At 43.5% G+C, this 72,089-nt stretch overlaps 2 protein-coding genes across 2 annotated transcripts; one reads left to right on the plus strand and one right to left on the minus strand.

Annotated features, from left to right (window-relative positions):
• Positions 1-12,308: 12,308 nt before the first annotated feature.
• On the plus strand, positions 12,309-24,834 carry LOC125550516 (metalloendopeptidase / zinc ion binding protein). Its single transcript, XM_048713533.2, has 16 exons — positions 12,309-12,751; positions 13,186-13,545; positions 13,632-13,772; positions 13,901-14,033; positions 14,111-14,224; positions 14,312-14,460; positions 20,129-20,221; positions 20,370-20,430; positions 20,562-20,894; positions 21,575-21,701; positions 21,795-21,894; positions 22,438-22,507; positions 22,591-22,743; positions 23,097-23,192; positions 23,467-23,783; positions 24,254-24,834. Exons 1-16 carry the CDS (start codon positions 12,701-12,703, stop codon positions 24,443-24,445), a joined length of 2,490 nt encoding a protein of 829 aa, XP_048569490.1. The 5' UTR covers positions 12,309-12,700; the 3' UTR covers positions 24,446-24,834.
• Positions 24,835-25,143: 309 nt separating this feature from the next.
• Positions 25,144-29,045, minus strand: LOC125550517 (cathepsin B-like protease 2). Its single transcript, XM_048713534.2, has 11 exons — positions 28,796-29,045; positions 28,089-28,133; positions 27,917-27,997; positions 27,663-27,816; positions 27,513-27,517; positions 27,337-27,411; positions 27,109-27,234; positions 26,090-26,308; positions 25,670-25,783; positions 25,551-25,586; positions 25,144-25,461 (listed from the first exon to the last, which is right to left on the minus strand). The coding sequence occupies exons 1-11, from the start codon at positions 28,865-28,867 to the stop codon at positions 25,333-25,335; spliced, it is 1,056 nt and encodes a 351-aa protein (XP_048569491.2). The 5' UTR covers positions 28,868-29,045; the 3' UTR covers positions 25,144-25,332.
• Positions 29,046-72,089: the final 43,044 nt, after the last annotated feature.

Consider the following 72,089-nt stretch of genomic DNA (forward strand, 5'->3'; position numbering starts at 1 on the left):
GAATGACTGAAGTGATGCTTAACCAAAACCTATGTCTTCGAGTGAAGACTATGAGAGCGAATCTTGTCCAGAGTCGGACAAGTCAGCTTTGCTTGTAGCCCAAGTAAAGTTACCGTGTGTGTTTGAAATTTGATCGTTGGAACACCTGTCAGTTCCTTAGTGACCCAGGGTCATTTCGGACAAATCAGGTCGGGTTGCCTAGTGGCTATAAATAGCCCACCCCCTACAACCATAAAGGGTTGGCTGCTCAGAGTTAGAATACGGCTTTTGTCATTTGAGAGCAACCCACCTCGAAGCCTTTGAGAGAGAATTCCTTGCGAGGATAAAGCTCTAACCACCCAGAACCGAATGCCCAGCCCTACCAGTTTATACTAATGACCCTATTGATATTTTAAATATCAAATTGAAGTGGTTTAAGAAATTTTTCAAAGGTTGGGGCTCGAATATTTTTGGACATAATAAAATCAGGAAGAACCTTATTAAACTTGAGTTGCAAGAATTAGAAACACTTGAGGAAACTATTGGTCTTTGTGGGGAGGCTTATACCAGAAAGTTGGACATCCTAGTTGAGCTTAATAATCTATATGTAGAAGAAAAACTTCATTGGCATCAATTCTCTAATGAGAGATGGCTCTTAAAAGAGGGTAATAATACTGACTTTTTCCATAAAGTGGCCAATGGGCGACGTAGAAAAAACTCTATGATCTCGCTCGAGTGCGGTTCAGTGATTGTAGAAGGGACCGAAAACCTATTGTCCCATGCTACTACATATTATAGAGATTTGTTTGGACCATCCCCTAGCAATATTTGTCACATAGATGCCTCCCTCTAGTCCAAAGATGAAAAAAATTCACTTGAGGATAATGAGGACCTGACACGACCTTTTTCCCTTGAAGAAATTAAAAAGGCTTTATTTGAGATGAGATCTAATCGAGCCCCTGGTCTGGACAATATCCCTGTTGAATTTTACCAACATTGTTGGGATGTGGTGAGTGCGGACCTTTTCAGCTTGTTTGAGTGGTTCTATGAAGGCAAGCTGGATGTGCAACGTTTGAACTATGGTATCATCACGTTGCTTCCTAAAACTACATATGCCAAAAAGATCAAGCAGTATAGGCCCATATGTTCGCTATGTTGCCTCTATAAATTGATCACTAAAGTCATGGACCTTAGGGCCGGCAACTTTGCTAACAAAATGTTTAGCATTCAACAAAATGCATTCATTAAGGGGAGGCATATTGTGGATGGTATCTTATCCTTACATGAGGTGTTGCACTATACTCATGTAAAAAGCATGTGGGAGTAGTTCTTAAGATCGATTTCGAGAAGGCCTATGACAAAGTGAACTGAGAGTTCCTACTTGATTGTCATGTTAAACATGGCTTTATTACCAAGTGGTGCGGGTGGGTTTCGCAAATCCTTAAAAATGGGATAGTAAGTGTGAAGATCAATGATGAGATAGGACCGTATATTCAAAGTGCCAAAGGGGTACGACAAGGCGAACCACATTCTCCTTTCTTGTTTAACCTTGCAGCTGAGTGCTTGACTAAGATGGTACTTGCTGCTCAAAAAATGATCTCATCAAAGGATTGGCCTATCACCTGATTGAGGGAGGGGTGTGTATCCTACAATACGGTGATGACACGGTCCTATGTTTCGAGCATGACATAGACAAGGTTGTCAATGTCAAATTGCTATTGTATATGTTCGAGCTTAGGTTAGGGTTAAAAATTAAGTTTGAAAAAAGTGAAGTATTCATTATTGGCGGGGATAATGATACTAACCTGGTATATGCAGAGATGTTTGGTTGTCGGGTGGGCACTTTACCTATGAGATACATGGGGGTGCCAGTCACCTATTCCACTCTTAAGAACATTGAGTTGGACTTCCTGGATATTAAGATGATCAAAAAACTGGATGCATGGGTGGCCTATGCAGCGTCCTCTGGGCTAGGATAACACCATTGGACTCTAGTCTTGATGGAATCCCATCATATTTGATGTCCATGTTTCTCTTTAACAAAACCTTTATTGAAAAAATGAATAAACATCGTAGGCGTTTCTTTTGGAGGAGGAAGAATAAGAAATGTGCCTATCATATGGTCAAATGGACCAGGATTTTGTCGATCTAAAAAAATTGGAGGCTTGGGTATAAAGGATCTTCATAAACAAAACATTAGCCTCCTGCTCAAATGGTGGTGGAAGCTCGAAACTAGTGATGGGCTGTGGCAACGTATTATCCGTGCAAGATATTTCAGAAACAAAACTGTTGCAAACATCCGCAGTCGTTTCTCTGATTCTCCTTGTTGGAAATCCATCATGAAAGTCAAGGAAACATATATGGCTAGGAGGAAAATTAACATCAATTGTGGGGATTTGGCCAGGGTTTGGCATGACCCATGGCTAGATGATAGTATTCTATGAGATCGCTTCCCTGTTCTATTTGACATTTGTCAGAACCAAGATTGCACTATTGCTTCTTTCGTAGAAAACAACTATGAACTTACCTTTCGGCGTAGGCTCATTGGTGAGCTAGAGGATCAATGGAAGTGGGTGGTAGACGAGGCAAGAAAAAAACCTAAATGATGACCCAGACTCAGTATCCTAGTCTTTGACTAGTAAAGGGAAATTTACCACTAAATCTGTATATGAATGGTTGGAGAGAGATTTATCTGGTCCCAGTTACAAATGGGTGTGGAAAGCTACAACCCCCTTGAAAAATAAAATTTCCTTGTTGTAGTTGTTTCAAAATGCAGTGCTTATGCGTGACAACATGCTCCGCAGGAATTGGCCAGGGGATCCTGTGTGTTCATTCTGTACTAACATGGAAACTACTAATCATCTCTTTTTTTACTTGCCCGCTCGCTCGCACAGTCTGGGGTGTGCTGGGATTGACAGTAGGGGTCTCCTGCTGCCCCCGATCTCTATGGCAAAGTCTGACTTGGTTATACAAAATCTTTCCGGGAGGGGATAAATTCTATATGATGATAATTGTAGGCATTTGGTGGGGGATTTGGTGCCTTCGTAACAAAGTTACCTTTGAAAAATATGATGCTCGCACTCCTTTAGAGGCCGTCTTCACCCTCGTTCGTTTATGCTATATTGGGCAGGGCTACTTAAGGAGGAGGACAAGACGAAGTTCCAGGCAGGTGTGAAGAGGCTGGCTCATGTGGCGGCTGCTCTGGCGGACAGATCATACTCGCGAGGCAGGCTTCTTCTGGGAGATGGTGATGGTATCCAGACCGGCTAGCTTTTCATCTTATTCTAGCATAGCCTTCATCCACAGGGGTTTGATGCCCGCTGGATCATTGTTGTTGTCTTTTGGCACCTCCTTTGCGGAGTCTTATCTCCTAGACGGTCTTTTATCTGAACGCTGGTTTGTTGTGTCGTTAGGTTTTCGCCCCATAGCTGATGGTCCGTTTCAGGGTCATCATGCGGTGGGTTTCCTCGCGATGCACCAACTCGCTCCCCCCTTTCAGTCCCCTTTTGCTGGTAGTTGCTCTATTTGGCTCGGTGCCTAGTTAGTGTGTGATGTTGAACTGATACTACAGACAGACTGATGTATTTCCATTGATTGCAAAATTAATGGAAAGGGGTTGTGAGCCCGGTTGGAGAAAAAAAAATCTAGCGAATGTTTGCTGGTAGCAAAGTTTGGGGCTACGGTAAAAACCAATGGCAGAGCTAGCAAATTGCCAGAGCCTCGGTACACCGTAAGCTAAATTATATTTGGATAAACATGTTGAGTAAATAGGTAGTTTTTGACTGAATTAATCCACAAATAAATTAGCATAACATTGATAAAAATAAACACATGTTGATATTCGATCATGCAAGCATATACTACGCTAATAGAAGATCCATCTAAGTATAACGCTAGCATGGCTAAAATAGAAATCAATAGGAGCGAGATAAAACGAGTTATACCCTCTAGTAGGCCAGGCAGAGGCTCTGCGGCGGCGGCATCCTCGGCGGCCTTCTTCTCGGCAGCGGCATGTTCGGTGCCGATGGACATGGTGATGACGAAGGCGACGCAGACATAAAGGAAGTGGTCGATCGAAGGCGAGCAGTCGTGTAGTCGCTCCCCAAAAACTTAATCGCCCCTCTCTTGTACAGGATCCGAAGAGGCGAGGTTTCGGAGGCTTGCTCTCCTGTCAACCCTGTACGCGGTGAACGGAATGGAGTCGCTGGCGGCAGCAGCAACAAAAGGGCAAAAGGAACGACAGGGGCGGTGCGCGTGGAGCAGATGTGAAATGTTCGTAGCGGCTAGGGTTTGGCTAATCGCATAGGTGTGAGCTCGGCTTGGCTCATTCCCGCAATCCGTGGCGCATCGTGATGAGGTGTGGCAAGGCAGGCGACGGAGGAGGAGTGCGCGAGGGCCTCTTCTCTTCTCAAGCTCCAATAGCATGTTGAAGAGAATCTCTTATAAGAAGGTCCAACTCCTTCTCCACTAGCAGGGGGGCTAAACTTTCCACCATCCCTTGTCATGACACCTACATGGGCCCTTAGAGATTTTTCTGAAATTGTAAGACGGACCTAAAGCCCACCCCATATTTCAACAATCCGCCAACAGATCTGGAGGGTCCATTGTGTCCTCTGTTCCGATTGCTGTTTTGATATACCAGTGTTTCAGTGAAGACCTGTTAAGGTTGAACTTCACCTAGAGCAAGTAGTTACACTCCTTCACAACTGAACAGTGGAGTATGTCTTGAATTGTCAGTTTGGCATAAATAAGTTTCACCACATGTCTTACTAGTACTAGAGTGTTGAAGGTTGACACCTCGGGTGAAGCATATTAGTCACACTCCTGGCCTATTCATGAGCTTGCTCGAGATCACCCCAATCTCATAGACTGTGACCAGCAGTCGAGCTCATATAGGTGTGTTCCTCCAGAGAGAGCTCTATAGGATAGCATCTTGCTTACATAAGCTCCGGAACACATTAAGACAGTAGTCATCCTACCATGCAATATCCGAAAGCATTACATCTCCAACGAAGTGGGTTAGTAAAGTTACTCTCCTCAAATTACCATTGGTCTGTTTCCCCAGGTCCTACTTCACAGGATCTCCAATCACATAGGTTGGGTTACCACCATGGCAACTCATGTGAGTCTCATACCCATCTATACCCATCTCCCTCGATGCACTTTCTATCACAACACATAATAGCCCTTTAGTAAAGGGAGCTGTCAGATTCTTAGCTGTTTGAATATAATCCAATGCTATCACTCTTGAGTTTCTTAATTTTCTGACAGTTTTTAATCTCATTCTTATGTGTTTGTTGGACTTCATATTGTCCTTTGAACTCTTCACCTTGGCAATAACAGTCTGATCATGAAATGCCCAACCACGGTTGCTCCAAGCCAGCTGCTCCTCACGCTTGTTGATAAGTTTTTCGGTGTTGCTTCATGGCTGGTCGGCGCGAACCATCTATATTCGCTATTAGCGACGACAAAATGCCTGACCAGCCGTTGCATTAGGTTGGTAAGCGATCTAATTAGGACCTGCATCTTCATAGTGCTGCTAGTTTTATTCATAGGTACGGACTTTTTTGTTCCTACTATGTTTTCCAACAAAAACCTCATTATGTGGCATAAAACTTTTGCTTTCTTTCACGGTCTTCATAGGTTTCAAAGCATGTTAGCTATTCTGTTCATCATACAAGTATAAAACAAATTCTTTTAGTGTACAATGTAAAAGGTACATGTTGGCATCACTGTGATGGCTTTGTGGGATCTGTTATTTTTGTTAATGGATGTTTGATATGGTGCTTCAAAAGGCACCACATGTGTAAAATTGAGGTTAAATCATTTTTCTCCGGAGAAAAAGATTAATCTTGAATCTACTTAGTGCTCAAACTTTTAAGTAACAAAGCCTCCTTTATCAAGTTTTTTAAGAAAGTGTGATTAACAATCTCATATATGATAGAAGTGAGAGAAGTGCATATTACACCCGTCAACTCTAGCCCTAGTCTAATATACACCCCCCAACTCCAATACCATCTACTTTACACCCCCTAACTCTCAAAACCAGGCGGAATTCAACCCTCCCCTCCCTGTTGACCGGTTTTAACCCAGTTGACCGGTTTTGACATGTTGACTGGGTGAACAGTAACAAAAAAATCAAAAAATATTTTGGTTTTTCCAATGAGTGAACAGTAAATTCAAAAAAAAAGTTGGAAATAAAATTCAACAAGCAGTTTCGATTTTTTACCTGGTGAATAGTAAATTCCAAAAATACTTTTTTTCCAAAAAAACCGAATTATTTTTGCGTGGATGATTTTTCAGCGCATGATGTCTGTGACAATTTTCAGCTTGTTTGGACATTTCAGTGGTCTCTCAACAAAAAAATATATCAGCCCGAACTGTTAACTATTTCATGCAAATATAATTCAGAAATTTTTGTTTTCTTATTTTTTTACTGAAATTTACTGTTCACCCGGACAAAAAAATCAACATTTTAAAAAATCAAAATTATTTTATTATTATTTATTTAGAACTTTTTAAAATTTTACTGTTCAGCCGGTGAAAAAACGTATTTAAAAAAAAATATATTTCTTTTGAATTTACTGTTCACCCAGTCAACAGGTCAAAACCGGTCACCGGGGAGGGGAGGGTTGAATTCCGCCTGGTTTTGAGAGTTGGAGGGTGTAAACTAGATGGTATTGGAGTTGGGGGTTGTATATTAGACTAGGGCTAGAGTTGAGGGGTATAATATGCACTTCTCTCGATAGAAGTAGAGAAACAATGTCTAGTACGATGACATGATTCAGGGTGAGCTTCTACTGTGTTCCACTTCTTGCACTTGTTGGTCAGTTTCCTTGTTATAGCTATGATAAATATGACGAATTGTCCTTTTAGACCCCCAAATCTCGTCCCTGGTTTTGTTGTTCATATAATATGATATTGAAATTTGGAGCAGGTGCTTGCGTATTGGTGTGTCGGGGAAGGCATGGAGCAGAGGGAGACTACGAGGGGGTGTGAGTCGAGGGTGAAGAAGGCGAGAAGATCATAGTTGCCACTTGAATGTTTACGCTAACTTTATCCTACATTTACTTGATTTAACTGTATTTTCACCCCAGAAGACATTTATAATGTTAGAGTAGCGATCTCCCTCTAGAATAATCTCACTCCAATACAAGGTTCAGTACATGATGGTGATTACAGAGGAATGGTTACACTAATGGAGGAAGAACACATGAACTGGAGGAAAGGAAAAGGAAGGATATAGGGGAGAGAGGTAGCCACCGCCGCCGGTTCGTTGATCCACTGGATAGCCGGCCCTGTACGTTGTTCCTGATACTTGTAGTTGCAGTGGGGGCTGCGGCTGTAGCTCCTGCAGTAGTGAGGTAGGTGGGCCTAGCCCATAGCTATCGGCCCATGAGGAGGGATGCTGACATCCCCTCCCCCTTAACAACCGGCTTGCCCTCAAGCCGGTTCCCGCTCTTTGCCGGTCCATAGGGGAGTTGCATTGTACATAGCAGCAAGAGCATATGCAGGGTGCGATCAACGAGCCAAGGAATAGAACATGGTACTCGCAAGCCCTGGACTGCAAGCTCAATCCTCCTGGATCCCAAGACATCCTTGATTGGTAGAAGTGGTTGTTGTGGCTGGCAGAAGCCCCACCAAAGGAGTCGAGGACGTAGCCATTTGCAGGGTGCATTTTCTCTGCTGATTCATAGGAGTGGTTCCTTGCGAACACCAGCCTGAGCATATGCAGAGTGCGATACGAGAGCCAGGGAATAGAACATGGTACTTGCAGGCCTTCAACATTTGCAAAGTTCATTCGTCCTAGATTCCATTGCTCACAAGAAGAAAGTGCTGGCAGAATTAACTTCACTGCACACTGTTCATCGCTTTGCACTCCCTCAGATTTGAACCTCTCATACCTACAGCAAGGGAACCTGTAATAAGGGTACTGGAATAGATGCAAGTCCTCAACTGAGAGCAGCCCACAACTGAATTGTCGCATCGTGATAAGAGTTTGAGGATCATTTTCGGAACTAGAGTTCATTGCATGGAAGCCACCACAGGTAGCAGAACTTCTAGAATTCCATGGCCTCCCTTCTTGCAATAAACCATTGATGCTATAGCCCAACCAATCAAGAGCAACAATGAGATATGCATCTGGGGGTGTACCACAACAAGAGCACCACCCATATTTTGACGAGGTACTGATATGACCGGCAAAGACCCAAAACTGAGTCAGCTCCAAAAGAACCCTAGTGAGGTGCAAATATTCTGAAGTAGTTCTCGTGTTGCTTCTGAACTCTGTACGAAGATTTTGTGGGACGAGATGTGACCATGGAGGCTTGGGTTGCAACAAGGGCATATGCTTCCCTGGTTGTGTGATAAGAAGTTCCAAAGCAATCAGAATTAACCTAGTTCCTGGCAGTGGGATGCCCAAACATATGCAACAACTGCAATTCAAATTGTTGCTCTCCCCTGCATTATACAACATTCTGCACCAGTGAACTCTGTCTGAACCCAGCCAGGTAAGTGATAGGCTATCCAAGAGAGAACCCATGTTGCTGCCATGAAGCACTGTTGCAAAATGTATAGCCTGAATCACAAATAGTTCGAGAGTGTCCAAATACCAGCCATGATTAACTTCACATGATATTGGTTCAGAAAGGGGACGAGGCAACATAAAAATATGTTGTGAATTTTTGTCCTCGATTGATGCTTGCCCCACTGCCATTGCATTGTGATACCAGCTGGAGCAAAAGACAGAAATGGCCAAATTTGCATGAACTGAAGGTAGACACTACTCGGAAGTGATGTACTCAGAGCACCCAATTGCTGCTTGCTGAGAAGGATCTTGTCATGATTACTGAAATCTGAATCATTTTTGCCTCGTTTCAAAAACCACAAGCATGAGAGCTGCACTGGAAGTATACCTATGCAATTTTCAACGAGATTGGAACAGCTTTCCCATGCACTGCTAGTGTGAAAGTTGATTGAAGCACGGCCACTGCCTTTAAATTCTTCTTGGATCAAAAAAAATCCAACGCAATGAGATAGGTATAATATGAAGTATGCCCTGCACTGCTCGAGGCTTGTCGGGTGGCAAGGGAAACTGCATATTATGCATAAGGCAGGGCCTAGCAGCAGATGTTTTCCTCCCAGAACCGAATGTCCATGCAACTTCCCATTGGAATTGTTCAAGAGAGTTAGGAAAAGCAGACTGAATGTTGAATTCCATTCTCTTTGTTCCAGCATGTGCACTAGTCCCATCAAAACAGTCCCTTGGCTCATTGGAAACCAAGAAGGTAAGCTGCTCAATAGGCCAGGACTGCTGCTCCACTGATACTCCCATGAAAATATGCAACTGAGCGTCATATATAAATTGTTGTAATGTGCTCCTCGTCTTTGCCTGATGGTCCGGTGGCCACCAAACATAATCAGAAGCACTAGTGATGCATCCGCCAGCAATGCCAAGGCACAAAACAACATCATCTTCCACGACAATTACCTCACAACAAGAAACTGAACATGTCTCCTCCTGATAACTTGCATCTGAATGAAACTTGAAAGACGACCATGGCATAGGCCTGAATAGGTGTCCGCTATGTCTGGTTCTCACTCGCACAGGTGACGGCCATGGTTGCTGCCCGATTCCCTGCTGTATTGGTGGCAGGCATGAGGTTTTGCTCCTGTCCACCAGATGAACAGGCTTCACCCATTCGCCATCCTGGAGTAGGCCGTCTGTCAAACACCTGGTCAGCACCGGCGGAGCAGGGTCGCTGCGGATGATGAGGGCGACGTCGTGGTCCGCCTTGCTCGTCAGGTGGGTGGAGGTGTTAACAGAGAGGGCATCAAGCTCCTGCACGCCAGCCTTGGGGTCGACGTTGGTGGTGGTCGTCACAGGAGAAACAACCTCGTCACAAGAGGGAGTGTTGGTGCCGATGTAGGCCATTGCCTGCACCGGAGCAAGCTGATCAACTGCTTGGTGGATCGAATCGACCGTGGGCTCGAGGTGGACGGCGGTAGCGGCGTCATGGACCTCGTCGACGCTGTCGATGGTGTCAACTTGGGTTGAGCACTCCATCGAATAGGTGACGGGCACCATCGTGATGCACATCGGGGCTGCATCACGGGCAACCGTGGGGATCTCCTGGGCCTTGGTGGTGGAGCCGGAGACGTCCGGGACCGGCACCGACGCGTTGGTTGTGCTCTCCGGTGAAGTTGTTGCTGATGGTGGGTTGTGGACGACGGCGGGTGAACTGGTGGTCCAACTGACGTCAAGGGCGTTCAATTTCTCGGCGAGGGAACCTGGCGGCGTTGGTGTAGGCGTCGAGCCTGGCGCCGAGCCGCTCGAGATACTCCTGGAGGAACGGATCCATGGTCTGGTGGTGGGGGAAAAATGGGGGAAGAATTTGGGGAAGGGTGGTGCCTGGCTCTGTATACCAGATGTTAGAGTAGCGATCTCCCTCTAGATGAATCTCACTCCAACACAAGGTTCAGTACATGATGATGATTACAGAGGAATGGTTACACTAATGGAGGAAGAACACATGAACTGGAGGAAAGGAAAAGGAAGGAGATAAGGGAGAGAGGTAGTCACCGCCGCCGGTTCGTTGATCCACTGGATAGCCGGCCCTGTACGTTGTTCCTGATACTTGTAGTTGCAGTGGGGGCTGCGGCTGTAGCTCCTGCAGTAGTGAGGTAGGTGGGCCTAGCCCATAGCTATCGGTCCATGAGGAGGGATGCTGACATATAACTAGTTATAAATCTGGAACCACGTAGTAGCATGAAACAAAGTACTCCTCAAAACATCTAACATTATGGGACGGAGGGAATAAAATAGAGGAAAACAAGTATACTACGAAAAACATATAAAGATGCTGGCAGACGGTCGGCATGGAACCGTCCGTTATCCATAACGACACACCGAGCAGAGCAGGAAGAGTAGGCATGCATCCACCGGTTGGCCGCCCACACCATCATCATCAGAAGTTTGACTTGCATGCGCCAAAAACCAGTCGACCCGATCGTTGGCCATCAAAGCCCCCAGCCACCTCGGTGGATAAGGCGATCAAGTGGGCCACGTGAGCCGAACACAGATCTGGATCAAATGATCGTGCCGTTCAGCAGCACGTACCGTCTTTTTCATTTCACCATAGTATAAAATTGCCCGGCCCTTTCCAAAACCAACCCGGGAGCCAGCGCTGCCGCCCAGTCCTAGTGCTCGGCGCGTGGTAGCTGCTGACGGCTTCCACCGCTGCGCCGGCGGCGCCCATTTGGCAGCGGCGGATTTGACGACGGGCGAGGCGGGAGTGGTTAGCCCGGCCCGGCCCCGCTGACCCAATTAGTACGCTGGGGTTAGCTGAGCCGCAGACCCAACTAGTGCTTCGCGGAGCCGCGTCAGCCCGCCCATTTGCGGAAGCAAAAGCACAGATGAGCTGAACGACCCAGACCCGACGACTCGTTGTCTCGTGGCAGGTGTCAGGAGGCTGGCTGGCTGGCGACCGGTGAGTGAGTGGTGATTGCGCCGATGGCGAAGCGCATCGGCGCGTCGCATCGTCCCTCTGCCGCAGTGGAATAGGAATAATGCAGGCTTGTTTCCTTTCCTTTCCTTTCTTTTTCTGGAAGAGAAGAGAAGAGAAGAGCACGTAAAGCAAAAGTAGAAGCAGTGCGCGCGTGTGTGTGGCGTACGTGCGACCCAGGAGAGAGGAAAACCTGAAGCAAAGCACACGGGCGCGTGCACGCACGCTAGGAGCCTTGTTCGATTTCGGACTCGCTTAAATCTCGCGTTGTTTTCACTTCTCAGGGCAGGAAGTTGGTGAAGTTACGTTAGTACGGGCGAGCGCCCGACACCAACAGAAACGGAAGCCGTCAAAGGCGATTTTTTGATTTTTAAAAAGGAAAAGGCCACAACGGTAGAGAGAAAACATAAAAAGCAACGATAAAAAACGCGAAACGGCTCCGCGTCTCCGCCCCGAAAGCCCGCGGTGCGCGGCCACCGAATCGAACCGCCCGATGGCACATCAGCCGTAAAAATACCACCACCCCACCCTACCCCTACCCCACCCCACGCCACACGCGCGCTGGCCGGCACGGGCGTGAAAAGGCCGTGGCCGAGGGGGGCCAGAAATTCCGAGGCACGGAAAGGGGGACGAGAGAGAACCAAACGGAGACAGAGTTCGATAATTAGTAGTAACCCGTTCGCTTCGTTCGTTGGATCGACTGACTGATTGATTCCCGTTATTAATCCGGTCTCTGTCTCTGTTGCCGTTCCCCTCCCCCCCTCGTCTCGACAGTACTGCTGCCGCAACAACAACTAAGTAGTAGCCTTCACGACTAAATCCACCACTCACACCTCCCCCCACCCCCACCCCCACCCGCGTCGTCTCCTCCTTCCTACTCCCTCCCCTCCCCTCTTCGGACGGAGCCCCGGGGTAGGCTAGGGCCTCCACCAAACCCTAATCATTCGGGGGCGGTGGCCCGCCCGCCCGCCCGCCCGCCCGCCGGCCTCGATCTGGTTGATTGCTCCCGGCGGTTGCGCCCCCGCCCGCGCGGAGGCGCCGTGGTCAGGACCTGTCGCCCCGGCGGAGGCTGCGCGCGGCGTGAGGCGGAAGGAGGAGCAGGAGGAGGGGGCGTTGATTCCGTGCGGACCAGGGATGAGGTGGAGGCTGGCGGAGACGGGGAGGCGGCGGCGGTGAATGGGAGCGGCGGGACGCTGCGGGGGCCAGCTTACTACTACATGGACGCGAGCGGCCGCCGCGGGAGGGTGCTTTGGCTCGTCAGGCTCCAGGTGAGCTGCTCCCTCGATCCGGCCGGGGTCAGCCCCCCGGGTTTCGTGGATTTGGGGCGAAATGGTCCAGATATTCACTTCGCCTTGGGAGGGATTTCGTACGAATTGGTTCGCATTTTGGATTTCTCGTGGCGATTTGGTAGATTTGGCCTGCCCTCTCTGGTGTAGGGTTTTACTGTTCCGCCGCGGACTTTCTTGGGCAAGGAAGGGAATGTTTCTCCCGGAGGAGCTACTATTTTTGGGCATCTGGGTCGCAGTTAGACTAGTGAAAGCAGATGAATCAAAACTTGCCGTTTTTGGATGGATTCCTTGCTGTTTGCCTATTCAATTTGCTGATGCAGTTCTTACCGCCTGTGGTCCAGTACCATTACAAGGAGCTGCTGCATTTATATTGCTACCCGTAACTAATTCTTTCCTTCTTGCTTGTGCTGCAGATTGTTTTGATTCTAGTCTGGTCTGGAGGAGCTAGTGCAAATTCCGACGACGGCAAAACATTGTCTCTGGAAAGCGCTGATGCTGGAGACAAGGATGTTTACCTTAGCCATTCCTGCATCCACGACGAGATACTGCATCAGCGGCGACGCGCTGGTCGGAAGGAGTATTCTGTCATGCCACAAGTATACCATGTGCCCCGAGAGAAAGTGGAGCGCGTAAGAGGCAGGCAATTGTTGGGGGTGTCATCTTGGCGTGCTCCACGGAGCAATGTCAAGAAGCCAATACGGATATACCTCAACTATGATGCTGTTGGGCACTCACCCGACCGGGATTGTAAAAATGTCGGTGACATTGTCAAGGTAGGTCTGGCGGAAGCTTATGATCGCGCCAGGAGCTGCTTTAATATCCTGGTTCTAATCCTCAGTTTGCTGTTTGGTTTTGCTAGCTTGGTGAACCGCCTGTACCATCAGCACCAGGAACACCTATCTGTTCTCCTCACGGAGACCCACCATTAGTGGGAGATTGCTGGTACAATTGCACCTTTGAAGATATAGCTGGGGAGGACAAGAAGCAACGACTTCGGAAGGTGCAGTTCTTGTGCTTTTGGTGGTTCTGTCTGTCACTTGATCTGAAATGTGGCATAGCTTAAAAAAGACAGGATACGCTATTGTCATGTTATTCTGTGTGCTAAATGCTGAGTTGGATTACTGGCAGGCACTGGGACAAACAGTAGAGTGGTTCAGAAAAGCTTTAGCTGTCGAACCTGTCAAGGGGAACCTGCGGCTCAGTGGGTACTCTGCTTGTGGCCAGGATGGAGGCGTACAGCTTCCCCATGCGTATATTGAAGGTAATTTGCCGTTATAATTAGGCCATCTTGTAGCCTTTTTGATCTGGTTCTCCATTGATTTTTCCCCTGAATTGCAGATGGTGTTGCTAATGCTGATTTAGTACTCTTAGTAACAACTAGACCAACAACAGGCAACACCCTTGCGTGGGCTGTAGCCTGTGAACGGGACCAATGGGGTCGTGCAATTGCAGGTTTGTTAACCCACTCAAGCTTCACATACAAATATTAACAGGCAGGAGAGGTTCTAGTGCTATTCTGAACATATGCATGTTTTGTAGGACATGTTAATGTGGCCCCTCGTCATTTGACGGCTGAAGCAGAAACGTTACTTTCTGCTACTTTGATACATGAGGTCATGCATGTTCTAGGCTTTGATCCTCATGCCTTCACACATTTTCGTGACGAAAGGAAAAGAAGGCGTGATCAGGTAATTGACAATGTCTTTCCTCTTATTGGTGTAGTATATTTCCATCTGCTGTTGTGGATCCCAGTGTTAAGTGCTGATGATTGCTTTATTGTATTTGGGTTAGATGTAACAGTCAAAACTGCATTTACCTTTTACTCCCTCCGGTCCTTTTTACTCTGCATATTAGAATTTTCTGGAGTCAAACTTCACAAAGTTTGACCGTATTTATATGAAAAAATATCAACATCTGCCATGCTAAAATTATATAATATGAAACTTTAAGTCATGACACATCTAGTGGTATTGATTTCAGATCGTGAATGTTGGCACTTTTTTCTACAAAGTTGGTCAAACTTTATGAGGCTTGACTTCAGTCAAATGTTATATGCAAACTAAAAAGGACCAGAGGGAGTATCTTTAAAGGGTTTATGACTGAAGCGCTCAACAATCCAGTGGGCACTACAGTTGTTGGGCAGCCTTACATGTTAGTTGCCACCTTACCATATCAGCCTAGTATTACGACTTAGGTTTAAGCTGAGAAGTCATGAATAATCTCCAAGTTTATAAGTACTAATAAGTCAGGAGATATTTGCACAACTTTTGGGGCTTATCTATTAAGAAATGAGCCTGTTGGAATGTTTGGCATATGTGCTATAAACCCAGCTTATGAGATTATTCTTATGAATCGCAATCCATTATATACGAAAAGCCAGAAAGGCCTGTACTCATATTATTAATTGCAATAATTATAAGAAAAGCCAGAAAGGCCTGTACGCATATTGAGGAACAACCAATTGGCAAACCTCAACACTTGTGGTTAAATAGTCCACTATGCATTGATGCTTTCAAATCTCTCACAACAGCCATGTGATATCTGTGCTAAAGCCTTTTTATGTGTAATGAGCATTAACTGGCTGGCATGATAGCTGATGCGGGCATGCCTTGCTAAGGAGTATACCCAGGTGGCTTGATATTCACTACATATGATTCATATAGAATGATAGACCATAATTTTCTTCCATGCCTTGGTGCAATAGGCAGCGCATCACTTCTCACTCAACTAGTTGTTGGAAACAAACCTACGCAAGAATGTCCCATAAGTGAGGACCATGATTGGGAGAACCGTGTATGTTCCATACAACAACAACAAAGCCTTTAGCCCCAAACAAGTTGGGGTAGGCTAGAGCTAAAACCCAAAAGATCTCCAACCAACTCATGGTTCTGGCATTGGATAGCAAGCTTCCACGCGGTCCATGGCTAGTTCTTTGGTGATACTCCAGTCCTTCAGATCTCTATTTACGGACTCCTCCCATGTCAAGTTCGGTCTACCCTGACCTCTCTTGACATTATCAGCATGCTTTAGCCGTCCGTTGTGCACCAGAGCTTCTGGAGGCCTCTGAATATGACCAAACCATCTCAGACGATGTTGGACAAGTTTCTCTTCAATCTGTGCTACCCCAACTCTATCTCGTATATCATCATTCTGGACCTGGTCCTTGCGTGGCCACACATCCATCTCAACATGCGCATCTGCGCCACACCTAACTGTTGAACGTGTCACTATTTAGTTGGCCAACACTCAGTGCCGTACAACATTGCGGGTCGAATCACCGTCCTATAGAACCTGCCTTTTAGCTTTTGTGGCACTCTCTTGTCACAGAGAACGCCAGAAGCTTGGTGGCAATCATCCATCCGATCGATGGTTCACATCTTCACCGATATCCCCATCCTTCTGCAACATCGACCCCAAATATCGAAAGGTGTCCTTATGAGGCACCACATGCCCATCAAGGCTAACTTCCTCCTCATGCCTAGTAGTACTGAAACCGCACGTCGTGTACTCGGTTTTAGTTATACCAAGTCTAAAACCTTTTGATTCCAAGGTTTGTCTCCATATTCTAACTTCCTATCAACCCCTGTTCGACTATCATCGACTAGCACCACATCACCCGCGAGCATACACCATGGGATATCTCCTTGTATATCCCTTGTGATCTCATCCATCACCAAAGCAAAAAGATAAGGGCTCAAAGCTGACCCCTGGTGCAGTCCTATTTTAATCAGGAAGTCATCAGTGTCGCCATCACTTGTTCGAACACTTGTCACAACATTAACGTACATGTCCTTGATGAGGGTAATGTACTTTGCTGGGACTTTGTGTTTTTTCAAGGCCCGCCACATGACATTCCGTGGTATCTTATCGTATGCCTTCTCCAAGTCAGTGAACACCATATGCATATCCTTTTACTCTCTGTATCTCTCCATAAGTTGTCGTACCAAGAAAATGGCTTCCATGGTCGACCTCTCAGGCATGAAACCAAACTGATTTTTGGTCATGCTTGTCATTCTACTTAAGCAGTGCTCAATGACTCTCTCCCACAGCTTCATTGTATGACTCATCAGCTTAATTCCATGGTAATTAGTACAACTCTGGACATCCCCCTTGTTCTTAAAGATTAATACTAATATACTCCATCTCCGTTCTTTTGGTATCTTGTTCGCCTGAAAAATGTGGTCGAAAAGCTTAGTTACCCATACTATCGTTATGTCTCCGAGGCTTCTCCACACCTCAATGGGGATACAATCAGGGTCCATCGCCTTGCCTCCTTTCATCCTTCCTCCTTGACCTCAGACTCCTGGATTCGCTGCACAAAACGCATGTTGGTATCATCAAAGGAGTCATCCAGTTCAATGCTAGAGCTCTCATTCTCCCCATTGAACAACTTGTCGAAGTACTCCCGCCATCTATGCTTTATCTCCTCATCCTTCACTAGGAGCTGGTTTGCTCTGTCGTTGATGCATTTGGACTTGGTTGACATCCCTCGTCTTCCTCTCTCTGATCTTGGCCATCTTATAGATGTCCCTTTCGCTTTCCTTCGTGCCTAACCGTTGGTAGAGGTCCTCATACGCCCGGCCCCTTGCTTCACTCATAGCTCGCTTGGCGGCCTTCTTTGGCACCTTGTACTTCTCTATGTTGTCTACACTCCTATCCAGGGGAAGTAGAAGTGAAGCTAGAGATACCTGGTGGTGGAACGATGATGCCCAGAAGGCTATGAAGGAGAAGGACACGAATCCGAAAGCGGAAGTCAGCCACCACAAGCTTATGCTGAGGGACAACACTCTCTCCAGGTATCACCTTACAATCTAGGCAAGCATGCTTGTCTGCTTTTCTCAAGAGGATGAAACCAATCTGGCTAGAGTGTTGACAACTACTAAAAGTCACCAGATGCGATTCTCTCTTTTTAAAGAGGGTGTTAGCTATGATCATGTCGTAGGCTAGAGCAAAGCTTAAGACATCTTCTCCTTGATTCTTGATGCCATAGCCGAAGCCCCCATGCACCCCTTCAAAACCCGTGATTGATGTACCCACGTGGCCGTTGAGGTCTCCTATGAAGAGCTTCTTGCCAATAGGTACACTCCTAACCATGTCCTCCAGGCCTTCCCAGAACTCCCTCTTGGTGTTCTCATTGGGGCCTACTTGCGGGGCATACACACTGATAACATTGAGAACTAAGTCCCCAACTATCAACACCTCTCTTCACAGCTGCATCAACTAGCTCCCGAAGCTTACCTGTCAGGGACCCTACGTTCCAGCTACCTAAGCGGATCCTCCTAGGCTCGGCTACCTTCCTAACCCTTCGTGCTCGTCGAGTCAAATGCGAAGACCCTTGCTCATTTTTCACTTCACCCGGGCGCCGATGTAGCGTGCCACTAAGGATGCAACGACCCGATCCTTGCTCACTTGCCACCGTATCCAGATCAAGATATGACAGGCCACCAGGGGGTGATGGCCCGACCCCCATTTGACACCACACCCGGGTTCTCTGATATGGCGCGTCGCTGAGATGGTTACACCCCAACGATTATCTTTTGGGTTTCATCTCCATAAGAGTGGCTGAGTTTTGACGTTGGCTCGCCAAGCCTATTACAACCCTCCTCCTTTACCTGGGCTACTTGCTATGTTGAGACAACATAGGCGGAGTTAACCGTGTATGTTCTGTGCAAGTGAATTTCTGGATTCTCTTTAATTTCTGGATTCTTAAAGAGACGATCTCAACTCTTAACTCTGTTCTCTATTTCTCTTCCTTATCTTGTTTATAAAGGTTGGAGTTCGTGGTGAGTTCACATGTGGGACCAACAATCTTCACCAATAAAAAAATGCACCCTTAGTCCCTTACCCACATGTGGGACTAGCAACCTTCCAAGGGACATAAATAATCAAATGTACTTTTACTCACATCTGGGACCTAAAACTAACAAACAAGTACGCTACTACTTTCATGTGAGACCAACACTTGCAGAATGCACAAATAACAAATGCAAAAATGTGACTCCAACTCAAAATTATGCTCTTGTTTTCAGTTTCTCATTCCAACCAAGCTCTTCCAATCCTTTATCGGAGAACGAGTGAACAAATTGTAATTCCAAAGCGATGGTAGACCTTGCCCATCTACTGTGCAGTCAACTACTCAACTTACTAATGCCTATTCTCATATGTTTCAACATTCAAAATATCATGTCTTGCAAAGAACCTACCCTGATTGCTTAAGATTCTCCAATGCCTGCAGCATGATCTTTCGATATATTTTCACTTTTAAATCATGAATCACGTGCAAAGGCCGCAGGACACCAACGTATTTTGACGACTTCCTAAGCAAGTGACCTAACTCGTATTTTATAGTTTCATAGTAGCAACACACGGGCATTCTGCTAGTAATAACTCTTATAAACATCTGAGTTGGTGGTGTTCACCTTCAAAGATTACCTCTTAAGTTGGCAAGAAATTTGTTACCACAGTTATCATATATTCTATGTAGTGGACAGATGTATCAAGACCTTTGATTAGCTGGTCCGGTTGAAGTACATTTTGAGATATTTCTTTATTTGCACAAAGCTGGGGACTACGATGACACATGCGTTTAAACAACTCAGGCAATAAAAAGAACTTATATAACAATGCATGAGCATTTAACTTCAGTAGCAACAAACAAGTATTTAGCGAATGAACTATCTTATCAGCCTGTGGGCCCATGATCCACACCCCACAGGATGATCAAGGGTGTGCACAACTGATTTCTGCATGTGTAGCTCATGATGGATTTGCACCTTGTGACCGTAGTAAACTGGGATCATGTTTTTGTAATCTTTGAGCCCTTCAGCACCAGGTTCTTCTTTTGAATGATTTAAAGATTCCTCATCATGCCTGCCACCTGGTCTTCAGCACTAGGTTCTGAGTCCATTGGTTTGGCACAAAGACAGGCCATTGTTTGGTGCTCATCTTTTCGGTCTTCTGCTCTTGTGCACTGATGTTCAGAGATTCACAAAATATCTCTTTCCTGTTAGGCAAAGGATTTAGTTGAGGCATTATGTTGGCAATTATTGTCCCTTCTGCTAAAAAAATCCTACTGTGCAGTCATATCGTCCAGTTGTTTGTGGGGAAAAAAGTTTTCTGCAAAGGAGCATACTTGGGGTACCTCTTAGAGTCTGAGGGAGAAGAGCTTTAGAAAGAATATACATCACCACATATATTCAGTTTCTCCAGTGCAAAACTTCTCTGTTTACTTCCATTGATTAGTAGTATAGCCTGAAAAACTATGTGGAAGTACTTCTGCCATATCTCTTTTTGATGATAGCTTATGCCCCTTGCCTAGTTCGCATTGCACACTGATCTCATTCTCTCTCTTTTCAGGTTACTGTTCAGGCTTTGGACGAAAAGCTTGGAAGAATGGTTACCCGTGTTGTCCTTCCTCGAGTTGTAATGCACTCTAGGCATCATTATGGAGTAAGTAGTAACTGAAGATTTGTGAGCTATGTTGAATCTTTTGGATTGTTCATGTGATTGCCACTGTCAATCGCTTCTCCATTTTTATATGGTACCTACATAAAGAAAGCTGCTTCATACTAATTGATACATTTCTTCATCGTGCTAGGCATTTTCCCAGAACTTCAGTGGGCTGGAATTGGAAGATGGCGGAGGCAGGGGTACCTCAGGTACTGCTGCCATAACATAAGTCTCCATAGTTTGATGTTTGTATTTTCTGACATTTACGTATTATATGAGTTGAGAATACCCCCAGTTGTGTAGATTTCCTCCCTTCACTAACATTTGACACTCTTAACAGGTTCACATTGGGAGAAAAGACTCTTAATGAATGAGATCATGACTGGGTCGGTGGATACAAGATCAGTGGTTTCAAAGATGACTTTAGCATTATTGGAGGACAGTGGATGGTATCAAGCTAATTATAGCATGGCTGAGCATTTAGACTGGGGTCGAAATCAGGGAACAGAGTTTGCGATCTCCCCCTGCAATTCATGGAAAGGGGCATACCGCTGCAACACAACTCAACTATCAGGATGCACATACAATAGGGAGGCAGAAGGTTACTGTCCTATAGTTAGCTATAGTGGGGACTTGCCCAAGTGGGCTCAATATTTCCCTCAAGCCAATAAAGGTGAGATAAATGGTCCTTTTTTCTGACATTATACGGGCTGTTCAAATGACATAGAGAACTCTTAATATGGATTTAAGTTTTCTGTTTAATCGCTGTTAGTTCTTACACCTCCTCTTAGTTGAGGGGGGGAGGCACACTATTTTTTTTGTACTAAATGCATAACTTTGGTTGGGTGCAATTAGTATATAGTTGTTGGTATGTTAGGACTTGGGAGTACCCCATCAATCCACTCTATCCTCTCTGAAAAGTGTGCAAAGCTTTGCCTTCTGCTGCTGTTTCGCAATAATCTCCCATTGCAGAGTAAGTTGAATCACCTAATCCAAGAGGTGATCCTGATAAGCTATTGAGGGGATCAGTTTTAGAACTATCTCTGAGGTTAAAAAATCAATTATTCTTTCTGGAAGTCTTTTTTTCATGTTCTATTCAATCTTAGGGTCTGTTATGCATTTTTTGTTTCAGAAAGCACTTCATTTTCTTTGGCTGCTGTCGTGCTGTAACAGAGACATATTACTTGCACACCAGAAAATGAGTACAGATCACCTAGTAATTAGATTACGTCACAACACACAACAACAGAAGGACCCTCCATCCTTTTTATCTTCTTTCCTTCTTAATCCTTCGATACTTGTATGTCAGCATGTTATGTTTTGAGTTTCTCATACACAATTTCACATCTGTAGGTGGACAGTCATCATTAGCTGATTACTGCACATATTTTGTTGCTTATTCCGATGGCTCGTGCACTGACGTAAATAGTGCACGAGCACCTGACAGAATGTTAGGTGAAGTACGAGGAAGTAACTCGAGGTGAGACTGCTGAAGATAATTTGGATGCATGCTCATTATAAAACACCCCGTTTCACAATTCTGACTGTTTTCTGAAAATTCGCCAACGTACAGGTGTATGGCTTCAACACTAGTGCGAACTGGGTTTGTCCGTGGATCTATGACCCAGGGAAATGGCTGTTATCAGCATCGCTGCACAAATAACTCCTTAGAGGTGACTACTGTTTCATTTATTATATCACTTTGCACAAAGTTAAACTGTGCTTGGACCCTGTCTTTTTCCAAATATTCTCGTGCAGTGTTATATTTCCATTCCATGTGTGGTGTCTGTTATTTGTAATGTTCATCATAATAATTGCCAAAATATAATCTATGGCTATAAGAACTTATGTTCGGTTCTTCACTCCCAAAATACTAAATGACAATGACAGTAAGTTTAGTCTACTTCACGTGCACCAATGGTAATCTTGTGTGCAGATTTTAAAATGTCGAATATGGTTATGGATTTGATCGATAACTCTTGTCACCATTGGATTTGTATGGAGATTGATGTGCCACGTGATTATACTATTTTTGCTACCTACAATGCAGTCATTCAGCTAGCTTTCTCTTTTTCTTGGGTGATTATCTTCATGTTTTGTGTTTTTTAATGCATCATCATACTGTTTCTGATACTGGCCACATCACATTTGCTCAAGCAATGAATTATGAATCATGTTCCTACTGTCAATTTTGAAATGCTGTTGAACAATGATAGGTTGCTGTTGACGGCGTCTGGAAGTCATGTCCAGAATCTGGTGGCCCAGTTCAGTTCCCAGGCTTCAATGGTGTGTTTTGTTGTCTAAGGTGTATTAAATCAAGCTCTGTTCTTTAGTTCTCACTTCTCACCCAAGTTAATTTTGTGCTGAAGGGGACTTGATTTGCCCGGCATATCATGAATTATGCAACACCGTACCAGTCCAAATAAGCGGCCAGTGCCCCAAGTCGTGCAGTTTCAATGGTGATTGCATTGCTGGAACCTGCCACTGCTTCCCCGGGTTTCATGACCATGACTGCAGTAGAAGTGAGTATACAGCTGCACAGCCCTGGACGTGTCTTTATTTTTTCTTCCAGTTATTAACTTTTTCAGCACAAATTCTCTAATTTTGTATCCTGGGAATGATGATGAATAACCTGGAGGTTCAAGTGAAACATTCTTTTGGTGGCAAATGTGCCATGCAACTTTTGTCGTGTTCTTTTTCATGTGAATTGTCAATCAGGATGAGGCAAATAGCCAACATGTACAATCTGCAATTATTGGTCATACGAAGAATGTGTAGTCCTTCATTTCTTGAGAAATTGGCATGATCGCCATCCTGATATGTTGAAGTGCTCATTCTGTTAACTTTTTCATGTGAAATTGGTTTGGGTCAACAGGATCTTGCCCAGACAAGTGCAGTGGTCATGGTATATGCAAAGCTAATGGGATCTGTGAATGCGAAAGTGGCTGGACGGGAATTGACTGCTCAACAGGTAAAAGCTTAATAACTGAAAGTCTCTATAGATGCACACATCTATTACTCCGGGCTGTATTCATGAGGTTTAGGCCATGGTGAAGGCCTGAAGAATTTCACATACCTATATTGAACAAATCCATTTGCATTGTGGGATGAAAGACATGGTTTGTGATATCAGTAAAGTTTGCAATTTTAGAATGATCAAACATCGGAAACTCACAATGCGTTGATTAGTTGCTCTGCTCTTGATTGAACAAGCAATAGTAATGTCTTGTTTTCATTGTATGCAGCGGTTTGTGATGAGCAGTGTAGTTTGCATGGAGGGGTTTGTGACAATGGTAAATGTGAGTTTCGATGTTCAGATTATGCGGGCTACACTTGTCAAAAGGGTTCGACAATACTGCCCAGCCTGTCAATGTGTCATGATGTACTGGTTCGGGATTCTGATGGGCAGCATTGTGCACCAAGTGAACTCAGCATACTACAGCAACTCGAAGCAGTAGTTCTTGTGCCAAATTACAATAGATTGATGCCAAGTGGGCGGACCTTCCTTAACTTCTTCAACAATGCCAATTGTGCAGCAGCGGCGAAGCGGCTGGCTTGCTGGGTACTGTTCCCTCTGACCATTTCTCAAATGTTTATGTCATTAACTTCCTTCTGATATTTCAAACTTGTGTAGCCACAGTTGCTTACCCATGAGATTATATTTTGCTGTTAATTGCTGCAAGCATTAAGTGGGTGAATAGTGGCACTTAGATTATCTTCCTATTTTTGGAATGTTTAACTTCAGCTGCATACTTACAAGAAGTTTAGCTCTCACTACAGCTTCTAAAAACAAGCATAATAGATTAAGTTGAACAACTTACCTCAAATAGACCAATAGATGCCACTTTGAAGAAGCATATATACTTAAATAGATTGCAGTATGTACGATGCCAAGTAGTGGTGATGTTTAAGTTAATAGACAATTTTATTGGCCATGCGGCTATGCCCTCCTTGTATATGTGGCCTTATAGGTTTGTGCTGTTAAGAGGGAAAACTGTCTTCTCATCTCATTCTTATTACTCCATTGATCAGATCTCAATTCAAAGGTGCGACGAGGATGGGGACAACAGGCTTCGGGTATGCTACTCCGCTTGCGAGTTGTACAATACGGCATGTGGGGCGGGTCTTGATTGCTCGGACCAGACCCTTTTTAGCAAGAGGGAGGAAGAAGAGAAGGGCGTTCCATGCACAGGATACGGCGAGAAGAAGTCTTCCTGGATATGACAACTTCCCGGGGAGCGCTTCTTCCCCTTTTTACTCTGGCTGAAGCTCAGAGGTGTAAAGTATAAGCCGCATTGCCCTATCCATATTCATTTTCGTTTTTAGCCAATGCTTTCCAATTGTAGGATACGGAAAGTAGAGGTCCATTTCACCTGGGCACCCGAAGATGGGTGCCTGGTGTCAGTATCTGGGTCTTCTCTTTGTTTAGAAGGTTAGTCTGACTGGAGGGGGCAGGGAGTGGGAAGCTGGGTGGTGGGTGGTAGGTTCCTTTTTCTTCTTCGTCGGAGAATAGTGGAGGGAAGAATGTAAATGTTAATGTGTGTTGTAATCCATGACTACATTCTTAACAGAGCATTTCAATGAGAGAAGAAGACCCTGTGCTTTGCCTTGCATGATCAATGTTAACCCGATGCTCATATCCACACACATTCATGATATACCTGCCTTTTCTTGTCAAATTTGAATTCGTCAAAAGAGTGAATGCTAGTGAGCTCATGATAAAATGTTACCAACATGACATCTTATCGTTGAATAATTTTCCTGAGTGACACTTCTATCAGATTTCACCGATTTGTATCATAGTTCATGTGCACTGGTGGCTCTACTTGGATTCTTCCATTTTACAGTACCGTTCATCATGAGCTCATCTCTGTGGTACAGATCAACTCTGCACACTAAAAATGAAACATAGCACATAATGATTGAAGAGATGACATCCTTATGTTTTTATTGACATTATTATCCCCTTCTGTTTCTGAACAAGTGTTGTTTGAACAACATATCAGCGTTTGCGCTAGTGTACAGAATACAGTATCCTGGAACCCACAGAGGTAAATTAGTGGCTTCATTTGACATGCAAACAGCTAATTTCAACTGTGTTCGTGCTCTCCTCAAAGTATGGCCGTTCCAAAGGCGACATCATTGTTTCTGGCCGTGTTCTTTGTCGAGGGCATACCGGCAGTAACATCGCCTTCGATGCCACATTCATTCTTGCCCCTTATGATCTTGAAGTATCCGTCCTACAATGCATTACCATATTTCTTTATTAATTCAGCCCAATACTCTGTTAATAACATTTAACAATGCGAGGAATTTGTCACAAACTTACATCACCCCAGCCTCTGTTCCACTGATTTGCAAGAAGCTGAAAAGCAGAAGACAAAGAAAACATATCAGGACTTGATCATTGTTCAACATATAGTGTGATATGGGGAATCAACAAGGTACCCAGTAATCCTCGCCAGCATCACTGGTTCCCCAACCGATCAACTTGACGGCATGACCTCCCATCACGCCACCTGTGATGTGCTTGTATACTCCTGATTTGTAGTGTGCGAAGTCCTTCAAAATTTGGCAGTACTAAATCAGTAACCCGAGAAATAAGATACTTCCTTTTGATTCTTTGTCATCTTATCACCAAGCATATGAGCTGTATATCAAATGACTAGCGAACTGAAGAAACACCGTACAACAGCATTGCATGCTTCATCTTACTCACTAGAGTGCCTATGTTAGTTGTTTCTAAGCTTTTGCTAATAATTTACTTCAGTAACTGCAACCAACCCAGGATCCGCCACGACTTCTGCTAAGTAGCAATTTTTAGAACCTCGGGTTAAAAGTCAGAAATAGGAAAAATACTGAAGTTACCTCATAAACGGTGAAAGCAACTTCTACAGGGCCATTTTTGTAGACCTCTGCCATGATGTCATGGGGATTAGAATGTACTCTGTACGCGTTAACACTGAAATGCTTATTTTCCTTCCACGCTTGGTTCTCCACCTTGCATTTCCTTTGACATTTTGGTGTAGGATAAGCTGGCTCGCATCCAGGATGCTGGCAACCAGTCTGATCGAAGTATGGATCGCACTGCCAAAAAGTGTTTTTTTCCAGGTTAATGGTATGCCAAGCAGAATTTTATACAGCAAACAGTATGGGAAAGCGCTATTTAAGTAAATATACATTAATATGGAACAGGAGAAAACCCAAAATGATGAAGCTAACAAAGCAGCCACCAAGGGTGGACATGATCTAACTTTCAGCCATGGTAGGCGAGGAAAGAGGAGCCACATATGTGCATTGGGATCAATTTTCATGAAGATTAATGGAAATTTTGACGATGGTTCATGTATTTTATGTTTCGTGTTAAGCTGCAAGAAATTTCCTATGCTTTAAACAAGACACATGTATTTTTTTCTCAAAGCAACTTGGGATGAGTTTACATAATCAGTAAAACTGTAGAATACAATATGCTCCTACTAACCACTACTCCCTCCATCCACTATTATACGACATTTTGGATATTTCAATATGGACTACATACGGACTGAAATGAGTGAACAAACACACTAAAACGTGTCTACATACATCCAATTTAGAAAAAAGTTAGAACATCTTATAATAGTGAACAGATGAAATAACTCCCTTATGTTTTGGTTCAAATTTACACTGTTAGCATTTCACACCACATAGCATCTATGCATTAACTCAACTGTAAGATTTACGGAAGAATTTCAGTACATCTTGCATTAACAACTGCCGAGACGTTGAGTTTACATTGCACTGTTTGACATTCCACACACCAACCATTTTATTAGATAACAGAAACTTATCGCTCTTGGAGGATCGGAACATTCAAATGGTACAAAGTAGAAAAGTATCATATATACCTCCTCAGTGACGACGCCACTGCGACGGAAGTAGCGCCATGCGCTGATAGGATATCCTCCATTACAACCGCTACCACACAGAAAACCACAGCAAGCCAGTAGGTCATTGACCGAAAGGGAGACGCTCTGCAAGGAGTACAAACAGCAACTTTGTTATGTAAGGATAAGGACTAAACGTGCCTGTTTGAAAGTAGTCTGAGAGCAGGTACGTCGTTCATATGCACTCACCATGTTGAGATGAATACAGAAACGATCCTGGAGAGCTTCCACGGCAGCAAAGGCCCAACAGGCACCACAGTGACCCTGCCATTGTTAACCAATACATACATAATACCTTGAGCATCTTGCATGATTCAGTAAGCATTCATGGAGATAACAATTTAAGGTAGTGTGAATATTCTTACTTGATCTGCTCATGAGATTCCGCGTTTTCCAGTGTATTGGAAAGGTAGAGAGGAAATGGAGTTAGTCAAAGTAATCAAAAAGACGCAGGAAACCAATTTCTGGCTGAAACTTGAAAGTGGGTCAACATTGAGTTATCTTGTTGAACCTACCAAGTATGTTCCCAATTGTGCTGCAACTGGACCATTGAGTTCTAGCGTCAAACTCCTTGGGGAGATCCATTTCTGGATGAATTTTGATCGGAACACCAGCGAGCAAACCCGGAGGCGTTGGCTTCACTCCCAGGATATGCTTGAATTGCTCAATCTGCATGGAAGACGGTGATTTTCAGGTCAGAATACAAGGAAGGAAAAAATGTTGCCTTGATGATGAGAACAACAGGAGGGTGTTGCTGTTTAGTGCTTACAGTGTAGTTTGCAAAGTAGGGGTTGTGTCCAGCCGTCCACCCGGCATTGGTATGCTTGTTGACCGTCTGAATGATGTCCTTCTGCGACAGTACAATACAACACCATATCATGAAGAGTAATACAAACAATAGATATGAAGATGGTGTCAATTTGAGTGGGACTAAAAGTCACCTGGATGATTCCTAGGGAATGCTCTGCCTTGGCTGTGCCGGCTAGCTGCATGTACATAGAGATTTTAAGCAAACATATATGTGATTCAGCTAACCGAGTAACACCCTGATCCTATCTATTCGGTGCTAGGATCGGGTTTTTGTTCTTATTTGCACACAAAGAACAAAATAAAAAGAACCCTCATAACTAGCGAACGTCTGGCAAATTTTGTTGTCCGTGGATGGCAAGTTCAGTGGGTAGGCGTGGCAAATCCGTTCAGTTCATTTTTTCTTGCCAGGATTTGCCGTGTTTGCTAGCTGAATTTGTTATCGTCGCGGCAACTAAAATTGCCATAAAAAACATTCGTTCTGACATGCCTTCCTGAGAAGGTCAGCACAAAAACATTAAAAAAACAGATTTTCATTTCAGAGCTTTTTTTAGAAGAATTTCAGAGCTATTCGACTTTCTTTCAGCGTTTGGCATCAGCTTATATCAGAGAAAAGGCCCTCGGTTGGCTCGCCATCGAGCTCCACCAGCACGGCGCTTCGGCGCGGGAGGCCCCTCCGCTGCGGGTCCCAGCGAGGTTGCTTCCCCGAGGACGGTCGGGGCCCATTAAGCTTGCGATCCTCAAAGTTCCCCTATCTCCGCAAGCTAGGTAACGAACCAAACCGGATCTTCGAGAGTTGACTCGAGCGGCGACGGGATCGGTCGGGGGAGAAGAAGCGAACCTGCGGGGCAGCAGCGACGGCGGAGAGGACGACGGCGACGAGCAGCGCAAGGGAGACGCCGACGCCCCCCATCTTCTTCTTCCTCTTCCTCGACGAGGAAGCAAAGCAAAGCAGGAGTCGCTGGCTAGCTGCTGCTACCAGGAGAGTCGCTTTGATTCTCCTCTTCGCCCGACACGGCCTTTTTTATTGGTTCCCGGCCTCCCTACGCCACGCCTGTGTGACTACTTCGATGAGATGGAGATGACCGTGGGAGTGACGCGCGCGGTCCCTTTCCGTTCCTGGCCAATCTCGCTGCGTGGCGTGCGGCATCAGCATCCGGCAACGGCGCGGGTGCGGCCACGCCAGAATCAACGGCTTGCTGTTTAAAACGTACTAGTATATCAGCTTTATTCTCTCTCTGTATTTTGCGAGAGTATATATCAGCTTTATTTGCGTTGCCGTTGCTTCGGGGTCTCTTTGGTTGAAATGATTTGTAGGAGAGTTTTAGAGGATTCTAATTCTTATGATTTCTTTTCCCTACGTGTGTTCTTTGGTTTGTAGGGTCACGTTCTTTTTCCTTCTTAAGACTCGTTTCATTTGTTCGTACTAGATTTCAGAGGAAGTTTCCCACACTCCAACCTTGCGTGAAGAATTTCATGTTTCTCTTGTACACAGGCATGTAGTGATGTGACTCTCAATTTCCGTGTTTTTTCCCTTTACTATCACGCTTTTAAAATCTTGCAAATAGGCCCCCCGATGTTTCTGTTTGAGCGAATCCTCTTCCAATTTTGTACATTTGCTCCGTTGAGTGAAACGCAAAACCATCCCATGGATTTCTTTTGGGGGGATTTGTTAGAAGGCATCGACATGACATGGCTAGCGTATATTTGCTCTGTTTAGTGAAACACATCACCATCCTGCAGATGTCCTTCGGGGCATTTATTAGACGGCATCGACATGACATGACTAGCCAAACACAATCAACTTATTAAAACTGAACATATTGCGAGACTTCTCATGCATCTACCCTCAGGCCATGCTCCCTCTCATTGGGTTTATTGGGCCAACAATCCACAAAATGCAAGAAATACATTCTTGATTTAATTCTTAATAAATGTATGATGTCGCTTGATCAGGTTAGTTTATAGGCCATTTTGAGCAAGCTTTTTTTTTTTCTCTCCCGGCTTTGTGCAAACAACTTGCCTTCTCATGCTCTTTCTGTCTCTCACGCACATGCATGCACCGAACCTTACTCACAATGAAGGCAACAATGTTTAGCACAAACACGTGAATACCCCGCAAAGGCACAGAAGGTCAACATCTTCCATTAATCCAAACAAGGAACCAACTACCCAAAAGCCAAATAAATGGCGGAGAGTATGCGGAAAACCCTCCACATGCACACCCAAACATGGAGTTGAAAAAAAGAAGGTACATCCTCAATTTCATGTTGGCCTAATTCCAGACCAATACCATGCAATTTTTGAGGGCAATAAAGTTAGCAACCCTTAATACCTCCTTTTATTGATCCGGTATTAGAACAAAAAAGAGTATCCCGCACTTATTTCCCAGAGGTGACCCTGAGTTGTCGAACCCATGAGGGGAGATTCCCTTGAAGCGATGGTCTCTAGCAAGCTTTTGTCAAATTGTCAAATCCATCTTTTGACCGGATCAGCAACCAAATAGTGATTTAAACACTTATAATAAAAAGAGGTACGTGTACGAGGTCTTATGCTTACAACCTTGCACTTACGCGGGGATCAAATAGGATATTAATTTATGCGCTAGAAGTCACCCATCGAGATGTGCTTTACGGATCAAGGTGGGCGATGTGTCCAAATAACATCTTGACCGACACGAGTCTTGCATCAAGAATAAGTTGTCCTACCACATGCCCTATCCGTCGCGCGGGGTTGCCTCGATAATTAAGATAATAAAATCAGACAAGAGCTTTGAGCGTTTAATGACTACACCTCATTTATCCCCAAGGATATGATCCATGTTATCCTACTGAACCTTACTGTCACCGGTGTTCGGTATAACACTTCATAGTCTCCTTGCTCCTAGCCTCACTGGTGCTCGATCTCCATGATCCTGGGTACCTGCAGGGATAAAGATCGCAGACAAGACAAGAGACATCTTCACGGAACAATTTTATTTCACACATATGGGACGTTATGTCAAATTCTTCCGTTGATCCCTTCAACAAATACCTTGGGTTGCAAGGCTCATGCCTCAACCCATACCTTACCGAACTACTCACAAATGGAAATCAGATCCTGAGAAGAAAACATTGAAGAACACATCTTGAGATTGATTGATTGCAATATGTCTTACAGTGGATGCCTTGTGCGATGCACGATTGCAAGTATGAAATAGATGGAAGAGCACTACCGTGGTGGTGGAGATGGCTATGGAGATGGCGGCGGCTAGGGTTTGCGAATGATGAAGAAGAGGTCCTGGCTGCTGTGTTCGTCGCTCTGGTGCTCGTTCTGTTGATATTTAGATGGGGGCCCTTTAATAAAAGTTGTTTAGGTGGACGAGTTGCCTCGGAATCCACGCCAATAGGGCACTCATACGGGCGCTCGCGCCTATATGGAACACAGTCTTATGTTCCGTTTTTGTATGGACGCCTCCTATTGATTCCTTCTTCCTTCATTCTTCTCCCCTTCCATTTCCACACGTGATTTCTTCCCCTTTTAGCCCATTTCATGTGGAAACACATCAAAGAGAGGATTTGTGCAATCCTTTGCATTTATTAGTCATTAGTGGCAATGTCAGAGCGAATGTCTCTTTTAAATGAAATATCTTAGTTTAAACAAAGGTAAAATGAGTGTAAACATATCACTCATCAACTCCCCCATGTTTAAACCAACATAAAGAGAAATCTGAATCATAAGGAACTCAGTTGTTTAAACATAACTAACGAGAATGTTTTGGTTCACTTACGATCGGTACGTCGAGATAGCCCTCCGCTTCTTAACCTGAAAACTTAGCATAACTGTAGCGTTGGCATGGTTATAGTGCAAGTGTTAGTGAAGCAAAGATAATCAACACAAAGTTCTTGATCTACTAGATAAAAAAACTTTGCAACACTCTATTCTATCTATTCTAGACAACACTTGCTTGTCGGGAATGCACAGAAGAGTTTTCTTTGATAGAGCCATTAAAACATAAGTTAGGGAGTAAAAAGCATGTAGTAAAAATATGATGATCTAATGCTCATAAGCACACCCACAATCATTTCCTCCTCAAGGCTCTCAAGCACTTTATTTCAATCATTGTTTGCTGAAACTTTGATTGTCACATGATGAGATTATGCCAACTAAATGATCATGCATATGGTTTCCGCTATGGCTTAATGTTTGGGAACTATGGATCTCTGATATATGTATCTTTCGAGCTCTTTTGATCAGTCCCCTTTATTTATGACATAATCATCATTTCAAGAGAAAGCCAAATAATATGCGTTTGTAGTGTTGCCACTAGGTACGGTAACAAACTCATAGCCGAAATCTGAGCTATCGCTCTTGATGGATCGTTCATTGGCCAACAGAGTCCTCATCATAACATCAAGAAAGGTGATGAAGCCACATTTACACACGTACACGTGCATATAGTAGCGGGGCCATAGTACCAGCAAGGAGCTGAAGCACCATGTAAGAGATACAACACATATTTTTGGCATGATCTCATTCACCCTTCAACTAAGTTCCTCTAGACAATTTAATACACAAGTGCTATCAAGTCTAATAAAATTAACAACATGGGGTTGATCAATTAAAACATCACTTCCACTTCAATTTTCCAAACTCCCAAGCCTTGAAAGACTTTCTCTTGTGCAAAATTATTCATTGTTAATATCGTTTCATTTAAAAAATAGTTCCACGGCAAGTCTTGGTTGTCTAAACTAAATAGAACAAATGCTACAAAATTATTTTAGCTACTAGAACAAAACCTTTGTCTTAACTATCAAGACTTACTCCCATCTACACATATCACACATACTACTACTACATCTACTCTAAGTATTTCCAATGCAAAAGGTGGGGGTCATAGGACATACCTTCATGGTTGCAAATTTACACACTTCTCTTCCTTACTATTGCATTCCTCATTGCCCGGCATTGATCAACTCTTTTGAAAACAAAATGCAAATGGACTCCAAAGGGATAGATAAAGAGCAAGAGCAAAGCAAAGCTTATTCTTTTTTTTTGTTTTTTTTGTTTTTGAAAACTAACTTGCAACCGAAAAAGTTGCAAAGGCAAAAGATAATATATAAAAAGCAAAAGCAAATAAAAGGAAAGTGTTGGAACAGACCAACTCGAGTGCTTCGAAGCTCCATGAGCTTAAGCACAACCTCATTACAAATTATTCAAATATCACCACATCTTGATGTAGAAGTGGTGGTAACCTCCCCGAAGTTTAGACTTTTGCAAGCCCAAACCGGCGAGATCATTGCGGCGGTTGGTCAGGGCCCACTCTTGGCTCCACTTGGATAAGTTCATGTTCATGTAGGCGGACGTGCCTCGATGGGATGCAACGAGGTTGCGCATATCATCAATAGAGCCCTGGAGGCTGCTGAGGTCCGCGTAGGTGGTGTAGTCTACCTTTTGTGGCTGGTCTTCTTCTGTCGATGGCGAGTTCTTCTTCATCTACTTGTTCTGGTTCTGGGCCTTCTTGGTCAAAAGCTGCATCTCCTTCCTATGCAACATAATGCAATTGTCCATGCTCGATGGAGAAATGGTTAGGCATAGGAGTAGGTAAGAAGTGTGCCACTCCAGGAATTCTAATGCAATGATGGCCATTACGAACAACTACCATTCCAGTGCTAGTAAGAACATGAATATCAATTAGGATGTTACCAACAATGGGGTGAAGGTGAGTGTAGTTGAGACCAAGGGAGTTGGCTAACATGGTGATCACTCCTCCACACACGATATATTCTTGTGCATGATTTGCTTGATGTGCGAGGCGTAGCAAAAGTATTGCCCCTAGGTTGGGTGAATAACTGACGTCAAGGTTTGCTGCTTTCCCGAGAACTAGCATGTTCTCATCATAAAGGTGTAAGTGGGGGAAGGGAAAGATACTTGTGCATGACCCAGATCTACCGGAATCTCAGGGACGAGATTCTGTGTAAGGGGGGGGGGGTCTGTAACATCCTGTGTTTTGTAAAACAAATTACTGAGTTTATGTGGTTGAAAATTTGGACCAATTAAAAGTGTTGGATCGTCATTGGCTTCTTATTAGATTTATTTACATTGCTTGTTGCGAGTGCCCTAAATTCATAAAAAATTCTCCTACTCTTATACTCTCTACCGTTGAGTTAAAACTTTGCCCAATGATCATGACATGTGATTAGGTCCTAAAACTATTTTTATTGCAATATTCACTGTTCAAAAAGTACTTAATATATTTTCATTTTCAAAAACCCCAAAATGCAGATTTGAACTATTAAGTATTTCTTTCTACAAAGGAGTTGGTTATTAAAATTATACTTGAGGTCTACTACATATAGTGCCACTATTTATAAGAAGAATGGACATTTGAAAAGTATTTAAGATTCTTTTTTGACTTATTTTTGGAAAGGCCTAGAAAGGCAAATAAATGATAAAAAATACTTTTCTGTTTCAAAAATACATGAGAAAATTTAGAGAAGCTCATAGGACATATATGTTCCATATATATGAGTTCCACCACATGGTTATGTTCATAATCTTTATGAAAACCTTAAAAATAACTTTATGGACATTTCAAGTATTTGAAATATTTCCATCAGAAATATTCTCAAATAAATTCAGGAAAATTTCAGCAAGTCGCATTTGTCACCAATGTTGATCTTGCCATGTTTCATCAACTTCAAAATAGTTTAGCTTGATCAAACAATCCTAAAATCAGTTCTCCCCTATTTAATATTTCCAAACTTTGTCTCGAGCATCTTCTATGCATCCCTATCACTTCATCAAGGTTCGAAAGAAAATATTTATCCTAAACAAATTAAAATGAACCCTCTTTGGTTCAAACTTTGTCCAAAGCATCTTCTATGCATCCCTATCATTTCATCAAGGTTCGAAAGAAAATATTTAGCCTAGGTAGATCATTCCATCTCAAAACTAATTATGCTCAAATATAGTTTTGAATGAAATTCAAATCAAACTTGATCCATTTGCTATCAATTTTTTACCTCAACTCTATCTACCATTGCTTATTACTCTAGCAACTTTATTTGATTCATTTGACTATGTAAAAATTCATTTACCACTTAAACCATCCCATGACAGCAACTCATCTCTCTCTCTCTCTCTCTCTCTCTCTCTTCTCTCATTAGCCACCCTAGCTCTCTCTTTGACCTTTCTTTGTCCACCCATCTTCGGAACTAGCTACTTTTGCAGCTAGACAAATCCACTCTCTTCCCTCTGCCCCAGGCCCCCTGCCCGAGCTCAAATGGCCATCATGGCCACTGCCTACACCCACCTCTCTTTATCTCTGCAACACACGAGCCCCTGCATGTAACATCCCAAATTTTCAATTTGGAATGTTATACATAGATCATCCATGCATATCATGATTTATTGCATTTCCATTCCGCAATCCTCGAAATTCTAAGCAACTCAAGGACCCACGGAGAGAGTTGGGGATTTTCCTGTTTTCATATTTGATTTTTATCAAATAATGAAATGAGGATTTTGATTTTAATAATTTTCCTCTCCGAAATATTTTATATTAATCAAATGAGTGGGGATAATATGACTTCTCCGAAATAATTGAAATATTGGAGGAAAAATATTAAAATAATTTATTGGATTTTATTTGGTTTTATTCGGATTTTATTTGCATTAGAAAAATTGCACGTTTTCAAAACTGCATTTTAGGGCCAAGAAAATGTTCAACTCGTCCTAAATATTTTATTTGGACGGTGAAAATTTGTTTTGGCATTTTTAGATTTTTATTTATTTTTCTAGGATTTTTCTTCTGTCGGTGGAATTATTTAAAAAAAATCTCCCGCCCGATTGGCCTAAGGCCCAGCCGAGCCAGGCCGGCCCAAGCCGCCACCGCCTCCCGCGCGCGCGCGCCGCCGCCGACCCGGGCTCCAAGTCCGAGCCGGACTCCCCACCGCCGCCGCTGCCTTGTCCCCTCCCCCAAGCAGCCGTCCCCTCCTCTTTAAATACCGCCGCCGCCCCCCCTTGGAGCCCAAGCCGCCGCCGCCCGCAACCCCTCGCCCCGCCGCCTGCAGCCGCCCGCGCCGCCGCCAGGAGCCGCCACCGCCTCCCGCCGCAGCAGCCGCCGCCTTCCGCCGCCTTCCGCCGCCGCAGTCCCGCCACCCCACGCCGCCTCGCCGAAGCCCCGCCCGAGCCGAGCCAAGGTAGCCGCCACACCGCCCCGGTTTTCTAAAGAAAAACCGTTTGGGTTTTTTTAGAAACCCTAGTTTTCGTTTTTTTCTTCTAAGTAGATCGTTTTTTCTCCGGTTTATTTATTTAGTGAGCGTTCGCTCGTTTGTTCGTTTTAACGAACGCGTTCTTCATTTAGATCCAGATAACGAACATTAGTTCGTTAATCTGTTCGACGTTTTTCTTTTTCTCGGTTTTATTCTGCGATTTTTCTGATCGCGATTTCGGGTCCGATCTTAATTTCTGTTTTTCTTCTGGCACGTTTACCGGAATCAGGCGATTCAAGCGCCTGGAGTTTCGTCTCGAAACACTCTTTCCATTTAATCATCTCAAACAAGTTTTTGCTACTATAAAATTTAACCTAGTTTTAGATTAGTAAATAAAGGTTCTTTCTTTCGCCGTTTGACTTTCATTGCTTCGTTTGATTTGATTCTTTTTGCATACCGGAGTTCTTAAATTGAACTTTCTGGTCAACCTCTCTTATTTGAGTTTTGTTTGTGCATCGTTGCTTGTTACTTATGTATGCTATTGTTTGCTTGCAATAGAATTCCCGGAGTGCGAAGCGTGTTACTACGAGTCTCTAGGATTCACGGATCGTCAGCAAGGCAAGTAACACTTTGATCATATCCCATTATTACCCAGTTTTTATGCATTAGTTCCAATCCTCAAACATTGCATGATTAGGGTGTCATTAACTTGTGGGTTGGGAAGTAGTTGTTGAGGTAGAACCTATTGCCCTGTTATATTCAAACCCTTGGGAGTTACTTCTACGTATTGCTTATATTGCTATGCTATGCTCGTAGACGTGGTTTGGGTTTGAGTGAAATTCATGACAGATGTGAGATTGTTTAATAATGGTTCAACTTAAGGTGGCAACTTAATCAAACAACTGGGTGGATTGAGGCACCTGGGGAACCCAGTGTTGTCTGCCTTTTTTTTTGAAAATCCCGGGGTACCCGTGTGATCTTCCTATGGACCGCCACCCAGGCTCAAAGGGAACTGAGATGATTCATGCTAGAAACTTCCGTGTGCAGCCACAAGCTATTATGGGCTCTAGCATAGTTGAGTAAGTTATGTGAAGCTCTTGAAGAGGTGGATCAGCAGGTAGAGGGTTGTAGGTTTGGTATGGTCTGCCCGGAGTAGAGAGTTAACGTTTCTGAAAGACTGTGTCTCGGTCATCCGTTTCTCAAACACCGTGCAGTGCGAGAAATCCAACGGAGGAGATCGAGTCTTGTGGGGAAAAGTGCGCAAACCTCTGCAGAGTGTACAATCTAATCATGGTTAGCCGTGTCCCCGGTTATGGACAATTCTTGAGTATCTAGTACTTGGGTTATCACATGTATCTCACCATGTTTAATTAATACTGTTGGGTTGTTAATCACTTTAATTGGGATTGAGTTGGGGGTACCTTCTCAATGATGTTTCAACCACCATGATAGTAGGGAAAGATTGGCTTTTCGCAAAAACTAAAACCCTAGAGCTTTCCACCAGCCATATATGCATGTAGTGATAGCATTATTCTGTTTCTGCTCTACTGTGTTATATTGCCAGCATATTCCATGTGCTGACCCGTTTTCGGGCTGCAACGTATTATGTTGCAGACTTTTCAGACGAGGAGTAAGGTTCGTTAGGTCGTTGCCGTGCAGCTCAGTTATGCCTTTGGAGTTGATGGACTCACTTTATCTTCCAAGCCTTCCGCTGTTATCGCATTAGATGGCCTTAAGCCATATTCGTGTAATAAGTTCTCTTCGGAGACATTTGATGTAATAAGTGTGTGATTGCTACTCTGTTATAAATCCTCGAGTACTGTGTGTGTCAGCATTACCGATCCAGGGATGACACTGAAGCACAGAGACTTGACCATCTGAGGTTGGGTCGCTACAAGATGGTATCAGAGCACACGCTGAGTGTAGGACACGACCACTAAGATAAACCCTAGGTCACACTTCTCTTCTCATTTCTGACTCCTCTCCATTTTCTACTCTTTAGGATGACGGAGATGAAGAACAAGTTTGCACAACCGGATGAAGACACACCTTTTGGATGCCACTTGAAGGAAGTCACTAGGTACTTGAATATTGGAATACCAAGCTTCACCGGGACGTACAACGCCACTTTACCTGAAGAGGAGCGCTGGATGATTCAAGTACAAGTTCCAGGAAGGACGTTCTCGCCAACCTCTAAACCCATAGAATTTTCCTTCGATGCACCAACCTGGAGTTTAGGAAAGAGTATGGCAGCCCACATCACCATGGGATGCATTGGAGAAGTTTACAACAGGGAGCTTAAGGACACTATTTACCAAATATGTGGGCGCCGAAACGAGCAATGGGAAATAATCAACACTAAGAAAGATAGATCCATTGCAGCTTTCATCCAGGAGTTAAACCAGCACATTCGACGTCAGGAGAACCAGATGTGTGCGGACATGATGGATTTGAAGAAGGTGAAGACTAGGATCATCGAGCTAGAGGAAGAACTCAAGTTTACCCATGATGGATATGAGGAGGAAATCAAGACCCTACTAGAGAAGAATGACGACCTAGTCAAGAAGATCGGAGTATTCATGGGAGGACCAGCACCAATAGAAGAAGAAGAAGAACCCAAGGAAATACGCCCCGAGGACTACATCATCATCGACGACACCGATTCCGATCCTAGTGATGATGACTTTGAAGACGAAGCTGGAGCAGACATCATGGAGTCTTCCACCGATCAAAATTTCTAGATGACCACCAACTATTAGTAGTATTTCCCCCATGTATATAGTAGTAGTGAGCACTTTTGTGATAGTTCTAGACCGTTTGTATGCCCTTGCTTGATTGATTGAGTGAAATGATTGTGTTTGTCTCATCTGCATATGGGTAGTGCCTTCTCATTAGGCTCCTTTTCTATTCTAAATCTCTTCCATCTAAACCCATCAGATGCCTCCGAGACGTGACACCGGTTTTGCCTTCCCGCCGGAGCTCATCCAGTTGATCCAGCAGCAGAATGCCTTGATGCAATTGCTAGTTTAGAACCAGGGAAACAACAACAACAACCCACCGCCAGTGGACAACCTATCCCGTTTCCTAAGGTTACAGCCGCCGGTATTTTCCAGTAGCACCGAGCCTATAGTTGCTGATGATTGGCTATGCCGTATTGGAAGGGAGTTGACCACCGAAGGTTGCACAGATGCTGAGAAGGTGCGCTTTGCCGCACATCAATTGGATGGACCAGTAGCCTCATGGTGGGAGAATTACACAGCCACTTTTCCTGTAGCCAATGTCACTTGGGACCAGTTTCAGCAAGCTTTCCGCACCGCCCATGTCTCAACTGGAGCTATGTAGATGATGAAGCGGGAGTTTCGCAACCTACGCCAGGGGAACCGTACTGTGGCTCAGTACGTGGATGAGTTTAGCAAGTTATCACGCTATGCCCCTGATGATGTGGCCAAAGATGCCGTGAAGCAGGAGAAGTTTATGGAAGGGCCGAATGATGAGATGAGCATGCAGTTGATGGTAGAAACCTTCAACAACTACCAGGAGTTGGTAGATAAGGCCCTTATGATTGAAGGGAAACAACAGCAGATTGAGAGCCGCAAGAGAAAATATGGACAAGGGAAGTATAACTCAGGAGCTCAGCAGAAGCCTCGCCTAACCCCGAACTTGGGAGGATTTGTTCATAACCATGGAGGTCACAACAACACTGAAGGAGGATCACATAACCACAGTGGTGCTAAGAATGGGAATGGGAACGGAGCTAACAACAATCAGAACCGCTCCAACTCATCCACTCCCACCAAAAGAGACTTAAGTCAGGTTACCTGTTTTAAGTGCGGGAAGACATGGCACTATGCCAATGATTGCCCCGAAGGAAGGAATGGAAACGGAAATGGAAGCGGTGGGAAGAAGCCCAATCCATTCAACAAAGGACAAGTGAACCACGTTAACGTGGAGGAGGTTGAAGAACAGCCGGACGCGGTAATAGGTAAGTTTTTGGTTAAGTCATTTACTGCTCTTGTTCTTTTCGATACTGGTGCATCGCATTCATACATATCAAGGGGATTTGTGGATAAGTTTAAACTACCAACCCAAACCCTTAGGACCCCTCTTTTAGTGAGTTCAGCCGGAGCAAAATATATGGCTAGCCGATGGTGTGACCAGATACCCTTAACCATTGGCACACATGCGTTTCCGTCCGACCTAATTATCTTGGAGTCGCAAGGATTGGATGTAATATTGGGTATGGACTGGATGTCAAAGTATGGAGGAATCATTGACTATGCTAGTAAGTCGATTTATCTCACCACCCCGGAAGGAAGAAGGATTAAGTATGTGTCTAGGCATGTGCCTAAAAGGAGCCAAGTGAATGCCCTTACGGGAGTTGTTCATGAGGAAATGCCTGTAGTGAAGGATTACCCAGATGTTTTCCCAGAGGAGTTACCAGGCATGCCACCGAATAGAGATATTGAGTTTTGATAGAGCTGTTACCAGGAACAGGACCAATATCCAAGAGACCCTATCGGATGCCCGCGAATGATCTGGAGGAAATTAAGAAACAGATCAAGGAGTTATTGGAGAAATGATACATCCGAAGGAGTTCATCACCATGGGGAGCCCAAGTACTTTTGGTTGAGAAAAAAGATAAATCCCTAAGGATGGTTGTTGATTATTGAGCCTTGAATGAAGTGACGATAAAAAACAAGTACCCACTGCCGATGATCAACGATCTGTTTGATCAGTTGCAAGGAGCTAAAGTGTTCTCAAAGATCAATTTACGATGAGGGTATCATCAGTTGAAGATATGAGAGAAGGACATACCAAAGACGGAGTTCACAACGCGATATGGATTATATGAGTACACGGTCATGTCGTTTGGACTGACTAACACCCCTGCCTACTTCATGAGCATGATGAACAAGGTGTTCATGGAGTATTTGGACAAGTTTGTTGTGGTGTTTATTGATGATGTCATGGTATACTCGAAGAACGAGGAGGAGCACAAAGAGCATTTGCGTTTAGTTCTCGAGAAGCTCAGGGAACACCAGTTGTATGCTAAGTTTAGCAAATGCGAGTTTTGGCTGAAGGAAGTCGGATTCCTTGGACATGTTATATCAGGAGAAGGTATAGCAGTAGACCCCAGCAAGGTTTAGTCAGTCACTGAATGGTTGGCACCCACCACAGTTAGCGAGATCCGCAGTTTTCTTGGACTCGCAGGATACTACCGGAGATTCATTGAGAATTTTTCCAAGATTGCAAAACCAATGACTGAACTATTGAAGAAGGATACCAAGTTTAAATGGACAAAAGATTGTGAAGCAAGTTTCCAGGAGTTGAAGAAACGTTTAACTACAGCCCCAGTGCTAGTACTGCCAGATATATATAAGGAGTTCCAAGTGTATTGCGATGCCTCTCGCTTAGGACTTGGATGTGTGCTTATGCAGGACGGAAGAGTTGTTTCGTATGCCTCACGACAACTAAAACCTCATGAGTTGAATTATGCTATGCATGATTTGGAGCTAGCAGCCGTAGTGCATGCGTTGAAGGCTTGGAGACATTACCTTATTGGAAACCGTTGTGATGTGTACACGGATCACAAGAGTTTGAAGTACATCTTCACCCAGAAGGAGCTGAACCTTAGTCAGAGGAGATGGTTGGAGCTTATAAAGGATTATGACATGAAGCTACACTATCATCCAGGAAAGGCCAATGTCGTAGCAGACACATTGAGTCGGAAGAGTTATGCTAATATCCTTGAAAGTAAAGGACTGCCGAAGGAATTGGCAAAGGACATCATGGAACTTCGATTAGAGATTGTACCTAGAAGGTTCATTGCCACATTGGAGATTCAATCGACATTGCTGGACTGGACAAGATTCGGGAAGCTCAGAAAGATGATAAAGAGATTGTCGAGATAAAGGAGAAGATGGGCAAAGGAAAGGCCAAAGGTTTTCGTGAGGATGAGCATGATACCCTATGGTTTGAGGACCGAATTTTCGTGCCCAATAATCAGGAGATTAGAAAGTTAATACTTCAAGAGGCGCATGACTCACCATACTCGATACACCCCGGAAACACCAAGATGTATTTGGATCTGAAGGAACGTTTCTGGTGGACTGGTATGAAGAAGGATATTGCCGAGTATGTAGCCGTATGTGATGTATGTCAGAGAGTTAAGGCAGAACATCAGAAGCCAGCAGGACTATTACAGCCTATGCCAATACCCGAATGGAAGTGGGATAAACTTGGCATGGACTTTATTACCGGATTACCCATGACTAAAGTAGGATATGATTCCATATGGGTGGTAGTTGATCGTTTGACCAAAGTAGCTCACTTCATCCCAGTGAAAACCACCTATACAAGTGCAAAGTTGGCCAAGATCTATATGTCCAGGATCGTATGTCTGCATGGAGTTCCGAGGACCATCGTATCGGATCGAGGTACACAGTTTACGTCAAAGTTTTGGCATCAGTTACACCAGACTCTGGGAACGAGATTGGAGTTCAGTACAACGTTTCACCCGCAGACAGACGGACAAACTGAGAGAGTCAATCAAATTTTGGAGGACATGTTGAGAGCCTGTGCGCTAGATTATGGATCTAGTTGGGATGACAATTTGCCGTATGCAGAGTTCTCATACAACAATGGCTACCAAGCCAGTTTGAAGATGGCACCGTTTGAAGCCCTGTATGGACGCAGGTGCAGAACACCGTTGATGTGGGATGAGGTAGGAGACCGACAGTTGTTTGGACCAGACCTGATTAAAGAATCTGAGGAGAAGGTAAAATTGATCCGAGACCGACTGAAGATTGCTCAGTCCAGGCAGAAGAGTTATGCAGACTCAAAACGCAAGGAGGTAACCTACGAAATTGGAGACAGAGCATATCTACGAGTATCGCCCTTGTGAGGAGTGAAACGTTTTGGAGTTAAAGGAAAGTTAGCCCCGAGATTTGTAGGACCGTATCGCATTTTGGAACGGATGGGAGAAGTTGCCTACAAGTTGGAATTACCTAGGGGATTGTCAGGAGTCCACGATGTGTTCCACGTTTCACAGCTGAAGAAGTGCCATGCTGAGATGGCTGATATACCATTAAGAGATACAGTACCCCTGGAGGCGATTCAGTTGGACAGTGATTTAACTTACGAGGAGAAGCCAGTTAAGATTCTTGAGTTTGCCAGCAGAGTCACCCGCAGTAAGGTTATCAAGTTTTGCAAGGTTCAGTGGAGCCACCATACCGAGGATGAAGCCACCTGGGAACGAGAGGATGATCTCCGCAAGGACCACCCATACCTATTTTCTAGCCAACCCGAATCTCGAGGGCGAGATTCATCTTAAGGGGGGTAGGTTTGTAACATCCCAAATTTTCAATTTGGAATGTTATACATAGATCATCCATGCATACCATGATTTATTGCATTTCCGTTCCGCAATCCTCGAAATCCTAAGCAACTCAAGGACCCACAGAGAGAGTTGGGGATTTTCCTGTTTTCATATTTGATTTTTATCAAATAATGAAATGAGGATTTTGATTTTAATAATTTTCCTCTCCGAAATATTTTATATTAATCAAATGAGTGGGGATAATATGACTTCTCCGAAGTAATTGAAATATTGGAGGAAAAATATTAAAATCATTTATTGGATTTTATTTGGTTTTATTCAGATTTTATTTGCATTAGAAAAATTGCACATTTTCAAAACTGCATTTTAGGGCCAAGAAAATGTTCAACTCGTCCTAAATATTTTATTTGGACGATGAAAATTTGTTTTGGCATTTTTAGATTTTTATTTATTTTTCTAGGATTTTTCTTCTGTCGGCGGAATTATTTTAAAAAAAATCTCCCGCCCAAATGGGCCTAAGGCCCAGCCGAGCCAGGCCGGCCCAAGCCGCGACCGCCTCCCGCACGCGCGCGCCGCCGCCGACCCGGACTCCAAGTCCGAGCCGGACTCCCCGCCGCCGCCGCTGCCTTGCCCCCTCCCCCAAGTAGCCACCCCCTCCTCTTTAAATACCGCCGCCGCCGCCCCTCCTTGGAGCCCAAGCCGCCGCCGCCCGCAGCCCCTCGCCCCGCCGCCTGCCGCCGCCCGCGCCGCCCCCAGGAGCCGCCGCCGCCTCCCGCCGCCACCGCAGCCTCCGCCACCTTCCACCGCCGCTGCAGCAGCCCCGCCACCCCACGCCGCCTCGCCGGAGCCCCGCCCGAGCCGAGCCAAGGTAGCCACCGCACCGCCCTGGTTTTCTAAAGAAAAACCGTTCGGGTTTTTTTAGAAACCCTAGTTTTCGTTTTTTTCTAAATAGATTGGGTTTTCTCCGGTTTATTTATTTAGCGAGCGTTCGCTCGTTCGTTCATTTTAACGAACGCGTTCTTCGTTTAGATCCAGATAACGAACATTCGTTCGTTAATCTGTTTGACGTTTTTCTTTTTCTTGGTTTTATTCCGCGATTTTTCTGATCGTGATTTCGGGTCCGATCTTAATTTCTGTTTTTCTTCTCGCACGTTTATCGGAATCAGGCGATTCAAGCGCCTGGAGTTTCGTATCAAAACCCTCTTTCTGTGTAATCAACTCAAACAAGTTTTTGCTACTGTAAAAATTTGACCTAGTTTCAGATTAGTAAACAAAGCTTCTTTCTTTCGCCGTTTGACTTTCGTTGCTTCATTTGATTTGATTCTTTTTGCGTACCGGAGTTCTTAAATTGAACTTTCTGGTCAACCTCTCTTATTTGAGTTTTGTTTGTGCATCGTTGCTTGTTACTTATGTATGCTATTGTTTGCTTGCGATAGAATTACCGGAGTGCGAAGCGTGTTACTACGAGTCTCTAGGATTCGCGGATCGTCAGCAAGGCAAGTAACACTTTGATCATATCCCATTATTACCCAGTTTTTATGCATTAGTTCCAATCCTCAAACATTGCATGATTAGGGTGTCATTAACTTGTGGGTTGGGAAGTAGTTGTTGAGGTAGAACCTATTGCCCTGTTATATTCAAACCCTTGGGAGTTACTTCTATGTATTGCTTATATTGCTATGCTATGCTCGTAGACGTGGTTTGGGTTTGAGTAAAATTCATGACAGATGTGAGATTGTTTAATAATGGTTGAACTTAAGGTGGCAACTTAATCAAACAACTGGGTGGATTGAGGCACCTGGGGAACCCAGTGTTGTCTGTATTTTTTTTGGAAATCCCGGGGTACCCGTGTGATCTTCCTATGGACCGCCACCCAGGCTCAAAGGGAACTGAGATGATTCATGCTAGAAACTTCCGTGTGCAGCCACAAGCTATTATGGGCTCTAGCATAGTTGAGTAAGTTACGTGAAGCTCTTGAAGAGGTGGATCAGCAGGTAGAGAGTTGCAGGTTTGGTATGGTGTGTCCGGAGTAGAGAGTTAACGTTTCTGAAAGACTGTGTCTCGGTCATCCGTTTCTCAAACACCGTGCAATGCGGGAAATCCAACGGAGGCGATCGAGTCTTGTGGGGAAAAGTGCGCAAACCTCTGTAGAGTGTACAATATAATCATGGTTAGCCGTGTCCCCGGTTATGGACAATTCTTGAGTATCTAGTACTTGGGTTATCACATGTATCTCACCATGTTTAATTAATACTGTTGGGTTGTTAATCACTTTAATTGGGATTGAGTTGGGGGTACCTTCTCAATGATGTTTCAACCACCATGATAGTTAAATTAAAAATCTATTCCTTTGTTGTAGGGAAAAATTGGCTTTTCGCAAAAACTAAAACCCTAGAGCTTTCCACCAGCCATATATGCATGTAGTGATAGCATTATTCTGTTTCTGCTCTACTGTGTTATATTGCCAGCATATTCCATGTGCTGACCCGTTTTCGGGCTGCAACGTATTATGTTGCAGACTTTTCAGACGAGGAGTAAGGTTCGTTAGGTCGTTGTCGTGCAGCTCAGTTATGCCGTTGGAGTTGATGGACTCACTTTATCTTCCAAGCCTTCCGCTGTTATCGCATTAGATGGCCTTAAGCCATATTCGTGTAATAAGTTCTCTTCGGAGACATTTGATGTAATAAGTGTGTGATTGCTACTCTGTTATAAATCCTCAAGTACTGTGTGTGTCAGCATTGCCGATCCAGGGATGACACTGAAGCACAGAGACTTGACCATCTGAGGTCGGGTCGCTACACTGCATGCCTAGATGCTAGCCAGCAACCCTAGTGTGCTATCTCATCACTTCACTCTCTCCGTCTCACTCTGAGCCATCCGACAAACACACACGCCCGAGCCATTTTGCATGCGCATGCGCACGCACAACCAGGAAGGTGCCACATGCGAGCTAAGCAACCTGATAGGGTGCCAACGACACTAACAGACCGACCCAGGCTCACCAATAAGGTATGTGGCAACGTGCAAGAGGGCGTGACCAAAAACACCATAGAAAGGTGTCCCAGCCGCCCCCGACGCCCACATGTCATAGACCCTCGATGAAAATTGGCCGAGTGCAGCGCGACCACGCAGGTTGGATGGTCGGGAGCATGTCGGGGAGCCATCAGCGTGAGGGCGGGTGAAACAGACGATGCGGAAGGTACTCTCATGAGGCAAAGCCCCCAATAGGTGGGTACTCCAGCATCCTTTATAGCAGTAATTATTGTACTCTGTGTTGCAAAGAACCTGCTCCCTCTATGTTTCGTATCGCGAAGACTTTAACACATCCATTTCTATTATGTTGCATGTGATATGTTTAGTTTGTATTTTTTGCATTTACTTATATCATGTTTCCGCTTCTGTCTTTGACATGTTAGTTAATAGTTTTGCTTAGTCCTTTGTTGTCCGTGTAGTTTATATTTAGTACGACAGTATCCTCTATTAGTTGTCCTAGATTGTCTTCGGTTAGTTCATTTTATTTGAAGAATTTTTCAGACTCCCATTTACCCCTCGATATTTTCGCTTACAACCTCCCCGCCGGTGATGCAAACACCTCCACCTCTTCTTGCATCTCATACATTGTCATTGGAGGAGTCAATTCCACCAAACAAGAAAGTGTGCTTCCACATTGGCCTAAGGACGTCTGCCATGTCGGTGCCCACCGTTGCCACTACATCGTCGGTCGCTGAGTAGCAGGCCTAGTTCCAACGTTCAAAGGATCGAGATGGACATGGGGTGAATAGGTACAAATACAAATTTTAATTATTACTTAGCATAGGCTAATATGCGGAATATGAAAGTGAGACTAACAAGCAATCAATGAGAAGCTAATGGCATTAGACCTAAAGATAGCATGCAAACTAGGAAGCAACAAATGTAGAACATGCGGACATATGAGGAAACAACCTTAAGTACTACAAACTTGAAGACAAAAAAGAGTAACATGAACAATGTATTGAAGAAATGTCTTCACAAAGAGAGGAGCAAGCAAAGGATTCACAGTACATAACATAAAATAAAGTAGTGAAGCGACATAACCAATTGCTTGATGAAGACAAATGATTTGTTTGACCAGTTCCAGTTGTTTCGAAAATTGTATGTATGGTTGGAAGGATGAGATTTAACTCAGAAGACTATGTCTTCACCTTATTCTCCCTGAGCTAAGATCACTTAGACCTCGCCCAGTCACTCTAGTAAGTCTTCAAGGTAGACTTCCAGAACCTTCACAAACTCGTTCACCGGCCATCCACAATGCTCTTGGATGCTGGGAACATGATGCCTAACCGTCTGGAAGATCACGGTCTTCAAGTGTAACAAGTTTTTAGTTCACTCAAAACATAATGTCTTCAATGATTCTCAATCACTTTGGGCTCTGGGTGTTTAGGTTTTTCCTCCCGAGAAATCTCTCTCAAAAGCTTCAGAGGTGGATTGTGTGATACGTCTCCAATGTATCTATAATCTTTGATTGTTCCATGCTGTTATATTATCAATCTTGGATGTTTTATATTCATTTAAAGCAACTTTATATCATTTTTTGGGGGCTAACCTATTGACATAGTGCCCAGTGCCAGTTGTTGTTTTTTGCTTGTTTTTTACTTCATAGAATATTAGTACCAAACGAAGTCCAAATGCCACGAAACTTTTTGGCGATTTTTTTGGACAAAAGACAACTTGGGAGCCAAGGAAGTGCCCGAGGGGAGGCCCATGGGCCCCACAAGGCACCAGGGCGCGCTAGAGGCCCCTAGCGCTCCTTGGTGGGTAGTGGGCCCACAGGCCCCCTCTCCATCGCCTATAAGCTCTATAAATACTCTAAAATCCCAAAAAACCCTAGGAGAGTAGAGAGATCAGAGTTTCCACCGCTGCAAGTTCCATAACCACGAGCTCCAATCTAGAGGCCTTTTCCAGCACCTTGACAGAGGGGTTCTTCATCAACACCCTTGCCCCTTCGATGATGCGTGAGTAGTTTACCACAGACCTACGGGTCCTTAAGTAGTAGCTAGATGGCTTGTTCTCTCCTTTTGATCTTCAATACAGTGTTCTCCTCGATGTTCTTGGAGTCTATTTGATTGACTCTTTTTTGCGGTGTGTTTGTTGGGATCCGATGAATTGCGAGTTTATGATCAGATCTATCTATGAATATTATTTGAGTCTTTGTTGAACTCTTATGCATGATTATTATAGCCTCGTATTTCTTGTCCAAAACTTTGGTTTGGTTTGGCCAGCTAGATTGATTTTTCTTGCAATGGGAAGAGGTGCTTTGTGATGGGTTCGATCTTGCAGTGTACTCACCTAGTGATAGAAGGGGTAGCGAGGCATGTATCATTGCCATTAAGGATAAAAAGATGGGGTCTATTCCTACATGAATAGATCTTGTATACATCATGTCATCGTTCTTATTGCATTACTCCGTTTTTCCATGAACTTAATACACTAGATGCATGCTGGATAGCGGTCGATGTGTGGAGTAATAGTAGTAGATGCAGGCAGGAGTCGGTCTACTAATCTTGGACGTGATGCCTATATACACGATCATTGCCTTCGGTATTGTCATAATTATTTGCTCTTCTATCAATTGCCCAACTGTAATTCGTTTACCCACCGTATGCTATTTTCTTGAGAGAAGCCTTTAGTGTAATCTCCGGACCCCGGGTCTATTTCCTATCATATTATTTTCAGATGTATTAATCCAAAAATCCAAAAACACCTTTTTATTTACTTCTTTTATTTTGTGTTTTTGTTAGATCTATTTATCCAATCTCATACAATTTAATCTATCTCAATACTGAGGAGGGATTGACAACCCCTCTTACGCGTTGGGTTGCAATTTTTTTGTTATTTGTGTGAAGGTACTGCTTACATAGTTTGGTGGATCCACCTAATGGATTGATACCTTGGTTTAATAACCGAGGGAAATACTTACCGTTGCTATGCTACATCATCCTCTCCTCTTCGGGGAAATACCAACACAGTTACAAGCAATGATTGTGCTACTCCCATAGGGGTTGTTGGATTTCCCCGAAGAGGAAGGGCGATGTAGCACAACAATAGAAAGTATTCCCCCAGTTAAGAACCAAGGTTTAGTCAAACCATTAGGAGCTAGAATTATAAGCAACACCTGCACACACACAAAAAATGCTTGCACCCAACTTGGCAAGGGGGTTGTCAATCCCCTCGTCTTGCTAGTTGTAAGGTTAAAGGCAAATAGTGATAGATAGTGACATGGCAAATGACAAATAGTAAAAGAGCAATAGAGCAATGCAAGTATTAATAGAGAATGGACCCATGGCGGGGCCATAGGTTCACTAGTGAGTTCTCTCTCGCAAGAAGGTAATGACATGGTAAACAAATTACTGTCGGGCAACTGACAGAAAAACAACATTCATAACTATGATCATTCATGGCATAATCTCGTATAGACATCACGTACGTGACAAGTAGACCGAAATCCAATTACATCTACTACTATCCCTCCACCCCGAAACCACTATGCAACATGTATCCCAAGGTATTAAGTTTAATGAAAAACAGAGTAACGCAATAAGCAAGATGACATGATGTTGACAGAAAGAAACCTAGCAATAAGATCGATCCCCGTTGTTTTATCTTTAGTAGCAACAACACATCACGTGCCTTATCCTTATTCTGTTACTAAGATATATATATATATATATATATATATTATATATAGATGACTGTGAGGTTGAACCCACTACTATGCACCACTCCCTATGAAGAATTACCCATCAATCTGTTGGGGAACGTAGTATTTAAAAAAATCCTATGATCACGCAAGATCTGAAAGATCGTGGATGTCGCCTAGAGGGGGGGGGATGAATAGGCGTTTTAAAATAATTACGGTTTAGGCTTGAACAAATGCGGAATAAACCTAGCGGTTAATTTGCCAAGCACAAAACCTAAAACAACTAGGCTCACCTATGTGCACCAACAACTTATGCTGAGAAAGATAAGCAACTATGTGATAGCAAGATATATGACAAGAAACAATATGGCTATCACAAAGTAAAGTGCATAAGTAAAGGGCTAGGGTAAGAGATAACCGAGGCACGAGGAGACAATGATGTATCCCGAAGTTCACACCCTTGCGGATGCTAATCTCCGTTTGGAGCGGTGTGGAGGCACAATGCTCCCCAAGAAGCCACTAGGGCCACCGTAATCTCCTCACGCTCTCGCACAATGCAAGATGCCATGATTCCACTAAGGGACCCTTGAGGGCGGTCACCGAACCCGTACAAATGGCAACCCTTGGGGGCGGTCACCGAACCCGTACACTTTGGCAACCCTTGGGGGCGGTCACCGGTACCCGTCAAATTGCTCGGGGCGATCTCCACAACCTAATTGGAGACCCCGACGCTTGCCCGGAGCTTTGCACCACAATGATTGAGCTCCGAACACCAACAACCATCTAGGGCACCCAAGCACCCAAGAGGAACAAGCTCAAGGGTACCAAGCACCCAAGAGTAATAAGCTTCTCAACTTGTAACTTCCACGTATCACGTGGAGAACTCAAACCGATGCACCAAATGCAATGGCAAGGGCACACGGAGTGCCCAAGTCCTTCTCTCTCAAATCCCACCGAAGCAACTAATGCTAGGGAGGAAAATGAGAGGAAGAACAAGAAAGAGAACACCAAGAACTCCAAGATCTAGATCCAAGGGGTTCCCCTCACATAGAGGAGAAAGTGATTGGTGGAAATGTGGATCTAGATCTCCTCTCTCTTTTCCCTCAAAAACTAGCAAGAATCCATGGAGGGATTGAGAGTTAGCAAGCTCGAAGAAGGTCAACAAAGGGGGAAGAACACGAGCTCAAAGGATCAGGTTCATTGGGGAAGAAGACCCCCTTTTATAGGAGGGGGAAAATCCAACCGTTATGTGCTCAGCCCGCACACGAGTAGTACTACCGCTCCACGAGCGGTACTACTGCTCAGGCAGAAGAAACAGGGAAAGGAGCAACAAAACATGAACCTTGGGGCGGTAGTACCGCAGGAGACAGCGGTACTACCGCTGGGTTAAGCGGTACTACCGCTCCCTTCGGCGGTACTGCCGCGCAGAACGAAGGGTAAAGGGAAAGAGGGAACCGGGCGGTACTACCACGGAGGAAGGGCGGTACTGCCGCTAAGGAGTGGTACTACCGCACTACTGCCGCAGCGAGGTACCGCACAATCCGACACAGAAAAAGACCCCTCAAATCGACCCGGTAGGGACCTGGTAAGCCAACGGTAGTACTGCTGCGGAGTCACCGCCGGTACTACCACTGTGGAGCGGTACTGCCGCTTGTGACCCCTCAGCGGTACTACCGCTGGGTACCACGGTACTACCGCTGGGACCCTGACAAAAACCACACTCAAGAAAACAAGAACTGCCATAACTTCTGCATATGAGCTCCGAATTGAGCAAACTCAAGCTTGTTGGAAACAAGACGACGAGTAGCATCAAAACAATGACCGAGAGGCAGGGGAGGTATGCCTAACAAAAAGAGGAGCGAAACCTCCAACCGAGAAGAACCGGCAAAACCTCCAACATCGAAAACATCATAGAAGATGCAAGCGAACTCCATTTTCGATGAACTCAAGCTTGTCAACAAGATGACAAGCTACTCATTGAGAGCCCCCCTTGATAGTATGGCAATCGATCCTATAACCCAGTCTCCCAACTACCATCATGAGACCGGTAAAATAGAAAACCTATCAAGGGCAAACCTTTGCCTTGCACATGGTCCACTTGAGCTAGATGATGATGATCTTGACTCCCTCAAGTTGGACCACCTTTCTTGATTGTGTTGGCTCGATGAAGACTAGTTGATTGCTCCCCCATACTCCACTATGGGTGAGCCTTTCTTCCGCACATCTTCACAGGTCCATTGTCACCACAAAGGACAACAAGCTTCAAGCATTTGATCTCTTCGTGGTGCTCCACTTGAACTTGCACACCGCAACCTAACCCCACAAAGAACCCTCATGAAGACCATGGGTTAGTACACAAAGCGTAATTGACAATGCTTACCATACCATGGGATCACTTGATCCCTCTCGGTACATCTTCTACGCTTTGTGGGTTGATCATCTTGATTTACTCTTTAACTTAGTCTTGATCAACCTCTCACAAGACCAATCTTTAGGTAATTCCTTGAATAGCACCTTGGTCGACACAAACTCTCCTTGAAACCAACACATGTACTCCAAGAAAAGCCTATGGACAAAACCTTCAAATATAACTCAAGGCAACCATTAGTCCATAGAGATTGTCATCAATTACCAAAACCAAACATGGGGACACCACATGTTCTTTCAAGATCTATCTAGGAGAAGCATAACAACGAGTGGGGAGAGTGTGTCCACGTACCCTCGTAGACCGAAAGAGGAAGCTTTTAGTAACGCGATTGATGTAGTTGAACTGAAGGAAATATGCCCTAGAGGCAATAATAAAGTTATTATTTATTTCCTTATATCATGATAAATGTTTATTATTCACGCTAGAATTGTATTAACCGGAAACATAATACATGTGTGAATACATAGACAAACAGAGTGTCACTAGTATGCCTCTACTTAACTAGCTCGTTGATCAAAGATGGTTATGTTTCCTAACCATAGACATGAGTTGTCATTTGATTAACGGGATCACATCATCAGGAGAATGATGTGATTGACTTGACCCATTCCGTTAGCTTAGCACTTGATCGTTTAGTTTGTTGCTATGGCTTTCTTCATGACTCATAATGTTCCTATGACTATGAGATTATGCAACTCCCGTTTACCGGAGGAACACTTTGTGTGCCACCAAACATCACAATGTAACTGGGTGCTTATAAAGGTGCTCTACAGGTGTCTCTGAAGGTACTTGTTGGGTTGGCGTATTTCGAGATTAGGATTTGTCACTCCGATTGCCGGAGAGGTCTCTTTGGGTCCACTCGGTAATGCACATCACTATAAGCCTTGCAAGCATTGCAACTAATGAGTTAGTTGCGGGATGATGTATTACAGAACGAGTAAAGAGACTTGCCGGTAACGAGATTGAACTAGGTATTGAGATACCGACGATCGAATCTCGGGTAAGTAACATACGGATGATAAAGGGAACAACGTATGTTGTTATGCGGTTTGACCGATAAAGATCTTCGTAGAATATGTAGGAGCCAATATGAGCATCCAGGTTCCGCTATTGGTTATTGACCAGAGACATGTCTCGGTCATGTCTACATAGTTCTCGAACCCGTAGGGTCCGCACGCTTAAAATTCGATGACGGTTATATTATGGGTTTATGTGTTTTGATGTACGAAAGGTATTTCGGAGTCCCGGATGAGATCGGGGACATGACGAGGAGTCTCGAAATGGTCGAGACATAAAGATTGATATATTGGACGACTATATTCGGACATCAGAAAGGTTCCGAGTGATTCGGGTATTTATCGGAGTACCGGGGAGTTACGGGAATTCGCCGGGGAGTGTATGGGCCTTATTGGGCTTTAGGGGAAAGAGAGAGATGCAGGCCACGCCCCCCCAAGGCCTAGTACGAATTGGACTAGGGGGAAGGGCTGCGCCCCTCCTTCCTTCTCTTCTCTTTTCCCTTTCCTTCTCTCCTACTCCTACTACTTGGAAGGGCTCCTAGTTCTACTAGGAAAGGGGGAATCCTACTCCCGGTGGGAGTAGGACTCCCCTAGGGCACGCCATAGAGAGGGCCGGCCTCTCCCCTCCTCCACTCCTTTATATACATGGCTAGGGGGCACCCCATAGACACAACAATTGATCTCTTGGATCTTTTAGCCGTGTGTGGTGCCCCTCTCCACCATAGTCCACCTCGATAATATCGTAGCGGTGCTTAGGCGAAGCTCTGCGACGGTAGAACATCAACATCGTCACCACACCGTCGTTCTGACGAAACTCTCCCTCAACACTCGGCTGGATCGGAGTTCGAGGGACGTCATCGAGTTGAACGTGTGCAGAACTCGGAGGTGCTGTGTGTTCGGTGCTTGATCGGTCGGATCGTGAAGACGTACTACTACATCAACCGCGTTGTGATAACGCTTCCGCTTTCGGTCTACAAGGGTACGTGGACACACTCTCCCCTCTCGTTGCTATGCATCACCATGATCTTGCGTGTGCGTAGGATTTTTTTTGAAATTACTACGTTCCCCAACAGTGGCATCAGAGCCAGGTTTTATGCGTTGATGTAATATGCACGAGTAGAACACAAGTGAGTTGTGGGCGATATAAGTCACACTGCTTACCAGCATGTCACACTTTTGTTCGACGGTATTGTTGGATGAAGCGGCCAGGACCGACATTACATGTACGCTTACGCGAGACTGGTTTTACCGCCGTGCTATGCACACAGGTGACTAGCGGGTGTCAGTTTCTCCAACTTTAGTTGAACCGAGTGTGGCTATGCCCGGTCCTTGAGAAGGTTAAAACAACACTAACTTGACAAACTATCGTTTTGGTTTTGATGCGTAGGTAAGAACGGTTCTTGCTCAGCCCGTAGCAGCCACGTAAAACTTGCAACAACAAAGTAGAGGACGTCTAACTTGTTTTTGCAGGGCATGTTGTGATGTGATATGGTCAAGACGTGATGAGATATAAATTGTTGTATGAGATGATCATGTTTTGTTAAAGTTATCGGCAACTGTCAGAAGCCTTATGGTTGTCTCTTTATTGCATAAGATGCAAGTGCCATACAATTGCTTTACTTTATCGCTATGCGATACTAATAGTTGCAAGAGAAATAGTTGGCGAGACGACCATGTGGCGACACATTGATAGAGATCAAGATGATGGAGATCATGGTGTCATGATGGTGACGATAGAGATCATGACGGTACTTTGGATATGGAGATCAAAGGCGCAAGATGATCATGGCCATATCATGTCACATATTTTGATTGCATATGATGTTTATCCTTTATACATCTTATTTTGCTTAGTTCGACGGTAGCATTATAAGATGATCTCTCACTAAATTTCAAGATAAAAGTGTTCTCCCTGAGTATGCACCATTGCCAAAGTTTGTCATGCCCAGACACCACGTGATGATCGGGTGTGATAAGCTCTACGTCCATCTACAATGGGTGCAAGCCAGTTTTGCACACGCAGAATACTCAGGTTAAACTTGACGAGCCTAGCATATGCAGATATGGCCTCGGAACAATGAGACCGAAAGGTCAAGCGTGAATCATATAGTAGATATATCAACATAGTGATGTTCACCATTGAAAACTACTCCATTTCACGTGATGATCGGTTATGGTTTGGTTGATTTGGATCACGTGATCACTTAGATGATTAGAGGGATGTCTATCTAAGTGGGAGTTCTTAAGTAATATGATTAATTGAACTTTAATTTATCATGAACTTAGTCCTGGTAGTATTAGCATATCTATGTTGTAGATCAATAGCTCGCATTTAGCTCCTCTGTTTTATTTTTGATATGTTCCTAGAGAAAACTAAGTTGAAAAATGTTAGTAGCAATGATGTGGATTGGATCCATGATTTGAGGATTATCCTCATTGCTGCACAGAAGAATTATGTTCTTGATGCACCGCTAGGTGACATACCTATTGCAGGAGCAGATGCAGACGTCATGAACATTTGGCTAGCTCAATATGATGACTACTTGATAGTTTAGTGCACCATGCTTAATAGCTTAGACTTGGGACTTCAAAGACGTTTTGAACGTCGTGGATCATATGAGATGTTCCAGGAGTTGAAGTTAATATTTCAAGCAAATACCCGAGTTGAGAGATATGAAGTCTCCAACAAGTTCTATAGCTAAAAGATGGACGAGAATAGCTCAAGCAGTGAGCATGTGCTCAGATTGTCTGGGTACTACAATCGCTTGAATCAAGTGGGAGTTAATCTTGCAGATAAATAGTGATTGACAGAATTCTCTAGTCACCATCACCAAGTTAGTAGAACTTCGTGATGAACTATAATATCAAGGGATAACGGAAACGATTCCCAAGCTCTTCGTGATGCTGAAATCGACGAAGGTAGAAATCAAGAAAAGCATCAAGTGTTGATGGTAAACAAAACCACTAGTTTCAAGTAAAGGGACAAAGGGACGAAAGGGGAACTTCAAGAAGAACGGCAAGAAAGTTGCTGCTCAAGTGAAAAAACCCAAGTCTGGACCTAAGCCTGAAACTGAGTGCTTCTACTGCAAAGGGACTAGTCACTGGAAGCGGAACTACCCCAAGTAATTGGCGGATAAGAAGGATGGCAAAGTGAACATAGGTATATTTGATATACATGTTATTGATGTGTACTTTACTAGTGTTTATAGCAACCCCTCAGTATTTGATACTAGTTCAGTTGAATAGTAACTCGAAACGGGAGTTGCAGAATGAACAGAGACTAGTTAAGGGTGAAGTGACGATGTGTATTGGAAATGGTTCCAAAATTGATATGATCATCATCGCACACTCCCTATACTTTCGGGATTAGTGTTAAACCTAAAATAAATTTATTTAGTGTTTACGTTGAGCATGAATATGATTGGATCATGTTTATTGCAATACGATTATTCATGTAAGTTAGAGAATAATTGTTGTTCTGTTTACATGAATAAAACCTTCTATGGTCATACACCCAATGAAAATGGTTTGTTGGATCTCGATCATGGTGATACACATTTTCATAATATTGAAGCCAAAAGATGCAAAGTTAATAATGATAGTGCAACTTATTTATGGCACTGCCGTTTAGGTCATATTGGTGTAAAGCGCATGAAGAAAATCCATGCTGATGGGCTTTTGGAATCACTTGATTATGAAGCAGTTGATGCTTGCAAACCATGCCTCATGGGCAAGATGACTAAGACTCCGTTCTCCGGAACAATGGAGCAAGCAACAAATTTGTTGGAGATAATACATACTGATGTATGTGGTCCGATGAATATTGAGGCTCGCGGCAGGTATCATTATTTTCTGATCTTCACAGATGATTTGAGCAGATATGAGTATATCTACTTGATGAAACACAAGTCTGAAACATTTGAAAAGTTCAAAGAATTTCAGAGTGAAGTGGAGAATCATCGTAACAAAAATAAAAGTTTCTACGATATGATCGCAGAAGTAAAATATTTGAGTTACAAGTTTGTCCTTCAGTTAAAACAATGAGAAATAGTCTCACTACTCACGCCACATGGAACACCACAGTGTAATGGTGTGTCCGAACGTCATAACCGTACTTTATTAGATATGGTGCGATCTATGATGTCTGTTACCAATTTACCACTATCGTTTTGGGGTTATGCATTAGAGACAGCTACATTCACGTTAAATAGGGCACCATCTAAATCCATTGAGACGACACTGTATGAACTATGGTTTGGCAAGAAACCTAAGCTGTCGTTTCTTAAAGTTTGAGGTGGCAATGCTTATGTGAAAAAGTTTCAATCCTGATAAGCTCAAACCCAAAAATCGGAGAAGTGCGTCTTCATACGATACCCAAAAGAAAATGTTGGGTACACCTTCTATCATAGATCCGAAGGCAAGATATTCATTGTTGAGAATGGATCCTTTCTAGAGAAGGAGTTTCTCTCGAAAGAAGTGAGTGGGAGGAAAGTAGAACTTGATGAGGTAACTGTACCTGCTCCCTTATTGGAAAGTAGTTCATCACAGAAATCTGTTCCTGTGACTACTACACCAATTAGTGAGGAAGCCAATGATGATGATCATGTAACTTCAGATCAAGTTACTACCGAACCTCGTAGGTAAACCACAGTGAGATCCACACCAGAGTGGTACGGTAATCCTGTTCTGGAGGTCATGTTACTTGACCATGACGAACCTACGAACTATGAGGAAGCGATGATGAGCCCAGATTCCGCGAAATGGCTTGGGGCCATGAAATCTGAGATGAGATCCATGTATAAGAACAAAGTATGGACTTTGATTGACTTGCCCAAAGATCGACGAGCCATTGAGATTAAATGGATCTTCAAGAGGAAGACGGACGCTGATAGTAGTGTTACTATCTACAAAGTTAGAATTGTCGCAAAAGGTTTTCGACAAGTTCAAGGTGTTGACTACGATGAGAGTTTCTCACTCGTATCTATGCTTAAGTCTGTCCGAATCATGTTAGCAATTGCCACATTTTATGAAATCTGGCAAATGGATAAATAAAACTACATTCCTTAATGGATTTATTAAAGAAGAGTTGTATATGATGCAACAAGAAAGTTTTGTCAATCCTAAAGGTGCTAACAAAATATGCAAGCTCCAGTGATCCATCCATGGACTGGTGCAAGCATCTCAGAGTTGGAATATACGCTTTGATGAGTTGATCAAAGCATATAGTTTTATACAGACTTGCAGTGAAGCCTGTATTTACAAGAAAGTGAGTGGAGCACTACAACATTTCTGATAAGTATATGTGAATGACATATTGTTGATCGGAGATAATGCAGAATTATTCTGCAAAGCATAAAGGAGTGTTTGAAAGGAATTTTTCAAAGAAAGACCTCAGTGAAAGTGCTTACATATTGAGCATCAAGATCTATAGAGATAGATCAAGATGCTTGATAAGTTTTTCAATTAGTACATACCTTGACAAGATTTTGAAGTAGTTCAAAATGGAACAGTGAAAGAAAGAGTTCTTGCCTGTGTTACAAGGTGTGAAACTGAGTAAGACTCAAAGCCCGACCACGACAGAAGATAGAAAGAGAATGAAAGTCATTCCCTATGCCTTGGCCATAGGTTCTATAAAATATGTCATGCTGTGTACCAGATCTATTGTATACCCTACACTATTTTTGGCAAGGGAGTACAATAGTGATCTAGGAGTATCACTGGACAACGGTCAAAATTATCCTTAGTGGAATAAGGATATGTTTCTCGATTATGGAGGTGACAAAAAAAGGTTCATTGTAAAGGGTTACGTCGATGCAAATTTTGACACTGATCCAGATGACTCTAAATCTCAATCTGTATACATATTGAAAGTGGGAGCAATTAGGTAGAGTAGCTCCGTGCAGAGCATTGTTGACATAGAAATTTGCAAAATATTTACGGATCTGAATGTGGTAGACCCGTTGACTAAACTTCTCTCACAAGCAAAACATGATCACACCTTAGTACTCTTTGGGTGTTAATCACATAGCGATGTGAACTAGATTACTGACTCTAGTAAACCCTTTGGGTGTTGGTCACATGTCGATGTGAACTATGGGTGTTAATCACATGGTGATGTGAACTATTGGTATTAAATCACATGGCGATGTGAACTAGATTATTGACTCTAGTGCAAGTGGGAGACTGAAGGAAATATGCCCTAGAGGCAATAATAAAGTTATTATTTATTTCCCTATATCATGATAAATGTTTATTATTCATGCTAGAATTGTATTAATCGGAAACATAATACATGTGTGAATACATAGACAAACAGAGTGTCACTAGTATGCCTCTACTTAACTAGCTCGTTGATCAAAGATGGTTATGTTTCCTAACCATAGACATGAGTTGTCATTTGATTAACGGGATCACATCATTAGGAGAATGATGTGATTGATTTGACCCATTCCGTTAGCTTAGCACTTGATCGTTTAGTTTGTTGCTATTGCTTTCTTCATGACTTATACATGTTCCTATGACTATGAGATTATGCAACTCCCGTTTACCGGAGGAACACTTTGTGTGCCACCAAATGTCACAACGTAACTGGGTGATTATAAAGGTGCTCTACAGGTGTCTCCGAAGGTACTTGTTGGGTTGGCGTATTTCGACATTAGGATTTGTCACTCCGATTGTCGGAGAGGTATCTCTGGGCCCACTCGGTAATGCACATCACTATAAGCCTTGCAAGCATTGCAACTAATGAGTTAGTTGCGTGATGATGTATTACGGAACGAGTAAAGAGACTTGCCGGTAGCGAGATTGAACTAGGTATTGAGATACCGACGATTGAATCTCGGGCAAGTAACATACCGATGACAAAGGGAACAACGTATGTTGTTATGCAGTTTGACCGATAAAGATCTTCGTAGAATATGTAGGAACCAATATGAGCATCCAGGTTCCGCTATTGGTTATTGACCGGAGATGTGTCTCGGTCATGTCTACATAGTTCTCGAACCCGTAGGGTCCGCACGCTTAAAGTTCGATGACAGTTATATTATGAGTTTATGTGTTTTGATGTACCAAAGGTAGTTCGGAGTCCCGGATGAGATCGGGGACATGACGAGGAGTCTCGAAATGGTCGAGACGTAAAGATTGATATATTGGACGACTATATTCGGACATCGGAAAGGTTTCGAGTGATTCGCGTATTTATCGAAGTACCGGGGAGTTACGGGAATTCGCTAGGGAGTGTATAGGCCTTATTGGGCTTTAGGGGAAAGAGAGATAGGCAGGCCGCGCGCCCCCCAAGGCCTAGTCCGAATTGGACTAGGGGGAAGGGCTGCGCGCCCTCCTTCCTTCTCTTCTCTTTTCCCTTTCCTTCTCTCCTACTCCTACTACTTGGAAGGGCTCCTAGTTCTACTAGGAAAGGGGGAATCCTACTCCCGGTGGGAGTAGGACTCCCCTAGGGCACGCCATAGAGAGGGCCGACCCCTCCCCTCCTCCACTCCTTTATATACATGGCCAGGGTGCACCCCATAGACACAACAATTGATCTCTTGGATCTTTTAGCCGTGTGCGGTGCCCCTCTCCACCATAGTCCACCTCGATAATATCATAGCTGTGCTTAGGCGAAGCCCTGCGACGGTAGAACATCAACATCATCACCACGCCGTCGTGCTGATGGAACTCTCCCTCAATACTCGGCTGGATCAGAGTTCGAGGGACGTCATCGAGTTGAACGTGTGCAGAACTCGGAGGTGCCGTGCGTTCGGTGCTTGATCGGTCGGATCGTGATGACGTACGACTACATCAACCGCGTTATGCTAACGCTTCCGCTTTCGGTCTACGAGGGTACGTGGACACACTCTCCCCTCTCATTGCTATGCATCACCATGATCTTGCGTGTGCGTAGGAATTTTTTTGAAATTACTACATTCCCCAACACGAACGTCTTCGCGATCCAACCGATCCAAGTACCGAACGCACGGCACCTCCGTGATCCGCACATGTTCAGCTCGGTGACGTCCCTCGTACTCTTGATCCAGTTGAGGCCGAGGGAGAGTTTCGTCAGCACGACGGCATGGTGGCGGTGATGATGAAGTTACCGACGCAGGGCTTCGCCTAAGCACTACGACAATATGACGGAGGTGGAAAACTGTGGAGGGGGGCACCGCACACGGCTAAGACAAATCTTGGAGTGCCTTTGGGGTGCCCCCTGCCCACGTATATAAAGGAGGGGGGAAGAGGAGGCCGGCCTAGGAGGGGCGCGCCTATAGGGGGAGTCCAACTAGGATTCCCAATCCTAGTTGGAGTCCCCTTCCTTTTCCAAGAGGGGAGAGAGGGAAGGAGTAGGAGAGGGAGAAGGAAAGAGAGGGGGTGTGGCCCCCTCCCTAGTCCAATGCGGACTTGCCATGGGGGGCGCGCGGCCACCCCTTGAGGCCCTTCTCTCCTTTCCCGTATGGCCCATTAAGGCCCACTACTTCCCCCGGCAAATTCCCGTAACTCCTCGGTACTCCAAAAAATACCCGAATCACTCGGAACCTTTCCGATGTCCGAATATAGTCGTACAATATATCGATCTTTATGTCTCGACCATTTCGAGACTCCTCGTCATGTCCTTGATCTCATTCGGGACTCCGAACTACCTTCGGTACATCGAATCACATAAACTCATAATACCGATCGTCACCGAACGTTAAGCGTGCGGACCCTACGGGTTCGAAAACTATGTAGACATGACCGAGACACGTCTCCGGTCAATAACCAATAGAAGAACCTGGATGTTCATATTGGCTCCTACATATTCTACGAAGATCTTTATCGGTCAAATCACATAACAACATACGTTGTTCCCTTTGTCATGGTATGTTACTTGCCCGAGATTCGATCGTCGGTATCTCAATACCTAGCTCAATCTCGTTACCGGAAAGTCTCTTTACTCGTTCCGTAATGCATCATTCCGCAACTAACTCATTAGTCACTTTGCTTGCAAGGCTTATAGTGATGTGCATTACCGAGAGGGCCCAGAGATACCTCTCCGACAATTGAAGTGACAAATCCTAATCTCGATCTATGCCAACTCAACAAGTACCATCGGAGACACCTGTAGAGCACCTATATAATCACCCAGTTACGTTGTGACGTTTGGTTGCACACAAAGTGTTCCTTCGGTAATCGGGAGTTGCATAATCTCATAGTCATAGGAACATGTATAAGTCATGAAGAAAGCAATAGTAGTAAACTAAAACGATCAAGTGCTAAGCTAATGGAATGGGTCAAGTCAATTACATCATTCTCCTAATGATGTGATCTCGTTTATCAAATGACAACTCCTGTCTATGGTTAGGAAACATAACCATCTTTGATCAACGAGCTATTCAAGTAGAGGCATACTAGTGACACGATGTTTGTCTATGTATTCACACATGTATTATGTATCTGGTTAATACAATTCTAGCATGAATAATAAATATTTATCATAAAATATGGAAATAAATAATAACTTTATTATTGCCTCTAGGGCATATTTCCTTCAGTCTCCCACTTGCACTAGAGTCAATAATCTGGATTACACAGTAATGATTCTAACACCCATGGAGCATTGGTGCTGATCATGTTTTGCTCGTGAGAGAGGCTTAGTCAACGGGTCTGCAACATTCAGATCTGTATGTATCTTGAAAATATCTATGTCTCCCACCTGGACTTGATCGCTGATGTCTACTACACAACCTTCTTCTTGTAGACGTTGTTGGGCCTCCAAGTGCAGAGGTTTGTAGGACAGTAGCAAATTTCCCTCAAGTGGATGACCTAAGGTTTATCAATCCGTAGGAGGCATAGGATGAAGATGGTCTCTCTCAAGCAACCCTGCAACCAAATAACAAAGAGTCTCTTGTGTCCCCAACACACCCAATACAATGGTAAATTGTATAGGTGCACTAGTTCGGCGAAGAGATGGTGATACAAGTGCAATATGGATGGTAGATAAAGGTATTTGTAATCTGAAAATATAAAAACAGCAAGGTAACTAATGATAAAAGTGAGCGTAAACGGTATTGCAATGATAGGAAATAAGGCCTAGGGTTCATACTTTCACTAGTGTAAGTCCCCTCAACAATAATAACATAATTGGATCACATAACTATCCCTCAACATGCAACAAAGAGTCACTCCAAAGTCACTAATAGTGGAGAACGAACAAAGAGATTATGGTAGGGTACGAAACCACCTCAAAGTTATTCTTTCCAATCAATCCATTGGGCTATTCCTATAAGTGTCACAAACAGCCCTAGAGTTCGTACTAGAATAACACCTTAAGATACAAATCAACCAAAACCCTAATGTCACCTAGATACTTCAATGTCACCTCAAGTATCCATGGGCATGATTATATGATATGCATCACACAATCTCAATTCATCTATCCAACCAACACAAAGAACCTCAAAGAGTGCCCCAAAGTTTCTACCGGAGAATCACGACAAAAACGTGTGCCAACCCCTATGCATAGGTTCCCAATGTCACGAAACCCGCAAGTTGGTCACCAAAACGTACATCAAGTGGCACGTGGTATCCCATTGTCACCATAGATATCCACGGCAAGACATACATCAAGTGTTCTCAAGTCTTTAAAGACTCAATCCGATAAAATTACTTCAAAGGGGAAACTCGATTCATTACAAGAGAGAAGAGGGGGGAAGAAACATCATAGGATCCAAATATAATAGCAAAGCTCGCGATACATCAAGATCGTATCATCTCAAGAACACGAGAGAGAGAGAGATCAAACACATAGCTACTGGTACATACCCTCAGCCCCGAGGGAGAACTACTCCCTCCTCGTCATGGAGAGCACCAGGATGATGAAGATGGCCACCGGAGAAGGATTGCCCCCTCCGGCAGGGTGCCGGAACGGGTCTAGATTGAGTTTCGGTGGCTACAGAGGCTTTTGGCGGCGGAACTCCCGATCTATGTTTCTCCCAGATGTTTTTAGGGTATATGGAGATATATAGGCGGAAGAAGTACGTCGGTGGAGCTCCGAGGGGCCCACGAGGCAGGGGGCGCGCCCAGGGGGGGCGCCCTCCACCCTCGTGACCTCCTCGGAAACTTCTTGGATTAGGGTCCAAGTCTCCTGGATCACGTTCGGTGAGAAGATCACGTTCCCAAAGGTTTCATTCCGTTGGACTCCGTTTGATATTCTGTTTCCTCGAAATACCGAAATAGGCAAAAAACAGCAATTCTGGGCTGGGCCTCCGGTTAATAGGTTAGTCCCAAAAATAATATAAAAGTGGAAAATAAAGCCCAATATAGTCCAAAACAGTAGATAAAGTAGCATGGAGCAATCAAAAATTATAGATACGTTGGAGACGTATCAGGCATCCCCAAGCTTAATTCCTGCTCGTCCTCGAGTAGGTAAATGATAAAAAGAGAATTTTTGATGCGGAGTGATACTTTGGCATAATTTCAATGTAAATCTTCTTAATCATGGTATGAATATTCAGATCCGAAAGGTTCAAGACAAAAGTTCATATTGACATAAAAAATGATAATACTTCAAGCATACTAATCAAACAATTATGTCATCTCAAAATAACATGGCCAAAGGAAGTTCATCCCTACAAAATCATATAGTTAGGCTATGCTTCATTTTCGTCACACAAAGATGTTCCCAACTTCTATACCCCCGATGACAAGCCAAGCAATTGTTTCATACTCAAATAATCTCAAACTTTTTCAATCTTCACGCAATACATGAGCGCGAGCCATGGACATAGCACTATGGGTGGTATAGAATATGATGATGGGGATTGTGTGGAGAAGACAAAAAAGGAGAAAGTCTCACATCAACGAGGCTAATCCATGAGCTATGGAGATGCCCATCAATTGATGTTAATGCAAGGAGTAGGGATTGCCATGCAACGGATGCACTAGAGCTAAGAATGCTCAACAAAAGAAAACTAGTGGGTGTGCATCCAACTTGCTTGCTCATGAAGACCTAGGGCATTTTGAGGAAGCCCATCGTTGGAATATACAAGCCAAGTTCTATAATGAAAAATTCCCACTAGTATGAACAAGACAACTTCTGAGACCCACTATATGAAAATCATGGTGCTACTTTGAAGCACAATATATGAGACTCACTACATGAAGAACAAGGTGCTACTTTGAAGCACAAGTGTGGAAAAAGAGATAGTAGCATTGCCCTTTTTATTTTATCTTTTTTTCAGGCCTTTCTTTTTTTATTTTTGGCCTTTCTCTCTCTCTTTTTTTGATTGGGCAATGCTCTAATAATGATGATCATCACACTTCTATTGATTACAACATAATGATTACAACTCGATACTAGAACAAGATATGACTCTATATGAATGCCTCCGGCGGTGTACCAGGTTGGTGCAATGAATCAAGAGTGACATGTATGAAAAATAATGCATGGTGGCTTTGCCACAAATACGATGTCAACTACAAGATCATGCAATGGCAATATGACAAAAGTAAATCATGTCATGATGATGATGATGATGGAAGTTGCATGGCAATATATCTCGGAATGGCTATGGAAATGCCATGATGGATAGGTATGGTGGATGTTTTGAGGAAGATATAGGGAGGTTTATGTGTGAAAGAGCGTATCATATCACGGGGTTTGGATGCACCGGCGAAGTTTGCACCAACTCTCAATGTGAGAAAGGGCAATGCACGGTACCGAAGAGGCTAGCAAATGGCGGAATGGTAAAAGTGCGTATAATCCATGGACTCAACATTAGTCAAAAGAACTCATATACTTATTGCAAAAATTTAGAAGTCATCAAAAATCAAGTACTACGCGCATGCTCCTAGGGGGATAGATTGGTAGGAAAAGACCATCGCTCGTCCCCGACCACCACTCATAAGGATGCACAAGCCAGGTACACTTCATGCTTCAAATTTGTTACACAACTTTAACCATACGTGCATGCTACGGGACTTGCTAACTTCAACACAAGTATTTATCAAATTCACAACTACTCAACTAGCACGACTATGATATTATCACCTCCATATCTCAAAACAATTAGCAAGCATCAAACTTATCTTAGTACTCAACCCACTAAAAAGAAAGTTTCACATATCTTGAATACCAAGTATATTAACATTAAGCAAATTACCATGCTATTAACGACTCTCAAAATAATCTAAGTGAAGCATGAGAGGTCAAGTTTCTTTAAAACAAACCACCATCGTGCTCTAAAAGATCTAAGTGAAGCACTAGAGCAAAAATTATCACGCTCAAAAAGATATAAGTGAAGCACATAGAGTAAACTATCAAGCTCAAAAGATATAAGTGAAGCACATAGAGTATTCTAACAAATTTCAATTCATACATGGCTCTCTCAAAAGGTGTGTACAGCAAGGATGATTGTGGTAGACTAACAAGCAAAGACACAAATAATACAAGACGCTCCAAGCAAAACACATATCATGTGGTGAATAAAAATATAGCTCCAAGTAAATTACCGATGGAAGTGGACGAAAGAGGGGATGCCTTCCGGGGCATCCCCAAGCTTTGACTTTTTGGTGTCCTTGGATTATCTTGGGGGTTCCATGGGCATCCCCAAGCTTAGGCTCTTTCCACTCCTTGTTCCATAATCCATCAAAAGAATTCACCCAAAACTTGAAAACTTCACAACACAAAACTCAATAGAAATCTCGTGAGCTCCGTTAGAGGAAGAAAACAAAAGACTACTTTAAGGTACTGTAGTGAACTTGTTCTTTATTTGTATTGGTGTTAAACCTACTGTATTCCAACTTCTCTATGGTTTATAAACTATTTTACTAGCCATAGATTCATCAAAATAAGCAAACAACACACGCAAAACAGAATCTGTAAAAAACAGAACAGTCTGTAGTAATCTGTTACTAACGCAAACTTCTGGAACCCAAAAAATTCTACCAAAATTAGACGACCTGGGAAATTTGTTTTTTGATCAGCAGCAATTGGAATCACTATTTTATCACGTTCTGGTGATTTTTGACAATTCGGGCACTGAGCGCAAAGATTCTGGAAATTACAGCAAGATCAAATAACTATCTTCCAAGAAAATCTAATAGGTTTAACTTGGCACAAACACTAATTAAAAGATAAAAACACATCTAAACAGAATATAGATGGATTATTTATTACTAAACAGGAACAAAAGTCAAGGAACAAAAATAAAATTGGGTTGCCTCCCAACAAGCGCTATCGTTTAACGCCCCTAGCTAGGCATGATTATTTCAATGATGCTCACATAAAAGATAAGAATTGTAACATAAAGAGAGCATCATGAAGAATATGACTAGCACATTTAAGTCTAACCCACTTCCTATGCATAGGTATTTTGTGAGAAAACAACTTGTGGGGACAAGAATCAACTTGCATAGGAAGGTAAAACAAGCATAACTTCAAAATTTTAAGCACATAGAGAGGAAACTTGATATTATTGCAATTCCTACAAGCATATGTTCCTCCCTCATAATAATTTTCAGTAGCATCATGAATGAATTCAACAATATAACCAGCACCTAAAGCATTCTTTTCATGATCTACAAGCATAGAAATTTTATTACTCTCCACATAGGCAAAATTCTTCTCATTCGGAATAGTGGGAGTATCATAGGAAAGTCGAATACTATAAATTGTTTCCATATTAAAAGAGTAATGTTCAGAGAAGGGGTAATCATAATCATGACAAGTTTTATAAATATAATCATCACTACTTTTTATAGCATAAGTTTCATCACAATAATCATCATAAGTAGCAACTTTGTTCTCATCATAATCACTTTGCATATCAAAACATGGAAGGCTAAAAATATCATCATTATTAAACATAGAATCCCCAAGCTTGGGACAGACATTAATTGCAGCAAATATATTCTCAAATATGTCATCCTCATCAAACATAGCTTCCCCAAGCTTGGGCCTTTTCGTATCATAAGCATAATCACTCTCATCATTAATAGCATGGATAGCACCAATAGTATAGCAATTATTATATTCTTCCAAGCATGTGCCAAAAAGATTTTCAAGATCATAAGAAGTATCATTATCTTCCCAATCATAATCATCACAACAAGCAATAGGCATAACGAGATCATCATCAAGTGTATCATCTTCATTTTCATGAGGCACAGCAATAATAGAGCACCTTTATTTGGAAGAGATAACTTTTTACCTCTCTTCCTTTTTCTTTTCTTCTTCTTTACCACATCGTGTGTGGGTTCAATCCTCTTTTTGGAGCTCCTTATTAATGAGATTGGTTGAATAGGAGGCTCCTCCTCGTTGCCTGATTCATCATAAGAGATAATAGGAGGATATTGGGAAGTCTCTTCCCTTTCATTAGTATTCTCTTCATCTTCTATTTGTTTCCTTTTCTTTATGTAGTTGGCAATATAATGATTTTCAATGCAATTCACCACATAATACATATAAATATTCTCTAGATCAAAATCAAGAACTCTATCAAGATTAAACTTTGGAATACCCTCAGTTATACGTTTCATTTCTTCATAACCCAAAAGAAGGCTAAGCTCTTTATGATGCTCAAGGGTAATCAAATTATCACAATGTTTGGACACGACTTGATCATGAAACAAATAGCATTGGAGCTTTAAATGACCATGTTCATTGCAAAGTTCACAAGGGGCATGAAAAATATTGAATCTTTCAGCACATTCATCTAGACTTTCTTGCAACAATTTAGTTTCTAAGTACTTATGCCTCTTACAATATCTATCTTCCCTATTCGGTGTGTACTTGCAAATCCAATCTACTCCACAAAAATTGACATGTTTATAGGAGGTATTTTCATCATAACTAGTGCAATCATCATTAGCATCAGGGATATTCAAAGAATTCGTACTAACAACATTGCAATCATGCTCATCATTCAAAGATTTAGTGCCAAACATTTTGTAGATTTCTTCTTCTAGCACTTGAGCACAATTATCCTTTCCATCATACTCACGAAAGATATTAAAAAGGTGAAGCGTATGAGACAAACTCAATTCCATTTTTTTAATTTTCTTTTATAAACTAAACTAGTGATAAAACAAGAAACTAAAAGACTCGATTGAAAGATCTAAAGATATACCTTCAAGCACTCACCTCCCCGGCAATGGCGCCAGAAAAGAGCTTGATGTCTACTACACAACCTTCTTCTTGTAGACATTGTTGGGCCTCCAAGTGCAGAGGTTTGTAGGACAGTAGCAAATTTCCCTCAAGTGGATGACCTAAGATTTATCAATCCGTAGGAGGCATAGGATGAAGATGGTCTCTCTCAAGCAACCCTGCAACCAAATAACAAAGAGTCTCTTGTGTCCCCAACACACCCAATACAATGGTAAATTGTATAGGTGCACTAGTTCGGCGAAGAGATGGTGATACAAGTGCAATATGGATGGTAGATAAAGGTATTTGTAATCTGAAAATATAAAAACAGCAAGGTAACTAATGATAAAAGTGAGCGTAAACGGTATTGCAATGATAGGAAATAAGGCCTAGGGTTCATACTTTCACTAGTGTAAGTCCCCTCAACAATAATAACATAATTGGATCACATAACTATCCCTCAACATGCAACAAAGAGTCACTCCAAAGTCACTAATAGTGGAGAACGAACGAAGAGATTATGGTAGGGTACGAAACCACCTCAAAGTTATTCTTTCCAATCAATCCGTTGGGCTATTCCTATAAGTGTCACAAACAGCCCTAGAGTTCGTACTAGAATAACACCTTAAGATACAAATCAACCAAAACCCTAATGTCACCTAGATACTTCAATGTCACCTCAAGTATCCGTGGGCATGATTATACGATATGCATCACACAATCTCAATTCATCTATTCAACCAACACAAAGAACCTCAAAGAGTGCCCCAAAGTTTCTACCGGAGAATCACGACAAAAACGTGTGCCAACCCCTATGCATAGGTTCCCAATGTCACGAAACCCGCAAGTTGTTCACCAAAACGTACATCAAGTGGCACGTGGTATCCCATTGTCACCATAGATATCCACGGCAAGACATACATCAAGTGTTCTCAAGTCTTTAAAGACTCAATCCGATAAAATTACTTCAAAGGGGAAACTTGATTCATTACAAGAGAGAAGAGGGGGGAAGAAACATCATTGGATCCAAATATAATAGCAAAGCTCGCGATACATCAAGATCGTATCATCTCAAGAACACGAGAGAGAGAGAGAGAGATCAAACACATAGCTACTGGTACATACCCTCAGCCCCGAGGGAGAACTACTCCCTCCTCGTCATGGAGAGCACCGGGATGATGAAGATGGCCACCGGAGAAGGATTGCCCCCTCCGGTAGGGTGCCGGAACGGGTCTAGATTGAGTTTCGGTGGCTACAGAGGCTTCTGGCGGCGGAACTCCCGATCTATGTTGCTCCCGGATGTTTTTAGGGTATATGGAGATATATAGGCGGAAGAAGTACGTCGATGGAGCTCCGAGGGGCCCACGAGGCAGGGTGGCGCGCCCAGGGGGGGCGCCCTCCACCCTCGTGACCTCCCCGGAAACTTCTTGGAGTAGGGTCCAAGTCTCCTGGATCACGTTCGGTGAGAAGATCACGTTCCCGAAGGGTTCATTCCGTTTGGACTCCGTTTGATATTCTGTTTCCTCGAAATACTGAAATAGGCAAAAACAGCAATTCTGGGCTGGGCCTCCTGTTAATAGGTTAGTCCCAAAAATAATATAAAAGTGGAAAATAAAGCCCAATATAGTCCAAAACAGTAGATAAAGTAGCATGGAGCAATCAAAAATTATAGATACGTTGGAGACGTATCAATCGCAGATGGAATTGAAGCGTCTCTTGATGTGTTTGGTTCTCTTGTGAAATCTGGATTCCTTTGCCAAGGCAATTGCACCAGTATTGTCACAAAAGATTTTCATTGGACCCGATGCACTAGGTATGACACCGAGATTGGATATGAACTCCTTCATCTAGACTCCTTCATTTGCTGCTTCCGAAGCAGCTAAGTAGTACGCTTCACACGTAGATCCTGCCAGGAAGCTTTGTTTAGAACTGCTCCAACTGACAGCTCCACCGTTCAATATAAACACGTATCCGGTTTGCGATTTAGAATCGTACGGATCTGTGTCAAAGCTTGCATCGACGTAACCATTTACGACGAGCTCTTTGTCACCTCCATAAACGAGAAACATATCCTTAGTCCTTTTCAGGTATTTCAGGATGTTCTTGACCGCTGTCCAGTGTTCCACTCCTGGATTACTTTGGTACCTCCCTGCTAAACTAATAGCAAGGCACACATCAGGTCTGGTACACAGCATTGCATACATGATAGAGCCTATGGCTGAAGCATAGGGAACACTTTTCATTTTCTCTCTATCTTCTGCGGTGGTCGGGCATTGAGTCTTACTCAACTTCACACCTTGTAACATAGGCACAAACCCTTTCTTAGCTTGATCCACTTTGAACTTCTTGAAAACTTTATCA

The sequence above is a fragment of the Triticum urartu genome, chromosome 4A, assembly GCF_056163025.1.
Source record: "Triticum urartu cultivar PI428250 chromosome 4A, HENAU_Tu73, whole genome shotgun sequence".
Lineage (NCBI taxonomy): Eukaryota > Viridiplantae > Streptophyta > Magnoliopsida > Poales > Poaceae > Triticum > Triticum urartu.

Bases quoted from the DNA above. Each gene is read 5' to 3' on its own strand.
- LOC125550517 (XM_048713534.2), bottom strand. From the start codon at position 28,867: ATGGGGGGCGTCGGCGTCTCCCTTGCGCTGCTCGTCGCCGTCGTCCTC. The intron at 27,235-27,336 runs GTGAGTGCATAT...TACTCCTTGCAG, and splicing joins TCTGTATTCATCTCAACATG to AGCGTCTCCCTTTCGGTCAA. The intron at 25,784-26,089 runs GTAACTTCAGTA...CAAATTTTGAAG, and splicing joins TTGCTTTCACCGTTTATGAG to GACTTCGCACACTACAAATC.
- LOC125550516 (XM_048713533.2), top strand. From the start codon at position 12,701: ATGGACGCGAGCGGCCGCCGCGGGAGGGTGCTTTGGCTCGTCAGGCTC. The intron at 20,895-21,574 runs GTGAGATAAATG...TCACATCTGTAG, and splicing joins TTTCCCTCAAGCCAATAAAG to GTGGACAGTCATCATTAGCT. The intron at 21,702-21,794 runs GTGAGACTGCTG...GCCAACGTACAG, and splicing joins GTACGAGGAAGTAACTCGAG to GTGTATGGCTTCAACACTAG.